The sequence below is a fragment of the Triticum aestivum genome, chromosome 4A (genome assembly GCF_018294505.1).
Source record: "Triticum aestivum cultivar Chinese Spring chromosome 4A, IWGSC CS RefSeq v2.1, whole genome shotgun sequence".
Taxonomy (NCBI): Eukaryota; Viridiplantae; Streptophyta; class Magnoliopsida; order Poales; family Poaceae; genus Triticum; species Triticum aestivum.
Window position 1 is genome coordinate 607,679,626 of NC_057803.1, and position 72,089 is coordinate 607,751,714.

Genomic DNA, 72,089 nt, shown 5'->3' on the forward strand with positions numbered 1-72,089 from the left:
TTGCTTAAAGTTCATAATATCGTTTCTAAGAGAGATGATCTTCACGGGAGGAAAATACTTAGAGATAAAAGCATCTTTGCACTTGTTCCAAGAACCAATACTATTTTTAGGCAAAGACAAAAACCAAGTTTTAGCACGATCTCTAAGCGAAAACGGAAATAGCTTTAATTTAACTATCATTATCCACATCTTTCTTCTTTTGCATATCACACAAATCAACAAAGTTGTTTAGATGGGTAGCGACATCTTCACTAGGAAGGCCAGAAAAAGGATCTTTCATGACAAGATTCAGCAAAGCAGTATTAATTTCACAAGATTCAGCATCGGTAAGAGGAGCAATCGGAGTGCTAATAAAATCATTATTGTTGGTATTGGAAAAATCATGCAATTTAGTATTATTTTGAGCCATCGTGACAAACAATCCAACACACAAGCAAGCAAGAGGCTAACAAAAAGGAGGCGAATGAAAAAGAGGCGAGCGGAAAAAGAGGGCGAATAAAACGGCAAGGGTGAAGTGGGGGAGAGGAAAACGAGAGGCAAATGGCAAATAATGTAATGCAACGGATAAGAGTTTGTGATGGGTACTTGGTATGTCTTGACTTGTGCTTAGATCTCCCCGGCAACGGTGCCAGAAATCCTTCTTGCTACCTCTTGAGCACTGCATTGGTTTTCCCTTGAAGAGGAAAGGGTGATGCAGCAAAGTAGTGCAAGTATTTCCCTCAGTTTTTGAGAACCAAGGTATCAATCCAGTAGGAGACTACACGCAAGTCCCTCGTACCTACACAAACAAATAAGAACCTCGCAACCAACGCGATAAAGGGGTTGTCAATCCCTTCACTGTCACTTACGAGTGTGAGATCTGATAGAGATAATAATAATAAGATAAATATTTTTGGTATTTTTATGATATAGATTGAAAGTAAAGATTGCAAAATAAAATAGATTGGAAACTTATATGATAAAAGATAGACCCGGGGGCCATAGGTTTCACTAGTGGCTTCTCTCAAGATAGCATAAGTATTACGGTGGGTGAACAAATTACTGTCAAGCAATTGATAGAAAAGTGCATAATTATGAGAATATCTAGGCATGATCATGTATATAGGCATCACGTCCGCAACAAGTAGACCAAAACGATTCTGCATCTACTACTATTACTCCACACATCGACCGCTATCCAGCATGCATCTAGAGTATTAAGTTCATAAGAACAGAGTAACGCATTAGGCAAGATGACATGATGTAGAGGGATAAACTCAAGCAATATGATATAAACCCCATCTTTTTATCCTCGATGGCAACAATACAATACGTGCCTTGCTGCCCCTGCTATCACTGGGAAAGGACACCACAAGATTGAACCCAAAGCTAAGCACTTCTCCCATTGCAAGAAATATCAATCTAGTAGGCCAAACCAAACTGATAATTCGAAGAGACTTGCAAAGATAACCAATCATACATAAAAGATTTCAGAGAAGAATCAAATATTGTTCATAAATAAACTTGATCATAAACCCACAATTCATCGGATCTCGACAAACACACCACAAAAAGAGTTACATCGAATAGATCTCCAAGAAGATCGAGGAGAACATTGTATTGAGATCCAAAGAGAGAGAAGAAGCCATCTAGCTAATAACTATGGACCCGAAGGTCTATGGTAAACTACTCACACATCATCGGAGAGGCTATGGTGTTGATGTAGAAGCCCTCCATGATCGATTCCCACTCCGGCAGAGCTCCAGAAAAGGCCCCAAGATGGGATCTCTTGGGTACATAAGGTTGCGGCGGTGGAAATAGAGTTTCGTGGTGCTCCTGGATGTTTTCGGGGTATATGGATATATAGGAGGAAGAAGTAGGTCGGTGGAGCTATGAGGGGCCCACAAGGGTGGGGGCACACCCTCCTGCCTTGTGGCCACCTTGTTTCTTTCTTGACGTCTACTCCAAGTCCCGTGGATCACATTTGTTCCAAAAATAACTCTCTCGAAGGTTTCATTCCGTTTGGATTTTGTTTGATATTCCTTTTCTGCGAAACACTGAAATAGGCAAAAAAACAACAATTTGCACTGGGCCTTGGGTTAGTAGGTTAGTCCCAAAAATAATATATAAGTGTATAAATAATCTCATTAACATCCAAAACAGATAATATAATAGCATGGAACAATCAAAAATTATAGATACGTTGGAGACGTATCAGCCTCCAAGCGCAGCGTTTTGTAGGACAGTAGCAATTTTCCATCAAGTGGATGACCTAAGGTTTATCAATCCATGAGAGGTGTAGGATGAAGATGTTCTCTCTCAAACGACCCTGCAACCAAATACAAGAAATCTCTTGTGTCCCCAACACACCCAATACAATGGAAAATTGTATAGGTGCACTAGTTTGGCGAAGAGATGGTGATAAAAGTGTAATATGGATGGTAGAAATATATTTTTATAGTCTGAATAAATAAAAACAGCAAGGTAGCAAATAGTAAACGGGCCCAAAAATGGTATTGCAATGCTTTAAAATGAGGCCTAGGGTCCGTACTTTCACTAGTGCAACCTCTCAACAGTGCTAATATAATTGGATCATATAACCACCACTCAAAGTGCGATGAAGAATCACTCCAAAGTTCCTATCTAGCGGAGAACATAAGAATAAATTGTTTGTATTGTACGAAACCACCTCAAAGCTATTCTTTCCGTTCGATCTATTCAAGAGTTCGTACTAAAATAACACAAAGCTATTCCTTCCGTTCGATCTATCCTAGAGTTCGTACTAAAGTAACACCAAAGCAAATTAATATTCATAATATTCAATCCAACACAAAGAACTTCAAAGAGTGCCCCAAGATTTCTACCGGAGAAACAAAGACAAGAACGTGCATCAACCCCTATGCATAGATCACCCCAATGTCACCTCGGGAATCCGTGAGTTGAGTGCCAAAACATATATCAAGTGAATCAATACGATACCCAATTGTCCCCACAAGTATTCAATTGCAAGACATATATCAAGTGTTCTCAAATCCATAAAAGTATTCAATCCGATAACAATGAAAACCCAAAGGGAAAAACTCAATTCATCACAACAAGATAGAGAGGGGAAAACACCATATGTTCTGACTATATTAACAAAGCCCGTGATACATCAAGATCGTGACATCTTAAGAACACGAGAGAGAGAGAGAGAGAGAGAGAGATTAAACACATAGCTACTGGTACAAACCCTCAGCCCCGGGGGTGGACTACTCCCTCCTCATTGTGGCGGTCACCAGGATGATGAAGATGGCCACCGGTGATGATTCCCCCCTCCGACAGGGTGCCGGAAAGGGTCTAGATTGGTTTTTGGTGGCTATAGAGCCTTGCGGCGGCGGAACTTCTGATCTAGGTTAACCCGGAGGGGTTTCGGAATATTTGGGAATTTATACTGCAAAGAAGGGGTACGGGAGGCCACCGAGGTGGGCACAACACACCTGGGCGCGCCAGGGGGCCCTGGCGCGCCCTGGTGGGTTCTGCCCCCCTCGGGGCACCCCCCAGGTGCTGTTCTGGCCCATCGGGAGTCCTATGGTCCATAAAAAATCCACAAAAGCTTTCGTGGTGTTTGGACTCCGTTTGATATTGATTTTTTTGCGATGTAAAAAACAAACAAAAAACAACAACTAGCACTGGGCACTGGGTCAATAGGTTAGTCCAAAAAAATGATATAAAGTTGCTATAAAATGATTGTAAAACATCCAAGAATGATAATATATTGGCATGAATACTTCATAAATTATAGATACATGGGAGACGTATCAGCATCCCCAATCTTAATTCCTACTCGTCCTCGAGTAGGTAAATGATAAACGAAATAATTTATGAAGTGTGAATTCTAGCAAAGTGCACAAGTTTGATCAATGATAATTTCAATCACTTTTCCTAGCATCATAACAATAATTCTTTCTTATAAAACTTTTCATGTTATAGTGGCAACCCATTCACATGTTAAGGTTCAAACAATGAATTATCTTGAAACCCAACAACCTATGTTCTCAGTCACCAAGCAATTGCAATTCAACTTATTAAACAGAGTTTAAGTAAGAGCTCCACATACTCAACCATCATATAGTCTTCTATGATTGCTAACACTCACCTTGTACACATGAGCAAAACATTTCAACCGGACACATAGAAAGATAGGGGCTTATAATTTCGCCTCCCAACGTATTCACCTCAAGGGTGATGTCAACAATAACAGCTCATGCTACCCATACCCAATTGGATATATGTGCCTAGATCTTTCCTCACCACATGATGCTTGCCAAAAGAGAAAAATAAAAAGGAATAGAGAGAAAAACTTTGACTCTTTGCATCAAAGTAAATACTGAAAAGTAATAGATATGCCCTTCGTAGAGGGAAGCAGAGGTTGCCATGCGCTTATTTGTTTGTATGCTCAACCCCTTAGTGTAAAAGAACGTCACATTATATTGCCCCTTATGATAGCAACCTTTATTATGCAGTATGTCAATTTTATTCTTTGCCATCACAAGTTCATACAACGCTCGATTTTCTCTTAGACTAAATGATCTCACACTTTTAGAAGCAATTTTTATTGCCTTATTGCACCCATTACAACTTACTTGAAGGATCTTGCTCAATCATTAGGTAGGTATGGTGGGCTCTTGACACTACTAGGGAAAACCTTATACACAGAATCTTAGCAGCAGCGCGGTCTAAAAACAGACGCTACTGCTAATTAGCAGCAACGAGCTTTAGAAAAGAGCACTGCTAATGACTGAGTAGCAGTAGCGCTCTAGGTGAAAAGAGCGCTACTACTATAATTGCCACGGTGTTGCCTCCAGGCTAGATATAGTAGTAGCGCCCTTCCCGTGGACGCGCTACTGCTAAAGAAGTTAGTAGCAGCGGTTTTGCTCAAAACTCGCTGCTGGTAAGTATGACCGCAACTAATTAAGTTTAGTCCCATATTGCTAAGCGAACAAGGTGTTTATCACCTTAAATATGTTGCTTCTCAACCTATCTCGAGCACTTGGTCTTCATTGAACTATATGTGTATGATTTGTGGTTGCAATATGAATCCTCGCATGTACCTATACAGGTACAGTGAGGATTCATGTTGACTATTTAGATTATACACAAAAAGATCAATGATGACCAATGTATATTTTTGATGTTTTTACTAAACAAAAGAAATAACTGCTTCCATTAGCAGTAGCGTTTTCTCCCAAAACATGTTGTAGATAAGTTAGCTATAGCGCGTTTTCTATACGTGCGCTACTGCTAGTTCGAGTTAACCACCCCCCGCATCAAAATTTCGCTAAGTCCTCCTTTCCCCCCATCGGCATGTTCCCCTACTCCCTGTCGCCGCCGCCCGAGCCCGAGCGCGCCTGCGCCCTCACCGCCGCCGCCGCCCGCCCTCAACCTCACCGCCGCCGCTCTCGACCACACTGTCGCCGCCCTCGACCTCACCGCCGCCGCCCTCGACCGAGCCTGCCGCCCAGGACCGCCGCCCTCCTGATCCCGAGCCCGCCCTCGCCGCCCCTCCGTCGCAAAGCACCTCCCCGCCACCGTCTCTCCCTCTGTAAGCCCCCCACCCCTCCCCAACCCCCTCTCTCTTTGCTTAGTTAGTAGATGATTTTAGTAGTAGTAGATGTTAATTTAGGGTTCATAGATAATGATTTTTAGAAGTAGTGGATATTAATTACTAGTAGTGATGGTAAACTAGTTGTATAATTAGCAGTAGTACATGTTAATTAGTAGTAGATGTAGTAGTTAGATGTTAATTAGTAGTAGTAGATGTGCTAGTTTCTTTCTATTTATAGTAAGTTTATATTTAGTAAGAACTAGTTGAATTAATAGAACTAGTTTAGTTTTAGTTGAACTAGTTAAGTTTTAGTTGAACTAGTATAGTAAGTAAATTAATAACTAGTTGAACTACTTCATTTTTAGAAAGAACTAGTTTTTTTTCTTTTTATACTAAGTTTATATTTAGTAAGAACTAGTTGAATTAATAGAACTAGTTGAACATGCCATATTAGGTGTTATTTTTTAGTTTAAGCAATTATTTCATGTTTTGGTTACACCCCCGAGTGGCCTATGTTTTGCCGGAGTGTTGATTAATTTCCGTTCCGGCAAATTTCAGCCGCTCGATATGTCCTTTTTTAGCAAAGGTCATGCCGGATTTTTCCGTGAATTCTGGCATGACTTGTGCTAGAATATGTGGGAAATATCGAGTGGCCTGGATTTTCTTTGAAAAATAATGATCTAATTTAGGTTTTTTAGTACATATATTTAATTGTACAAGTTTAATCTTTGAATTATGAACGTAGGAAATGTCGTACTCGGATGACGATAGTCTCCTGGGGGAGTGCAGCTGGTGCCACGACGATCGAGGTATGTGCGACACGTTCATTGAGCTGGACAAAGATCGGCGCTTCAGCATTAAGCTCGAGGAGACCTTCGATGTTGAAACGGTACGCAACAACGACAAGTGTTTTTTTCGTAATTAAGCATGACTTCAACTATTTCAACGTCTAATTTTCATATTTTACAATTCGACTAGCTTATCCCATGCCATGCAAGACGCTATGTCTTGGAGAGGATGGGTTTTGAAGACCATAAAAATTTTCAAACAAAGAAAATACACCTAAGGACCCATCATGATATTGATTTTGAAGTAAATCTGTATAATTCTCAGAGCGTAACCCATTTTGGTTGTCAAAATTGGGAAGCACTTTGCAAAATGTATGGTTTTTATGAGGGTATGATTGTCACCATGGATCTTGGTCATCCTGACATCGAGCAAGACAATATGGACATTTGGGTCCTTGTTGATATGCTTCCGATTCTACTGCAATGTGAGTTTCTCAAACATAGTTATTAACTAATTTATATTGTTTATTTCAAAATAGTTGACAGCTCATTTCCATTGACAGCTTATTTTGAATCTTCAAAGAATGTGCAGAAGATGGTAGACAAAACCCACTACACTGATGGCTCCGAATTAACTTATAAGGAGAAAAATCATCTGATTGCTTATTGTACTTTTTTTGAGAATTACAATACTTATTATCGTACTCCTCCAAATTATGGTGAATACGTGCCACTAATGCACGTGTTGAACCACAATAACTTCTATGGAGATACCCTGGTAAGATATTTTACTATTACGACATCCGTGCATCTTTTGCATACTTCTAAAACTAGTACATCATTGCTAACTACGAAGTTATTACTATGTTTTTCAACAGAAAATCCCGATGGATTGTGTGCCTCATCTGATGTATTACAATGGTCGCCTTGAAGTTCTGAACCTACAGCCAGGTCATCCTACGGATCTCACCTGTGCATATCGAATTTCTGAAACCGGTGAACACATGCTAATCAAAGAGTGGAAAAATGTTTGGACATTCGTAAGGAGGTTCTTGGAAGCAACATTAAGCGAAAGGCAAGAATTGGAGACAGGATAATCTGCATTCTCCATAATGGAGAGCGAGGGGCTATCTTGTTTTTTGCTATTTTACCTTAGAGAATATAGTAGGTCCTAAGAGAATGTAGTAGGTCCTATGAGGAACAATATGTTTATTATGTGATACAATGTGTTAGAGTTGAAGATGTCAGGAGTACTTGTGATTACGACTAGTGACCAATGATATGATGATGATGATGATAAGTTGTTAATGATATGATGATGATGATGATATTTATTATATCATTGGGTGAAAGAACCGCGGATTAGTTTCAAATGGATGTCCGTCCACTTGAAACTAGTCCACACGGTTCTTTCACCCCGTGATGTAATAACTCGTGATGATGTAAAAACAATTTATAAATTCCTGTTGTATGAAAATTTGTGTAAAGGTGTACGAATACAACATGAAATAAAAAAGAAATAAAATACGAAATAATAGTAGCAGCGCGGGCAGAGAGAAGCGCTACTACTAATTACCAGCAACGCTCCTCCTGGAACTTGCTGCTACTAAGTCGATTTAGCCGTAGCATGGGTGGAGGCACACTACTGCTATTCGTTAGCTATAGCGCCTTATCAGTAGCGCACCACCCCGCGCTACTGATAGGTCTAAAACTCGCGCTGCTGCTAGCCTTTTCCCTAGTAGTGTGAAAATTAGATTTGGGTTTAAGGGTTTTTGGATGCACAAGTAGCATCTCTACTTGGTGCAGAATTTTTGGCTAGCAAAGATGGGGGGCAAGCACCACATGTTGAAGTATCTATGACAATATAACTTCTATGTGACTATGAACAAACATAAATCATTACCTTGTCTTCCTTGTCCAACGTCAACAATTTTGGCACAATCACAAAAGATTTCCATGATAGTGTATTTGATCATGAGCATAATATTTCTTTCTCTCAAATTAATTTAAGTGAAGCAAGAGATAATTTCTTCAAAAATATTAAAGCACACCATGCTCAAAAAGATATAAGTGAAGCACTAGAGCAATTCCATAGAAAAGAGCTTCATTGACGGGTTGTCAATGCCGCTTACCTAGCCTCCGTGGTAACTATTTGAGGACTCTATTTTATTTAAAAAAAATCAGATCTAAGCATTTTATTAAAACAACAAGCAAAATGAAAATAAAATGGCATTCTAAGAATGGCACACATCATGTGAAGAAGCAAAAACTTAGGCTCAACCGATACTAACCGATAATTGTTGAAGAGGAAAGGTGGGATGCCTATCGGGGCATCCCCAAGCTTAGATGCTTGAGACTTCTTGAAATATTATCTTGGGGTGCCTTGGGCATCCCCAAGCTTGAGCTTTTATGTCTCCTTAATTCTTCTCATATCACGGTTTTCCTATATCTCAAAAGCTTCATTCACACAAAACTCAACAAGAACTCATGAGATAAGTTTGTATAAACCAATGCAAAAACCTTATCGTTCCCTACTGTAGAAAATCACTAAAATTATTATTCAACATTGCATACTAAATGCCTCTGCATATTTAATACGCCTATCCTCAAATAGAATCATTAAACAAGCAAACATACGCAAACATAACAACAATCTGCCAAACCAGTACAGTCTGTAAAGAATGCAAGAGTATCAATACTTCTTAAACTCCAAAAATTATGAAACTTTACCACACTGTAGAAAATTTGCCAGATATCATTTTGCAAAAAGTTTCAATATTTTATCACATTCTTACTTTTCTAGGGAATTTTTGCAACAGCAGTAAACTTTCTGTTTTCAAACAGCAACATGTATACTTGCAAAATAAGCATGGCACAGGCTATCATTGCCACTTTTATTGAAATAAAAGATTCAAAACATTATTCTAAATAAACATCAAGAAAATCATAACAAAATAAAATGACACTCCAAGCAAAACATATATCATGTGACGAATGAAAACATAGCTCCAAGTGAGGTTACCGATAATGTTGGAGACGAAAGAGGGGATGCCTTCCGGGGCATCCCCAAGCTTAGTTGCTTGGGTATTCCTTGAATATTTCCTTGGTGGTTCCTTGGGAATCCCCAAGATTAGGTTCTTGTCACTCCTTATTCCCCTCATATCGATATCTCACCCAAAACTTGAAAACTTCAATCACACAAAACTTAACGGAACTTTGTGAGATAGGTTAGTATGATAAAGAGCAAACCATTCCACTTTTGGTACTGTCAAAGACAAGATTCATAATTGTTCTCACAGAATGCCTACTCTATCATATCATTTCTACAATTTATATTTTGCAATATAAGCCATAGAAACTAGAAAACAAGAAAACTATGCATTGAAAACAGAATCTGTCAAAAACAGAACAGTCTGTAGTAATCTGTACATAAACCATACTTCTGCTACTCTAACAATGATGAACAATTAGGACAACCTGAGAAATTTGTCTATTAATCTTCTACAAAAAGAATCATCATTTTATCACACTCCTTTTAAAAATGAGAATTGTTTTCCTGAGCGCAAAAGTTTCTGTTTTTCGGCAAGATCAAAGCAACTATCACCCAACAAGATCCTAAAGGCTTTACTTGGCACTTTATTGAAACAAAAGCAATAAAACATGATTACTACAGTAGCATAATCGTGTGAACACATAAAAACAGTAGGTAAAAGTGTTGGGTTGTCTCCCAACAAGCGCTTTTCTTTTATGCCTTTTAAGCTAGGCATGATGATTTCAATGATGCTCGCATAAAAGATAAGAATTGAAACATGAAGAGAGCATCATGAAGCATATGACTAGCACATTTAGTTCTAACCCACTTCCTATGCACAGGGATTTTGTGAGCAAACAACTTATGGGAACAAGAATCAACTAGCATAGGAAGGCAGAACAAGTGCAACTTCAAAGCAATCAACACATAGAGAAGAAACTTGATATTACTGAGATATGTAAGAGCATAAGTTCCTTACTCATAATAATTTTCAGAAACATCATGAATGGATTCAACAATATAACTCTTTTCATGATGCACAAGCATAGAATATTTATCACACTTTATGGCATACATGTTATCATAATAATCATCATAGATAGGAACTTTATTGTCATAGTCAATTGAAACCTCTTCCAAAATAGTGGATGTATCACTAAATAAAGTCATGACCACTCCAAATCCACTTTCATCAATATTGTAATAAGATTTAACACCCTCCAAAATAGTGGGATCACTACTACCTAGAGTTGACACTCTTCGAAACCCACTTTTATCAATGTAATCATCATAAACTTATCTAAAGTAGAATGAATCAAAGGATCATATTCATTAAGCAAAGCATCCCTAAGCTTAGGGCAAGCATTATTTCCAGCAAATAAATCTTCAAACATATCATACTCATTAAACATAACATCCCCAAGCTTGTGGTTTTGCATATCATCACAATCATTCTTATCAATAGCATGAATGGCACCAATAGTATAGCAAACATTATTATGATATTCTTCCAAGCAAGTGCTAAAAAGATTTTCAAGATCATAAGGGATATCATTGCCTTCCCAATCATAATCATTACAACAAGTGGTAGGTATCACAAAATCATACTCAATATCATCATCCTCCATCAACATATTTGATTCACTTTCATGAGGCACAATGGTGATAGGAGCAACATTATTTGGGAGAGATAACTTTATTCTTTCTTATTTTCTTCTTCCTAACCACATCATGTGTGGGTTTAATTAATTCTTTCAAGCTTCTTGTTGAAGAGATTGATTGGATAGGAAGCTCCTCCTCATTACCTGATTCATCATAATAAACACTAGGAGGGTATTGGGAAATATTTTCCCTTTCATTAGTACTCTCTTCATATTCTATTTGTTTTCTTGTCTTTAGATAGTTGGCAATATAAGGATTCTCAATGCAATTTACCGCACAAAACATATAAATTTCCTCTAGATCAAAATCAAGATATTTCTCGGGATTTGGAAAACCCTTAGTTATATGTTTCATTTCTTCATACCCCAAAAGAAGACTAAGCTCTTTATGATTCTCAAGGGAAATCAAGTTATCACAATTTTGGACATGATTTGATCATGAAACAACTTGCATTGGAGATTCAAATGACCACGTTCATTGCAAAGTTCACAAGGATGGCGAAAAAATTACATCTTTCAGCACAATCATCTAGCCTCTCTTGCAACTTTTTCATTTCTAAATATTTATGCTTCTTACAAAATCTATCTTCCCTTTTTGGTGTGCAAATGCATTCCCAATTCACTCTGCAAAAATTGACATGCTTATACGAAACATTTTTGTCATGACTTGTGCAATCATCATTAGCATTTTGGATATTCAAAGAATTTATACTAACAACATTGCAATCATGCTCATCATTTAAATATTTTGTGCCAAACATTTTATTGACTTATTCTTCTAACAATTGAGCACAATTTTCCGAACCATCATTTTCAAGAAAGATATTATAAGATGATCAATAATATGATGCAACCTCAATTCCATTTTCTGTAGTTTTCTTTTATGAACCAAACTAGTGATAAAACAAGAAGCTAAAAAGATTTGATTACAAGATCTAAAGATATACCTTCAAGCACTCACCTCCCCGGCAACGACGCCAGAAAAGAGTTTGATGTCTACTACGCAACTTTATTCTTGTAGACACGTGTTGGACCTCCAAGCGCAGAGTTTTGTAGGACAGTAGCAATTTTCCCTCAAGTGGGTGACCTAAGGCTTAGCAATCCGTGAGAGGTGTAGGATGAAGATGGTCTATCTCAAACGACCCTGCAACCAAATACAAGAAATCTCTTGTGTCCCCAACACATCCAATACAATGGCAAATTGTATATGTGCACTAGTTCGGCAAAGAGATGGTGATAAAAGTGTAATATGGATGGTAGAAATATATTTTTATAATCCGAATAAATAAAAACAACAAGGTAGCACTACAAGAAACCTGTTAATCCATGACGGATTTTCGATGACAATGTGGAAAACTGTCATGGACGACCTGGTACAGCCCCGCAAGCCCGCTAAAAGCCCGTTGAAGCCCGCCTAACCGTTCCCATATAAAATGAGAACCCTAAATGCTCCTCCTCGGCCCCTCCTCCCTCCCTCTCAGCAGCCCCCTCCCTCATCTCCCACAGAACGCCGCCACCCACCACCTCTTCGCATCCCTCCTCCCATAGCTCGCCGCTGGCACTTGCCCTCCCTCTCCCTCACCTCGCAGCTCCGGCAACTACCAGATCCGCCGAATCCCCCACCCATCCATCCCTCTCGCAACAAAATCTCTCTCTCCCTGGTTCAACCACTCATGCCGAGACCAACGCCGGGCGATTTCGATGACGTCCGCCACCACGAGCTGTTCTCCGACCCCTTCGACCTCCAGTTCGGCTGGATCCGTCGCTCCCGGTCTCCGGCGCTCGCCCGCGACCCCTAGCCATGGCTAGGGTTTTGGCTGCGGCATCATATCCAACGCTGCGCATCTCCGGCGGCTCCTCTCCGTCCACACAGTGCCTCTTTGTCCACACCGACCCCTTGGAAATCACCTTGTGGGCTGCGCGGTGTTGTCGCTGTCCAACATCCAGCGGCGGGCGACCAACCCCTGGGTCGTCGTCGGAAATGCCTTCTTCTCTACCAAGGTTAGCCCCTCGTCTCACCCAGACCACACTAATCCATCGCTGATGCCCCCTGACCCACCTCTCTTGATTTGGTCTGATCCCCCTGTGCGTGCGTGCAGGAAGTGTTTGAGAGTCCCCCTGTTTGTGATCTGTTTATGAGTACTTGGCATTCAAGGAGCAGCCTGTCGATGAGCAGTAAGTGTCAGCATGAAATCATAGTAGTCGTAGGTAAATTGTTCATTCTACTTGTAGTGAATAACCTTATGAATTCATTCTCTCTGTCTTTACAAAAGTTCCAGCAGGAAATTTGTGCTTGAGCTTGATTGATCCACTACTTCACATTCTGTCTTTGGGTTCAGAGTGTGTTGCTGACTCGCCCGATTGATGGCCTTTTTTTAATGGCGGATGTATTTGAGGGAGGCAGTGAGTAATATACCAAGTTACAATCTTATTGATGAGTTTTTTCCCAATCTCTATATACCAAGTTACGATCTTATTGATCCGTTAATCCCCTTTGTTCCTATATAGATAGTACTTGATGATGCACGTGTATATCGACAGTCGCTTCACCTTTGTTCCTATATAGATTGATAACAAAGGTCCAAATTGTTAGTGTCGATTGCCTAGTGTGGCTACTGCTCTCTCTAACTATACGGGTGTGTTGAGTGTGCGTGTTGGCAAGGTGGTGCCAGTTGTTATCGGTGCGGCAGCCGGTGTGTTGTGTGTGTGCTTCCTCTCTGAATCTTTAACACTAAGATTTCTCTGAATTTCTTATGTGTCTTGTACACTGCAGGGTACCAAGTAGAGACAAAACGCTGCACTGTGGTATGTGGCCTTCTATCAAGATCTAATTCAGTTTAGATTTCCCCCCTAGGTCTTGGAGACATGATTTCTGCTACTGTATTAATATGTCAACATGTTCTATTTAGAGTTTTCTCTCTAGGCATTTATTTTTCTATCCTTGTTGCCTTCTGCAGCCCGGTGAATATCTACTCCAGAAATAAGTTTAATCCGAATCTAAGAAGAAAATTATATTGTTACATTGTGGCAGTCCTACAGTAAGAATACAGATGTTTAAACCTGTTTATTTGTGTACTGCACACATATATTAGTGAGTCAATTTAGAGTAGTAGTACTATCATTGGTCGTGCACCTACTAGTACTAGTAGCAAGGCCACGTGTTCGCTCACTCTATATCAACCTGGAGGCACAAACCGAGCTAGCACTTGCGAACACAATGACACAATGCATTTTTTCTTTAACTCCTTTGCTCCATCACTAGGTCGCCCTCCTCAATAGTGCTCCTGACAAGTGATCCTAAATACTCTTTCTTGATTTTATTCCTCTCTTTTTATTTTGATAACTTGACACTCTAATTTTCTGACTATGATCTCTTGTTTTCGGTATGCAGGTCTAGGTAGCTTCGTAACAGCCATGGCGCACAATAGAGCTTCAGAGGGCGATCGCGATGGCCGTTATTGAACTGAATCACGGTCAACCAAGGGTTACTTCTCTATTGAGCGATTCGGCATATTTGGATTCCACTACTATGATTTCTCTGTTATTTCCATTCGCTGGCTCAATAGCTACTGAACTGCACCTATTTAGTTGATCTAGTTCAGAGTTACGCATTTTTCACCGGGGTGTGATTCTCAACTAACTTATTTGGGCCCCATGGATCTTGGTGGTTAATTTTATATCCTTATGCACTCGAATCAAAGTAAACCTATACATCCTAACCACCATCTCAGTACCTCTTAACAGAACCATTTGCCTCTTATTTCTATAGATCTATTAGTCGCCATGGCTCTTAGTTATTTTGCATGCCATTTGGAGTTAACTTGGCATGTAAGTGTTGTTCACTATTGTAAATATTTAGTTCCATGTGTAAACTTGTTGAGATATTAACATTAGAAGCTTACACCAGCTAGGTCGACGAGCGGTGGCTCCGCGCCGTGGATATCGTATGTTGGTGATGCATTTTTTGTTGGATTTATATGGCCTCAAATGCTGCTGCTATAATACTTGAGTTCTGCAATGTATGTTCTATTATGTTGTCACTTATAGGTCAACTTGATTAGACTTCCATTTGACACATTTCTATTTGGATTAATTTGTAGCAACCTCAGGTTTATTGTTGTTTTATACTAGATACTTTGTTATTCTCATTTGTAAGCACAATAAGATTTAAGTATATTGGAAAGCATGTAATTTGTTTTTTAAGTTTCTTCTACTATCTATTCATTTCTACAAATGTCTAATGCTGTTGTGAATATGGTAGGTATGACTGGGTAGCATGCTACTTGCTGATGTCCATCACAATCCGCCATGACATATAGTTGCCATCAGGAGAGTCGATGACAAGAACACGAGTGGCAACCTTATAGTTTATATGTTTTGATGATTTAAATTGGATTGAATCAGTTCCTAATCCTTCCTCTGTGATATATTGTGTCAATATATGTTGTATATTATCATTTCATGGAGGATATGATAAATTGCTTCGGAAATATTGTACCTTGAAAATATTTGTGTAATGTATGGTGTTTTGGAAAGATTGTTTTGGTCCAAAATTCGCATTATAATTTACAGGACATGTTTGCTGAAAGTGTATTTGATGAAAATTGGTCTGAAAGAAATGGATGGTACCATATTTAAATTCATCCTAAATCCATGACGGTTCTTGTGACAAAAAATAGTGTCCACGTAGGTGGCCACGTCATTCTTTCCGATCAATCTACCCTAGAGTTCGTACTAAAATAACACGAACCTATCACTACAAGAAATCTGTTAATACGTGACGGTCCTTAGCTGTCACAGATCAAGCAAAATCTGTCATGCGTGCCCATCCATGACGGACTTCAAATCTATCATGTATATCGCGTCATAATTTGAGATCGTAGCTACCATGACGGTTCTTGGCCGTCATGGAACTGCCTCAGGCCCGCCCAAGCCCAAACTAGGCTGTGACAGAACATACCGTCATGGACCAATGCCACATGGAATGACGTGGCCACCTACGTGGACACTATTTTTTGTCACAAGAACCGTCATGGATTTAGGATGAATTTAAATATGGTACCATCCATTTCTTTCAGACCAATTTTCATCAAATACACTTTCAGCAAACATGTCCTGTAAATTATAATGCGAATTTTGGACCAAAACAATATTTCCAAAACACCATACATTACACAAATATTTTCAAAGTACAATATTTCCGAAGCAATTTATCATATCCTCCATGAAATGGTAATATACAACATATATTGACACTTATATAACAGAGGAAGGATTAGGAACTGATTCAATCCAATTTAAATCATCAAAACATATAAACTATAAGGTTGCCACTCGTGTTCTTGTCATCGACTCTCCTGATGGCAACTATATGTCATGGCGGATTGTGATGGACATCAGCAAGTAGCATGCTACCCAGTCATACCTACCATATTCACAACAGCATTAGACATTTGTAGAAATGAATAGATAGTAGAAGAAACTTAAAAAACAAATTACATGCTTTCCAATATACTTAAATCTTATTGTGCTTACAAATGAGAATAACAAAGTATCTAGTATAAAACAACAATAAACCTGAGGTTGCTACAAATTAATCCAAATAGAAATGTGTCAAATGGAAGTCTAATCAAGTTGACCTATAAGTGACAACATAATAGAACATACATTGCAGAACTCAAGTATTATAGCAGCAGCATTTGAGGCCATATAAATCCAACAAAAAATGCATCACCAACATACGATATCCACGGCGCGGAGCCACCGCTCGTCGACCTAGCTGGTGTAAGCTTCTAATGTTAATATCTCAACAAGTTTACACATGGAACTAAATATTTACAATAGTGAACAACACTTACATGCCAAGTTAACTCCAAATGGCATGCAAAATAACTAAGAGCCATGGCGACTAATAGATCTATAGAAATAAGAGGCAAATGGTTCTGTTAAGAGGTACTGAGATGGTGGTTAGGATGTATAGGTTTACTTTGATTCGAGTGCATAAGGATATAAAATTAACCACCAAGATCCATGGGGCCCAAATAAGTTAGTCGAGAATCACACCCCGGTGAAAAATGCGTAACTCTGAACTAGATCAACTAAATTGGTGCAGTTCAGTAGCTATTGAGCCAGCGAATGGAAATAACAGAGAAATCATAGTAGTGGAATCCAAATATGCTGAATCGCTCAGTAGAGAAGTAACCCTTGGTTGATCGCAATTCAGTTCAATAACGGCCATCGCGATCACCCTCTGAAGCTCTATTGTGCGCCATGGCTGTTACGAAGCTACCTAGACCTGCATACCGAAAACAAGAGATCATAGTCAGAAAATTAGAGTGTTAAGTTATCAAAATAAAAAGAGAGGAATAAAATCAAGAAAGAGTATTTAGGATCACTTGTCAGGAGCACTATTGAGGAGGGCGACCTAGTGATGGAGCAAAGGAGTTAAAGAAAAAATGCATTGTGTCACCGTGTTGGCAAGTGCTAGCTCGGTTTGTGCCTCCAGGTTGATATAGAGTGAGCGAACACGTGGCCTTGCTACTAGTACTAGTAGGTGCACGACCAATGGTAGTACTACTACTCTAAATTGACTCACTAATATATGTGTGCAGTACACAAATAAACAGGTTTAAACATCTGTATTCTTACTGTAGGACTGCCACAATGTAACAATATAATTTTCTTCTTAGATTCGGATTAAACTTATTTCTGGAGTAGATATTCACCGGGCTGCAGAAGGCAACAAGGATAGAAAAATAAATGCCTAGAGAGAAAATTCTAAATAGAACATGTTGACATATTAATACAGTAGCAGAAATCATGTCTCCAAGACCTAGGGGGGAAATCTAAACTGAATTAGATCTTGATAGAAGGCCACATACCACAGTGCAGCGTTTTGTCTCTACTTGGTACCCTGCAGTGTACAAGATACATAAGAAATTCAGAGAAATCTTAGTGTTAAAGATTCAGAGAGGAAGCACACACACACAACACACCGGCTGCCGCACCGATAACAGCTGGCACCACCTTGCCAGCATGCACACTCAACACACCCGTATAGTTAGAGAGAGCAGTAGCCACACTAGGCAATCGACACTAACAATTTGGACCTTTGTTATCAATCTATATAGGAACAAAGGTGAAGCGATTGTCGATATACACGTGCATCATCAAGTACTATCTATATAGGAACAAAGGGGATTAACGGATCAATAAGATTGTAACTTGGTATATAGCGATTGGGAAAAAACTCATCAATAAGATTGTAACTTGGTATATTACTCACTGCCTCCCTCAAATACATCCGCCATTAAAAAAAGGCCATCAATCGGGCGAGTCAGCAACACACTCTGAACCCAAAGACAGAATGCGAAGTAGTGGGTCAATCAAGCTCAAGCACAAATTTCCTGCTGGAACTTTTGTAAAGACAGAGAGAATGAATTCATAAGGTTATTCACTACAAGTAGAATGAACAATTCACCTACGGCTGCTATGATTTCATGCTGAAACTTACTGCTCATCGACAGGCTGCTCCTTGAATGCCAAGTACTCATAAACAGATCACAAACAGGGGGACTCTCAAACACTTCCTGCACGCACGCACAGGGGGATCAGACCAAATCAAGAGAGGTGGGTCGGGGGGCATCAGCGATGGGTTAGTGTGGTCTGGGTGAGACGAGGGGCTAACCTTGGTAGAGAAGAAGGCGTTTCCGACGGCGGCCCAGGGGTTGGTCGCCTGCCGCTGGATGTTGGACAGCGACAACACCGCGCAGCCCACAAGGTGATTTCCAAGGGGTCGGTGTGGACAGAGACGAGCTGCCGGAGAGGCGCTGTGTGGACGGAGAGGAGCCGCCGGAGATGCGCAGCGTTGGATATGATGCCGCAGCCAAAACCCTAGCCATGGCTAGGGGTCGCGGGCGAGCGCCGGAGACCGGGAGCGACGGATCCAGCCGGACTGGAGGACGAAGGGGTCGGAGAACAGCTCGTGGTGGCGGACGTCATCGAAATCGCCCGGCGTTGGTCTCGGCATGAGTGGTTGAACCAGGGAGAGAGAGATTTTGTTGCGAGAGGGATGGATGGGTGGGGGATTCGGCGGATCTGGTAGTTGCCGGAGCTGCGAGGTGAGGGGGAGGGAGGGCAAGTGCCAGCGGCGAGCTATGGGAGGAGGGACGCGAAGAGGTGGTGGGTGGCGGCGTTCTGTGGGAGATGAGGGAGGGGGATGCCGAGAGGGAGGGAGGAGGGGCCGAGTAGGAGCATTTAGGGTTCTCATTTTGTATGGGAACGGTTAGGCGGGCTTCAACGGGCTTTCAGCGGGCTTGCGGGGCTGTACCAGGTCGTCAATGACAGTTTTCCACATTGTCATCGAAAATCCGTCATGGATTAACAGGTTTCTTGTAGTGTATTCTTTCTGATCGATCTAACCAAGAGTTCGTACTAAAATAACACCAAAGCAAATTCAGATTCATAATACTCAATCCAACACAAAGAACTTCAAATAGTGCCCCAAGATTTCTACCGGAGAAACAAAGACAAGAACGTGCATCAACCCCTATGCATAGATCACCCCAATGTCACCTCGGGAATCCGCGAGTTGAGTGCCAAAACATATATCAAGTGAATCAATACGATACCCCATTGTCACCACGATTGCAAGACATATAGCAAGTGTTATCAAATCCATAAAAGTATTCAATCCGATAACAACGAAATCCCAAAGGGAAAAACTCAATTCATCACAACAAGATAGAGAGGGGAAAACACTATATGATCCGACTATATTAACAAAGCCCGCGATACATCAAGATCGTGACATCTCAAGAACACGAGAGTGAGATTAAACACATAGCTACTGCTACAAACCCTCAACCCCGAGGGTGGACTACTCCCTCCTCATCGTGGTGGCCGCCGGGATGATGAAGATGGTCACCGGTGATGATTCCCCCCTCCGGCAGGGTGCCGGAAAGGGTCTAGATTGGTTTTAGGTGACTACAGAGACTTGCGGCGGCGGAATTTCTGATCTAGGTTAACCCCGAGGGGTTTTGGAATATTTGGGAATTTATACTACAAAGAAGGGGTACGGGAGGCCACCGAGGTGGGCACAACCCACCTGGGCGCGCCCTGGTGGGTTGTGCCCCCCTTGGGGCACCCCCCAGGTGCTGCTCTGGCCCATCGGCAGTCTTCTGGTCCATAAAAAATCCACAAAAAGTTTCGCGGTGTTTGGACTCCGTTTGATATTGATTTTCTGCGATGTAAAAAACAAGCAAAAAACAGCAACTGCACTTGGCACTTGGCACTGGGTCAATAGGTTAGTCCCAAAAAATGATATGAAGTTGCTATAAAACGATTGTAAAACATCCAAGAATGATAATATATTGGCATGAATAATTCATAAATTATAGATACGTTGGAGATGTATCACATATCTCAAGAACACGAGAGAGAGAGAGAGAGATTAAAGACATAGCTACTGGTACAAACCCTCAGCCCCGAGGGTGGACTACTCCCTCCTCATCATGGTGGCCGCCGGGATGATGAAGATGGCCACCGGAGATGATTCCCCCCTCCGACAGGGTGCCGGAAAGGGTCTAGATTGGTTTTCGGTAGCTATAGAGCCTTGCGGCGGTGGAACTTCTGATCTAGGTTAACCCCGAGGGTTTTCAGAATATTTGGGAATTTATAGGGTAAGGAGGGGGCGCGGGAGGCCACCGAGGTGGGCACAACCCACCTGGGCGCGCTTGGGCTCCCAGGCGTGCCCTGGTGGGTTATGCCCCCTCGGGGCACCCCCAAGGTGCTTCTCTGGCCCATCCTGGGTGTTCTGGTCCATAAAAAATCTCCAAAAAGTTTCACGGTGTTTGGACTCCGTTTGATATTGATTTCCTACGATGTAAAAAACAAGCAAAAACAGCAACTGGCACTGGGCACTGGGTTAATAGGTTAGTCCCAAAAAATGATGTAAAGTTGCTATAAAATGTTTGTAAAACATCCAAGAATGATGATATAACGGCATGAATACTTCATAAATTATAGATACGTCGGAGATATATTATGGCATTTCCATAGCCATTCCGAGATATATTGCCATGCAACTTTCCGCCGTTCAGTTTATTATGACACACTCCATCATTGTCATATTGCTTAGCATGATCATGCAGTTGACATCATATTTGTGGCAAAGCCACCATTCATAATTCTTTCATACATGTCACTCTTGATTCATTGCACATTCCGGTACACCGCTGGAGGCATTCATATAGAGTCATATTTCGTTCTAAGTATCGAGTTGTAATTCTTGAGTTGTAAGTAAATAAAGTGTGACGATCTTCATTATTATAGCATTGTCCCATGTGAGGAAAAAAAGAGGAAAGGCCCAAAAAAAGAGAGAGAAAAGAGAGAAGGGACAATGTTACTATCCTTTTATCACACTTGTGCTTCAAAGTAGCACCATGATTTCATGATAGGGAGTCTCCTATGTTTTCACTTTCATATACTAGTGGGAATTTTTCATTATAGAACTTGGCTTCTATATTCCAATGATGGGCTTCCTCAAATTTCCCTAGGTCTTCATGAGCAAGCAAGTTGGATGCACACCCACTTAGTTTCTTTTTGAGCTTCCATAAACTTATAGCTCTAGTGCATCCATTGCATGGCAATCCTACTCACTCACATTGATATCTATTGATGGGCATCTCCGTAGCCCGTTGATACGCCTAGTTGATGTGAGACTATCTCCCTTTTTTGTCTTCTCCACAACCACCTTCTATTCCACCTATAGTGCTATGTCCATGGCTCACGCTCATGTATTGCGTGAAAGTTGAAAAAGTTTGAGAACATCAAAAGTATGAAACAATTGCTTGGCTTGTCATCGGGGTTGTGCATGATTTGAATATTTTGTGTGATGAAGATGGAGCATAGCCAGACTATATGATTTTGTAGGGATAAGCTTTCTTTGGCCATGTTATTTTGAGAAGACATAATTGCCTTGTTAGTATGCTTGAAGTATTATTGTTTTTATGTCAATATCAAACTTTTGTTTTGAATCTTATGGATCTGAATATTCTTGCCACAATAGAGAAGATTACATTGATAAATATGTTGGGTAGCATTCCACATCAAAAAATTTGTTTTTATCATTTACCTACTGGAGGACGAGCAGGAATTAAGCTTGGGGATATTTTGATTGTTCCATGCTATTATATTACCCATCTTGGATGTTTTATATGCATTTATATGCTATTTTATATGATTTTTAGGACTAACCTATTAACCTAGAGGGTGAGTTTCTGTCTTTTCCTTGTTTTTGAGTTCCGCAGAAAAGGAATATCAAACGGAGTCCAATTGAGCTGAAAATTTACGGTGATTTTTTATGGACCAGAAGAAGCCCCTGAAGCAAAAGAGTTGGGCCAGAAGAGCCACGAGACCTCCACAAGGGTGGAGGGCGCGCCCTCCGGTCTTGTGGGCTTCTCGTGGACCCTCCTGACTTGTTCTCGATACCAAAAATTCCTATAAATATAGGAACCCCCAAAAATAAACCTAGATTAGGAGTTCCGCCACTGCAAGCCTCTGTAGCCACAAAAACCAATCAGGAGCCCGTTCCGGCACCATGCTGGAGGGGGGAATCATCACCGGTGGCCATCTTCATCATGCCGGCGCTCTTCATGACGAAGAGGGAGTAGTTCACCCTCGGGGCTGAGGATATGTACCATTAGCTATGTATTTGATCTCTCTCTCTCTCATGTTCTTGATTTGGCACGATCTTGATGTACCGCGAGCTTTGCTATTATAGTTGGATCTTATGATGTTTCTCCCCCTCTACCTTCTTGTAATGGACTGAGTTTTCTCTTTGAAGTTATCTTATCGGATTGAGTCTTTAAGGATTTGAGAACACTTGATATATGTCTTGCATGTGCTTATATGTGGTGACAATGGAATATTCATGTGATCTACTTGATGTATGTTTTGGTGATCAACTTGCGAGTTCTGTGACCTTGTGAACTTATGCATAGGGGTTGGCACATGTTTTCGTCTTGACTCTCCGGTAGAAACTCGGGGACACTCTTTGAAGTTCTTTGTGTTGGTTTGAATAGATGAAGCTGAGATTATGTGATGCATATCGTATAATCAAACCCGCGGATACTTGCGGCGACATTGGAGTATCTAGGTGACATTAGGTTTTTGGTTGATGTGTGTCTTAAGGTGTTATTTTAGCACGAACTCTAGGGTTGTTTGTGACACTTATAGGAATAGCCCAATAGATCGATCAGTAAGAATAACTTTGAGGTGATTTCGTACCCTACAATAATCTCTTCGTTGAGGGATTTTTACATGATCTAATTATGTTATCATTGTTGAGAGAACTTGCACTAGTGAAAGTATGAACCCTAGGCCTTGTTTCCAAGCATTGCAACACCGTTTTTGCTTACTTTTACTATTAGTTACCTTGCTGTTTTTATATTTTTAGATTACAAAAACCTATATCTATCATCCATATTGCACTTGTATCACCATCTCTTCGCCAAACTAGTGCACCTATACAATTTACCATTGTATTGGGTGTGTTGGGGACACAAGAGACTCTTTGTTATTTGGTTGCAGGGTTGTTTGAGAGAGACCATCTTCATCCTACGCCTCCTATGGATTGATAAACCTTAGGTCATCCACTTGAGGGAAATTTGCTATTGTCCTACAAAACTTTGCACTTGGAGGCCCAACAACGTCTACCAGGATAAAGTTGCGTAGTAGACATCAGCCATCATCTCCACTTTTGCGCAACCCCTTCCAACCGCCGCTTGGTCGAATACCGACACCACCCAACTTCCTCCCCTGCCCGGGCTCATGCTAGTGCACACGCGCAAGCTGGCCTGCGTTGTCTGGCTACTGGCCGAATCCAGGGGCCAAATCACTTTTTCCTTTCTCTTGAGGGCTTGTTTGTAAATTTACAAGGTGGGTTGTGACAACCCGTTAATGGTTGGCAGCTCCGCGCTGTCATAATTCTTGCCATGTCAAAGCGCGGGTCAACAGCGATCAGTGCCTTTTATCACGGAACCGTCACCTTAGGTGAAATTTGCTAATAAAATGTAAAGTGGTGACTTTTTTTAATGGCACCATGAATGTGATGGTTATGTGCTTTTCACTAAAGGAAAATAGATAGAGCGTATGTTATGGGGCAGGTTTAGCGGAGTAATATCCATTTCGTGTGGTGAAGGAGCTAAATCCGGCAGATTTCGGGCGCGACTAGAGGAATATCCATTTCGTGTGGTAATAAGGACACGAGGTTTGCCCAGGTTCGAGCTCTCCGAAGAGATAACACCCTACGTCCTGCTTGTATTTATTGCTTTGGATTGGAGTACAAAGTGCAAATGATCTACCCTGAAACTGTTGTGTGTCCTCTATGAGCCCTACCCTCAGTTTATATAGATACGGAGGGGCCTAGGGTTACAACATCCTAGTCGGCTACATACAAGGAGATCAAGTCTTCGACAAATCTAGCATCTTGGAGTACATGACAAGTCGTTGGGAGCCTTCCGTTTATAAATAAAGGGCTGCCCAACATGGTCCGCTCTTGAACCGAAATGGGGTCCTTGGCCCGACCCACTAGGGCGGGAGATGACGTAGTGAGAAAACCCATAGTCGGGACACCATCATGTGGCGTGTTATAAAGAAGTGAGGAGACTGATTGTCATGCCGATGATCGTCACTGAGGATGCTGGGAAAAGATCAGGTGAGGAGACTGTGGATCCAAGGTGATGACGGTTTTTGGTTCTATGGGGCACTGAGAGCGCACACGGGGGTTTTATAGATGGCGCGACTAGAGGGCTTCTGGAAAAAAGGGGGTGCTTACGTTACCGGACGATGGGGTTTAATGCGGTAGTATCGGTTTCGGATATCACGTTACAAATAAGTGAGGCACGAATTAAGGGCGAATGGACAAAAACAACATCACGAAGAAAAATATTGGCGATGAAAGGTGGACGGTGAGAGGAAGGGGTGATGTGGGGGAAGATATGGTCGAAAAACGCCAATAGTGATGTTACTATGGAGCAGGCCGGATGCGAGGGAGGGTCCATGAAATAGGTGAGGATGTCGGAACGATACTTCGTGTCCCATAGATCACATATATGATTGTTCCATGTTAACTCGCAGGTTTTCATTGGTTATACCCATGTTAGCTCGCGGAGTTAACATGGAACAATTCATGTATAGTATGATTCATGGAACATCAAGTTTCATTTCGGACACCTCATCTATTTCCTGGACCCTTCGGCGCCGCTCTATAGTAACGTAACTATTGTGTCACCCAATCATATATTCCTCCACGTCACTCCTTCCCCCTTCCATCCACCTCCCATCGCCAATATTTTTCTCACGGATGCCGTTTTTGTCCGTTCGTGCTTAATCCACGCCTTCGTTCTTTATAACGCGATATCCAAAACCGATACTATCGCATTAAACCCCATTGCCCGGCAATGTAAGCGCCCCCTGTTTCCCCGAGGCTCTCTGGCCGCGTCGCCTATAAAAACCTCGCGCGCGCCCTCGACGCTCCGGAAAACTAAAAACCACCGTCGCCTCAGATCTAGAGTTTCCTCACCTAATCCTTCTCGGGCCTCCCGGTGACCACCATCGGCTCATCGACCGGGTGAGGAAAGCTCCGCGAAGGCAAGAAGAGTTCGGGGAGGGACCTGCGAGAAATCGGCATATTAGGCAGGCGGGGAAGAAAGGACGGGGAAGAAGGTTAGGGTGTGAGCTGGACCTTGCGTGGAGTGAGGGCAGGAGGCGCAGAAGATCCTCGTGCCCGCCCGCCCGCCCGCCCGCTAGGTCTCCTTTTCAACCTTTCCTCTCCTCCTCCGTCCCCATCTCCGCCTCCTCCCCCTCACCGCATCTCCGGATCCCCCGCCGCGCCGCCCCACCGTCGTCGCCGCCGACCCGAGATCCCCCCCGCCGCCCCCGATTCGTACGGACGGACGGACAGACCGAGGGAGATGCCGGTGGGAGCGGGCCTGCGCGGGTGATCTCTCTCCCTCCGTCGACAGCACGCGCGTGGGGAGGGGAGGGGAGCCGTCGCGTGGGCAAGCCCGCGTGGAGGGGTCCCGTCCGTCCCGCGCCCGCCCGGCCCGTCCTAGGGTAGAAGAAGCAGCGGCGGCGGCGGCAGCGGCAGCAGCTCCGCCGCTCTAGGGTTTGCTCGCTCGGCCGATCTCGTCGTCGCGTGGCGCGACGGCTAGCAGGAGACGGATGTTTTCGCACGGCGCGGATCCCGCCCACGACGCCTCCGCCGCCGGCGGCGGCGTCGGTGTCAGCGCCGGCGGCCCGCTCGTCCACACCCGCTTCGTCTGGCCCCATGGCGGCAAGAGGGTCTTCCTCAGCGGTTCCTTCACCAGGTCTGCGCTTTATCCCTATCTCTCCACTCCATCTCCATATCCATCTCAATCTCTATCTCTATATCTCCATCCTGTCATCATATCTCCAGTGATTACTGAGTACACCTTTTCTTATCTATGTATTTATTCTGCAATTACTTTGCTCGCTCACTGCCCACAGCCGTTTCAGCTGCATCATCAGTTACCGCAGGGAACCAGGGACGCTGCAGTTTGGTTTCCAAAGGGATTAGTATTATTTTAATGCTGCTCACTTGATCGATATCTCTAGGAGCGCGGCACCGCCCTATCTTATCTTGTGTTTTGATTGGATAATTAATGATGGATAGATTATCTCCCTGCTCTCTTGCAAGGGGGGCTGTAGATATGTACGTACTATGGTTTATATCTGGGTGCACTGCATGGATTCGACCGTTGGGCTTACTCTGGTGGTGCAGCTTCCTTACCCCGCACGCTGTCTTAGTTGTTAGTTCACACATGGGTGAATCTGAAGGTGCATCTTCCCGCCTTAGCGCTTGTCTGTGGCGGGGTAGCGCCACGACAACAGAAGTTCGCATACTGTCCAGTCTTGCTAGCACGCGGAAACAAATGGAATTTCCAAAGAGGAACAAAATTGCACATGTTCCCCGTTCAGGAAAACACACAAAGGGAATTTGTTTTCTGTCGATTACTGCTTTTTAAATCCCATGATGTTTTTTATGCACCGTAACTCCCAATTTTGTCGTAGGTGGTCAGAGCATTTGCCGATGTCTCCAGTCGAAGGTTGCCCCACTGTATTTCAAGCTATCTGCAGCTTACCTCCAGGGATTTATCAGGTTCCCTTCTTTATCCCGTGCTAACTAAAATTGTTGTGTGCTTACCTTGCCAATTAGTTGGTATATGCTGAGATTTATTTCCTGTGTTGAAATCTCCATTCTGCTTTATAAGGTTGCTGTTTGAGCGATTGTCCAGCACGATGTTTTTTTTTCTTGATTTGCACATGATATAATAATATAATATTGGCTGCATTTGTACATGTAACTAGCTTATTTTTTATCTCATGTGTAATGTCACTTTTTGACATCTATAATGAATCATGCACGGCATATATGCAATGGAATTTCTAATGTGAGAACCTTCTTGCTTGGTTATTTTTACACAGTACAAGTTCAATGTGGACGGGCAGTGGAGGCATGACGAGGGGCAACCTACTATAACGGGAGAGTATGGGGTGGTAAACACTTTGTACTTGACAAGGGAATTTGACCACATAAATACTGTACTGAGCCCCACTACACCTGGGAGCAGGATGGATGTGGACAATGATAGTTTTCAACGAATGGTAAGTATCACTTATCTCGCCTAGTTGTGCGTGAACAGCCACACTATGTAGTCTACCTGTTCTTTTTATAACCGTCCTCTAAGCTTAATTGAAATGTTATGGTGACATATTTGTAAGCATACCTAAATGTATTACCATTTCAGTATTACAGCCTCTTGGAAAATATTATCTGCACAGGAGACAAGTGTTACTTTATTTCCTTGGATAATTTATAGAAAGCAATACTTGCTCCAATATATCTTGTTATCTGCATTCTAAAGTTCATGTACCCATGGAATGGTGGTTATATGGTAGTTCTCTGCTTTGGGATTCTACTAATTTCTTTGTTGAAGGTAAATAGAATATTTAGTTATGGAGTAGGGATGAAATTTACGTAACAATGACCTTGTCGTTACCTTAGGGTTCGTTGTTGGATGGTGCCCTTCAGGAAGGTTCTCCAAGAATTTCAGAGGCTGCTATACAGATCTCTAGGTGTCGTGTTGCTGAGTATCTGAATGCGCATACAGGCCATGACCTACTACCAGATTCTGGAAAGGTATGGGCAACCCAGCTGCTTGAGCGCTATTAATGGAGAGGTTTATTTTATAACATTATTATACCTTTTCAATCCAGGTCATTGCTCTGGACATTAATTTACCTGTGAAGCAATCTTTCCATATTCTCCATGAACAGGTATGAAATCTTACCTTCTAGAGCTGTATTGTTTGGTCTGTGGGAGGCATGCTAAATTGCTCTTCACTTTGCTTTATATCTCCTACCTAAATTTACATGAATTAGATGCTGTACATAAGAAAAAGAAATTACTTCACTCGTAGTCTCCTTACTAGTAAACATTATGTTTTTTCACAATTATCTATCTTTGGACCCTTCCCCGGACCCTGTGCAAGTGGGAGCTACATGCACTGGGCTGCCCTTTTATCTATCTCTGCCTGCATCTCATGATCTAATACTCGTACCATATGATGCTTAACTGTTCATAATTGCATTGGGACATAGAATTGGGAGAATCGAGACAGTTACGTACATTTTAGTAAATGCTGGCACATGGATTTACTTCTAAGGAATTGAGTGGAAACTGAACATTGCTTGTTTATTTTTTAAAATTATACTACTATATTGTGCTAATACAAGTGTACAGCTCAATACTGTTCATAGCTGATTGTAAGCGTTGGCTGCCCTTTGTTAGTAAAATTTATCTTATTTCACTAGCAACCCCAGTTATTGCTTATTGCTGTGTGGATCATTCTAGTCTCTGGGGTTAGTTTCTTAGCTAATAGTTGTGTCCTGGTTCTGCATGGTTAGAAACATAAATTATTTATCTTTTCTATGATCCAGCATTTCTGGCCCCTTGATAATCCATTGTTGCTTGTATCATGTATTGAAGTTACTGGCATGTTGTGAGAACATACACTGAATAGTGCACTTTGCAGGGGATTCCTGTGGCTCCTCTGTGGGATTCATTCAGGGGTCAGTTTGTTGGCCTTCTGAGCCCACTGGATTTTATACTTATATTGAGAGAGGTAATCTGTTTCAGCATTTACTCTTTTTTCTTAGCTTTTGTTGTATTATTTGACCCGGTTGATAGTTGCTTTACTTGTGTGATGTGTCATTCATGTACTCTGTAGTAGAGGCAAAATGTCCTGGATGTGTACTTCACTAGTAGTACATTGTTGTGGGTGGTGCCATACTGTTTATTCGAACAATCTTCCACTATGACAGTTTAATAACTTTGCGAATCAAGGCACTTGCTTCGAACAGAATTCTTCAGGTGTTATTACCGTCTTTGCGGAGGTAGTTGTGAATGGTCAATTTTCATGTGCCTTTTTAGTTGCTAGTCCACTGATGCTGTTCCCTAGGCCTGCTGGCCAGGGAATCCGTGTTTGTGGGTGATAGTTTTGCACACTATGTTTTTATTGCAACACCCTGTGTGCCAATGAACATCCATTCCTCTTGTTTTATTTACTTGATAAATTATAGTTTCTTATCATGTATTTTTTTTCCAGAAATAACCTGTATTACGTATTTTGCAAAATTATTTTGTAACATCTTGTTTTTGTTGCAGCTGGAAACGCATGGCTCAAACCTGACAGAGGAACAGCTTGAAACACACACTATATCTGCGTGGAAAGAGGCTAAGCGGCAAACTTATGGAAGAAATGATGGACAACTTAGATCAAATCAGCATCTAGTGCATGTAAGTTGGTACCAACATCTGGCTGAGAATTGGATTGCAGTTTTCTGTGCAGTTTGGGTTCAGTCTTATTGGTACTGACGTTTCATCTCAGAGTTTGGTTTGACAGACTTATTGGAACTGGTTTGACCAATTATGCTTGGCTTCATGGAATTGATAACCTTTGCATGCCTATTGTATAAAAATGAAATCATACCTTTTGATTTAATTTCATTTGGCGAGTCGTAGTTGGAAGTAGTCACTGAGAAGCGAGAACCCCTTTTGCCACCCACCATTTAGCACACACATTTAAATTTTAACCTTCGTTTAAAACTGTCCTTGTGAGCTTTGTGACCCATTTGCTCGAGTAAGTGTTTTAAGGCAGATGCAAATCAGCTGCTTAGCATGAATTTATTTCAATCACTTAAAATTTGATTGTTAATATTTTTGCCGTCAGTTTGTCTTGTTCATCCCCAGGTCCCTCATATTTAGTTACATTATGATTTATGTGGCAATGCACTAACACCAGAGTTCCTGTTGTCTAGGCCACCCCTTATGAATCCTTGAGGGGTATTGCCATGAAAATACTCGAAACTGGCATTTCTACAGTCCCAATCATCTATTCATCGTCATCAGATGGATCGTTTCCGCAGCTGTTGCATCTTGCATCCCTTTCAGGAATTTTGAAATGTAAGTTGTTGGCATCTTTATGATGAGTGTGACTTTAATATGCTACAAGCAGCCTATTGTGAGATTGCTTAGCAGAATATCTTGTTTTCAGGTATCTGTAGATACTTCAAGAACTCCACTGGTAGTTTGCCGATTCTAAACCAACCAGTATGCTCAATTCCGCTGGGTACCTGGGTTCCAAAAATTGGTGAACCAAATGGTCATCCATTGGCTATGTTGCGGCCTAATACATCTCTTAGCTCTGCCCTTAACTTGTTGGTTCAAGGTATGTTCTCTGTTCTCTTTGCTGCAACCATACCCATACCTGGGAAATGCATTACAAAACAAAGGTGCTCTTGCTTGTATCTCCAAATTCTAAGGCAGCTCTTGTGTTACTGAGGTTTAACACTATTCAACTGATATTCCATATGACAGGAAATTACTGTCTATATAATTATGCATAACTGATCCCTTATATTCTGTACATGCAGCTGGAGTTAGTTCAATACCCATTGTGGATGATAACGACTCGCTGATCGACACATACTCCAGAAGGTGCCGACACATGCAGACATACAGCATTCTTTCGGTTGCATTGTTTGCTACTACCTCTGTAACTAAATATAAGACGTTTCTGTAGTTCAATATTTAGTTGCAGAGGTAGTATGTTGCAGTTTTGCTGGTGACTTATGTATTGTGTTTCCTCCATTATGCAGTGACATCACAGCTCTAGCAAAAGACAAGGTCTACACCCATATTCGCCTAGATGAGATGACCATTCATCAGGTATGCTATAGTAGATATTAATGCCTATCTCATTCTCAACCAAGTTTTAGACTGAAACTTATACTTGAGTTTATTTGTCCAACGACTTTAGCTTCTGCTATGTGAAACTTGTTTATATTAAGAGTTGATATTTTGGGAATGAACAAAAATGTAGGCATAGTGAAGTTCTTCCTTTTGGAATTACAGTTACCTTACTGTTTTCTCTATCTGAATTGAAATCTGGATTGATATCCAAACTACCAAACTGTGCATACCATATAAAATTTAAAAATACTACCTTGTGGATATGATAACTGATTCTGGAATTCATTAGTGAAGCAAGGCCTCATTAGTTTGTAGCCCCAGAGGCAGGCAGTGATAAGTGCCCCTTTGTTTGGAGCCACGTATAGATGCTCCTTTGTCCAAGTACATATTTTCCTTTTGTCGTTTCACTTGGTCAGTTGATGCCACATATCCTATCAGTGCTTGTGAAATTTAAAACTGCAGCTGATGCTGCAGCGAACAGTGAAAAAACATACGTGAAGGGGAGAGCTGGTTGTTCCATAGTGCTATATAATTTCAAACATCGTTTCTCATGAGTTATGCATCTGTAAATCTGTTACCCGTCCAGATTTCATGGCTGCAGTATGAACACTTTCTTGTGTGGTCAGGCCTTGCAACTTGGGCAAGACGCGAATTCACCTTTTGGACTTTTCAACGGTCAAAGATGCCAGATGTGTCTTCGGTCTGACCCTTTGCTGAAGGTTATGGAGAGATTGGCTAATCCTGGTAAGTATTTTTCTATTGGTGTACCTGCACGAGTATTAATAATTGTTTGCTCCGTCGATTCACCGGATTCTCGTGTGCCTGTCATTACCAGGGGTGCGTCGCGTGTTCATCGTGGAGGCTGGCAGCAAGCGAGTGGAAGGCGTAATATCGCTGAGCGACATATTCAAGTTGCTGCTGAGCTAGCGAGAGCCCTGTTTTCGTTGGTTCCCGGGCAAGCGGTGCCAGAAGAGCTAGCATGCAAGAAAGAGATTGTGGAGCCAACATGGAGTTCTCTCTCTGGCTTGCTCTTGGACAAGAGAGTAGCAAAACAGATTGTAAAGTTTTTTTCCTTTGGTTGTGCCAACCCAACCCAACCCAACCCAACCCTCACCGTCCGTCTGTCTGTCTGTCGTAACCGAAACTATCTGGTGACTTTTTTCTCTTTAAATTTTATTGGATTGATTCCGCTGCTTGGCGAGATTAGTCTCCAAGGAGCCAGAGAATGGTCGTCTGTCTGTCTGCGTTGGTCGGTGTCGTTGGTCCGTTCTGTGCCTAGTTTACTAGAGAGAGGGACCCGTTCCTTGTTTCGGCATGAAAGAGGAGAGGGGGAAGATGATTATGGTCCGGTTCAAGTGTGACCATGTGTTGTTTTTGCTCAACATTGGCAGCCATGCAACCATGGAAGAAGGAAGGATTTAGAGGAAAAATCAATCAATCGAGCATGAGTCAAGAGTCATGTGTGGCCCGGGTGGAGTCAGTGGGGTGTACAATTGCAAACCTCATTTTATGTTGAACTGCCATTCTGGACTCATTTTGCTTTCTCTCTCTGGCTGTAGAAACTTCACCCATTGTATATTCTCTCCTAGTGGCGCAGCTGCTATCCATCCATCCATCCTCTTGAGTTATCTGCCTTCCCTGGCTGGCCTGATGGAGAGCATACCAGCAGTCAGTTTGCTGAATAAGATGCTGTCTTCTCCATTGCGAAATCGTATCCATCCATCCATCCTCTTGAGTTATCTGCCTTCCCTGGCTGGCCCGACGGGAAGAAACTATACCAAAACTCAGTTTACCGAGTCTTTTTTTTTCCTTTTTCTGTTGTGAAAATCGACTGTCTGCTATTTGTTGGAGAGAGTTTATGGGCATTGGAAAATTTTCTGCCATAACAGTAAAACTGGTTATATTATTTTTGGCCTTCTTCCTTTTTACCCATATATTGAAACAAAGTGGTGGTAGGGGATCACACACGGGGAGTTCCTAGGTAGTTAACCTAGGTTCGGGTCCTCATCATAGAGGTAATACTCTACTCCTGCTTTGTATTTGATTGATGGAGGGAAACGTCTCGTATATGAAAATAATACTATGGGGACTAGGGTGATCCCCTTATGAAGGAAGGCGAGACCTAGGGTTACATGACCGGCGGCCTCCTGTTCGTCCGCCTGGCCGTCTTCTCTTCTTTCCCTTGTTCTCGCGGCCGCCTCCTTGTCCTCGGCTGCCGGTGTCCACCAATAGCTAACGGGGAACAACAATGTCATGTCGCCGGAGACGACCAGAAAACTGTGATCCCCGGCCGGACGGCTAGGTTTGACTAGGGTGGCGGCGACCAGGCACCAGGGAGCGAACTCCTTTTCTTTTTCTGAGGTTTCTTATATCAAATTATGGATGGTTGTCGCTTCATGTAGTGAAATGAGTCAATTTATATTACTCAATACATGTTCAAGTAATCACTGTGACTGCGTGAAAGAATAAATTTCAATTCAGTTACTGAGATGGATCTCCTTTAGCTCACCAAAGAGCTGACAAGTATGTTGGAGTTCCCGGTCAAGTCTGTTCTTCTCTGTAAACACAAGATGGGATTTTGAAAATGTATTGCCGGCGCGAAAGTATGACATCAAATACTTCACCGAAACATTCTTTTCTACTCTTTGAAAAAAAATTAGTCTCGCTCTGCAACACAACTGAGATGGACCATGTTGTTCTGCAACACAACTTCGAAGATCACAAATATATTCCCCGCGCACTTTTTGGAGGTTACTATATATGCTAGTTGGAGTATATAAAAAAATGAAAAACACAACAGCACCGAACTGGCTATTAGTTTTTTTTCTTGCGGGGTCGAACCGGCTATTAGTTAAGCGTTGAAGAAGCGAGTTGCTTATAAGAAAGAAAAGGCGATTATATTATAGATAAAATCCCCACTCACACAAGAGAAACCATCTCTTTATTTATTCTCCACAGGTAATAAATCACTGCTACAAATCCGTAGATAAACTAATTGAGACCGCCGAGCTTGTATTTTCAGGGTCTCCATGAATCTCTTCCCTTGGCTGAAATGTTATGTTCAGTCGAAAGAAAGACCGAAATCCTTGGCCTTGAATTTCCCATATCTTGCCGGTCGCTCGTCATCCAGCAAACCAGGCGCTGGCTCCAGCACCGTCTCTCCATCCACAGCATAAAACACGGCCAGTGAAAGCCTCTCTCTCTCGGCGTTCGTCACCACCCTGTGGACCGGGCTCCTGAAGATCCCGTTGCACATTATCTGCGTCGAATATATATTTGCATACGTGTCAACGAAGCATCAGCATTCAGGAAACACTAGGATATATGTTGTACACTCATGATTTGTTGTAGATTATTCAAGAGAGATAGAGAGAGAGAGCAAGTGCTTAATTAGCTTCATACCTCCATGCAGTCAGCCAAGTTGATCACCAACGAGTAAGGCTTGGCCGGAACATTGTACCATCTCCCATCTCTCTCAACTTGCAAGCCACCGACGTCGTGGTCGACAAAAAGGATGGTAAGGAGACCAGCATCAGAGTGAGGCCTCATGCCCAGTACTAGGTCAGGTCTCGGACACGGAGGGTAGTAGTTGAACCTAGCAAACCCGGGATCCTTGCTTGATATTTGGTTGAGGAAGTAATCCTCATCAAGGTCCAGGAGCTTGGCGATCGATCGAAAGACGAGGTCTCTTATTCTCTTGGTTCTTGATGCGTACTCAAGAAGCACATCCCTGCATGTAGAAAGACTCTAGAATGAATAGTTCAGTCAATCAAAGCTTTTGATTCCTTTATTCAGTTATAAATTGTGTCTGAGTATCCTTTTCTTGTAGTGCATTTCTGAATTTTTCACCGTGTTTTCCTTCATTGGCAACTAAGCTAATACAGTAGTAGTATTAGAAATGTGAAACATCACTTGAATGGCGATTATAACCTGAAAGATTTCGGGTGAGCGGGCCACTTGGTGAAATTCCTCTCATCTTCTGGCTCCACCCTCAGATGCAGCCGGTCGTTCCAGCTGAGGCCCTCGGCCTGGTTTACCACCTCGTCATTTCCATAGCCTTCCACCTCAGAGTGCTTGCCGCCGCCGTCTATCAAGTTGCTGCATTTCTGCTTCTCTTCGGACGGTTGCCGGAAGAATTCCCTCGACGCGCTCATCATGGCATCCATGAGAGACTCCTCGATTCCATGGTTGGTCACCTGGATATCAAAGTGTTGAACAATTTCAGCAACAGCTCAATAACTTTAGAAATTACTACTACTAATCTGGTTGCTTCTTCATCGCCATGGTGACGACATCCAGCTGGGCGGAGGCGGCCCACTGCGGGGGGTAGGGTTCGGATCTGGTCTCGCCGGAAGTGGAGGTGACGAGGGCATCTGGGAGATCAAGGCGGCGGCGGCTGCGCGCCTAGCCGGCAGCGTCTGCGTGGTGTTAAAATAATTTAATCGAGATTCACCATGAAGAGGCCCCAGGTCTGTAGAGCCGCCCGGAGCTTGTCGGCCTCGTCGGCGGCGGCGGCCGTAGTCAGCCGGCTAAGATCGATGAGAGGGATGGGCTCCGGCATCTCATCAGCGGCCAGCAGGCCTTGATCTTGCTCGTGCGCCACCACGTACTGTCGCGGCAGCTCCTCCACGGCCGCCGCCAGCTCCTGCACCGTCGTCCGCACCATCGACGGTGGTGGAGGGAGCTCTGTTTCTTGCGTAGTACACCGAAGACGCTCTGTTTGACAGTTGGAAAGAGCAGAGGAAGAAGCAAGCTACGAGTCAACAGTCAACGGTCAAGAGGAGGAAGCTGCCTTCATATCGACCACTTTTTTCTTTATATTTTGGTGGAAGAAGCGGGCTATCCTTTTTCATATATATATTTTTAAAAAAATCTGTTCTCCAAGCTAATGGTTTTCACTTTCTTCTTGAGCAGGCCGATGATGTATCGCTGCAAGCCGCTCCAATATCGGAGCCAGACTTACATTATTGATTGCAAATGAAAAGTCATTAAGGCAACGGTTCTGTCAGGTTATCATTTCAGAGTAGAAGTTGTCGCTATCGAAAGAGCCGCAAATCCAAAAGTCCGCCCTCCATAAAATCTCACGGACCTCACGCCGGCACCGAAGGACGCGCCGATGTGACGGAGATGAGGCCGGATGATCCAAGTACGAAAGTTAGCCGTCATCGCAGTCGCGTCGATGAGCCCTTCAAACCCTAGCCTCATTATTCACGGCGGACAATAAGAATCTACGCCTGCGAACCACCGATGCCACAAAAAACACCATCGAGATGAGAAGGCTCGAGGAAAAATTATTTGTTGGGTAGATACCACCGTCAATAGAAGGGCAAAAGCAAATGAGCATATAATGCCTACCTAACTCCATCCAAAAAATGCGGGACTACATCTCCATAGGTCGATAGGAGCCTTCCCACACCAGTAGGGTTGTCGGAAGAGGAGGGGTCGAAGATGGTCTGCATTTGAGAGTAGTCCTGGATGGGAGTATTGAGAAACTCATCATTCTTGGGGTAATCATAAGAACAAAACACATCGTTGTTAGTTGTGATTTGCATGTTAGAGAAGCTAAACAAGTCTAACAAATGATATGCTTGCTAACCGTGGTATGGCCATGATAGTGTTCTCACTTCAAGAGGATCATCAAGGTGTCCTGATCCCTTTGTGCATCTCTAAGGTCTACGAGGCTGAACACTTGGATCCATCTGGCTTTCCACTTCTTAAGGTGGATGTAGACATGAGTTGAGGTCACCTCATGGCCACAAAACTCAAAGACCTACTTGGCAACAACGTTGACCGTTGAGGCGCACCTCCTTGAAGCCCTTGTCAGTCCTCGGCCCACTGGATATGATCTCACACATCTTCTTAAGCACGAAAGTGGACATGTAAGGCCGCCATTTCATTGTGTTCCCCTTCCTAGACATCTTTGTCTTTCCAGCCATCATGGCTGCCTTATGTGCAAGAACAATAGCAACATTAAGCATCGCCACCACAAAAGATGGCTGCCTAAATGCCCCCCTCGAACTCATCTGAATCAGGAGGCATCTGCTCGGACATTAGATAGGAATCCTTAACATAGGATGTCATGACTGGTTCTCGCACTAAGACAATGGTTTGACTAAAGTCTTCGGTGCTCATGTCCAACAATCGTTAGCATCAGAACTAGTTCAACACACTACACATGCACAGGAACAAATACAAATAATACTACACATGGAGCCCAACCAATGAAGTTAAACACGCCACACATGGACCGAGCTTGAAGCTCAAAGCAAACCATGAAGTTCAACACACTACCACATCTACCTATCCACCATACTCGTATACTACTGTAGAATGACACAAGCTCTGATCATCATCGAAAACCGACATGAAATACAACATGAACATCATCAATGCTGACAAGCAAAACTAGCATGCTACCGAAACATCACCACGGACCACTACCATTCGATCTACCACATGCTCACTTATCTACTCCTGTCGCATGCTTACAGGTCTAAACTCGAACAAATAGAGGAAGTGATTCAACTTACAACCATCGGAGCAGCGTGGAGACGTGAAACATGCCGGAGAAAAGGAGGAAGAAGAACCATGCATCACTATTGCTTATTTGCTCGTCGGTAAAGAATTTGCGGGTCTGGTTTCGGCGGTGAGCTGAAGGGGGGCTAAACAAGGCGGCCGATTCAGCGGGAGATGACCTAATTCCTCCCGCCGCTGTTATGGGAACACGCGCGAGTTGGAGCCATCTCTCCGCTCGCATGAGTTTGGCACCGCGTTCTCCTCCTCTGCACGCACGACGTGAGTCTGGCTAAGAGAAAACAAGTGATTCAGACGTTTGTAGCGGGTTTGGTTAAGTCTAATGTAGCGTACCAATCGCGCAATTAGAAGCGATTTTCGTGAACCTTGTTGAAGTTGGCCTTATGTGAACGAAACTGCTCTGCGGACGACGAATGCATGCACGACAGCGGCACGATGGGCCATACAGCCGTTGATATGTGCTCGATGATATGCACGAACGAATAGATATGTGATGTTGTGCATGAATGGTCCGATGGCATCGTGTGCATAGCAGCGCTGTTATGTGAACAAGCTTGGCGAGTAAAGGTTGCCGCAAGCACTTTGACAAAAAATTACCATAATTGAGTCTTCCATCCCACAGAACTACCACTTTTTAAAAAGTGGCTGATAACTACCAAAAAATTGGAAGCGCGTGACTAAAAACTACCAAGTTGACGAATTGACCGTTTTAGAGCGTTTAAACCCGTTTCTGACAGCAGTGGCCCACATGCCAGGTGGACCCAGCGGTAACGGCTAACGGCGCTCCCTCACAGCCGTTAGACCCGGCCGTCGCGGTCGCACCTGGTCGGACCAGGACTAAGCTGGCCGACCGGGCCGCTCGTCCCCACGCTCCCTCACTCTCCCTCACTCTCCCCCGAGTTCTTCTCCTAACCCTAGCCGACGGCGTTCATGGCGGCAGTGGATGCAAACTCCGGCGCCGAATCGCTTGGAGGCATCCCCCCCAACGTGGTGGGAGGCGATGTTGCCGGCTTCTCGGAGGTTGATAACTGGCTAGGCAGCACAAGCTTCGTGGTTCCACAGCCTTCCCAACCGCAATCTCAGCCGTCCTAGATGTCGGTGAGGCCGCCTCCGGTTGTAGTACCGTCGACGAGAAGAAGCGTAGGTCGAGGCCGGCGCAAGGTTCCTCGTCCTGCTAGCGGAGCAAGGTATGGCATCTGATTTCTCATAATGTTTATGTAATTTTAGGATAATTTTAGAAGCATGATATATAGGCTAGTTGCACACTTAGATTCAGATTACAACCCTGTTTGTGCATAAATTGAAATCTGTTAGCAACCTTAACATTGCGTTGTGTTTTCAGTGAATCTAAGCTGTCAGAGAACTGAAAAACAGTTAACTGTGAGAAATCTTATTATTGTCCAGGCCGTTTAATTATAACTATCTTAATCTATGTTGCAGTATTGATGACCCAAAGTGGGAAATTTGGTTTCATTTTCTAGCCAGAGAATCTATGGTTAGAAGAATTTACCAGTCAGACATATCATATATTAATCTGGTTTCTCTTATTACGTCTGAGGGCTGTGGAGCTGATGATTATATGTACTATGTTGTTGATGAGGAGAAAGGAATAGAAGGTCTAGAGCATGTTGGTTGTGAAGATTATGTGCAGCAGATGTTGATCCAATTAGATAAGGAAAAGACTGTGAACATACGAGTTGTCAGAGCAGATGAGCCTTCTAATGCAGATGAAAATAGAGATAGTTATTTTGCTGAACATTGTATTAACACACAACAAAGTTGCACGAAGCTGGTGGATGCAACCAAAGACAGAAAGGATGAGCTTAAGAAGAACAATCTTTAGAGAGAAGCTGACCTTAACCATTTTGAGGGTGACACTGATGTGTTTGAATTTCTTTTTGATGAAGATGGCAACAATGTGGAATTACATATAGGCTCCTCCTCTGAAGAAGAAGCTGCAAAACAAAATAGATCAATGGTCCAGAAGCTGAAGGCAGTGAGAAATCCTGGTCCAACAAGTAGATCACACCATGAGGTTGAGAAGAAGGAAAAACTAGACTGGTTTCCTGAAGCAGATGAATTTTGTTTTCCTGGTGATCCTGGAATTAGTGATGAAGAAGATGAGATTGAAGGAGCTTTCAAACTACCAAGTGGTAGGAAGAGAAGGTTTAAGAAGATGAAGGAAAGGGTATGGTTCAATGAAAAGCTTCCAGATCCACAAGAACAGTTTTGTAAGGGATTGTGCTTCACCAATGTTTATGTGTTCAGAGATGCACTTAGGGATTTTCACATCAGGACTTTGAGGAATTTCCAGTATCACAGAAATGCCCCTGATAGGATTATTGTTTGGTGCTCAGAGAGAGCACATGGATGTGATTTTTATATCTGTGCCTCTAAGATAGCTCATGAGCAAACTTTCTGCATCAAGAAGTGTGATATGCTGCACACTTGTGGAGCATGTGCAGAGAACACAAAGGTTACTACAAAGTGGTTGTCCAAATCAGTACAACCAGCATTGAGAGATGACATTAGAGCTCCTGTGGATGCATTAATAAAAAAGACTAAGACTAAGTTTTCAGTTGATGTTTCAAGAAGTGTGGCATATAGGGCAAGGAGGAAGGCTGTTGATGTGGTGCAAGGTGACCACAAGCAACAATACTTGAGACTGAGGGATTATCTTCAAGCTGTTCTTGACACAAACCCTGGGAGCAGATGTATTGTAACAACATTTGTTGACCCAGAAAATCCTGCACCCACTCCTAGATTCAAGTACATGTTCTATTGTCTGGCAGCATCAAAGGAAGGGTTTCTGAATGGTTGCAGACCATTTATAGGTAATTGTTGTTGAATTTACTGTTCTGAATTTTGGGTCATATTTGGCCTGTAGCTAATGTTTTACTGCATCCAGGGCTTGATGGGTGTTTCATCAAGTTAACCACTGGACAACAAATTCTTGCTGCCACAGGAAGGGATTGCAACAACAACATCTACCCCATAGCTTTTGGTGTGGTTGACAAGGAAGATGGAGAAAGTTGGACTTGGTTTTTAACTCAGCTGAGATGCTGCATTGGTAGTGGTAACAAATTTGGAACATACACAATAATATCTGACAGGCAAAAGGTTAGCAAGTAAATCATTGATGCTATAGTATTAGTACTTCATGGAATTATTTCAGTGTGTTCATGTGTGACCCTGTTTTCTGAATGTATAGGGGTTACTTAAGGCAATAAATGAGGTGTTCCCTGATTCACCTCAAAGATTCTGTCTTAGGCACATATATGCAAACTTTCAAGCAGCTGGGTATAGAAGCAAAGAACTAAAGCAGTGTGTTGACCAGGCTAGCTACTCTTACACTAGGCATGGGCATGAATTAGGGATGACAGCTCTGAAAGCACAGTCTGAGGATGCTTGGAAATGGCTTAAAAATATAGAGGTCTCTGCTTGGGCTAGGTATGCTATGGATCATACTTGCAAAACAGATCTAGTTATGAACAACCTTAGTGAAGTCTTCAACAAGATGATACTTGATGTTAGAGCCAAACCAATAAGGACAATGTTTGAAGGGATTAGAACCAAGCAGATGATAAAGAGGCAGCAGACTAGGGAGAAGTTGCAGACATGTAGGTGGACAATCACACCAAATTACTCAGAGATTTTAGAAGAGAACAAAAAGTATGCCAAGCATTGCCAGGCTGACAGAGCTGGTGAGACAATTTGGCAAGTAACAAGCAAAGAAAACCAATATTGTGTGGACATGGAAACATGTACATGTGACTGCAAGAGATGGGACATGACATGTTGTCCTTGCAGTCATGCCATATCTGCATTGACAAAGCAAAAGCTCCATCCTGAAGACTATGTTAATGAATTCTTCAAGAAGCCACTGTACCTGGAGGCATACAAAGCAATAATTTTCCCTGTTCCTGGTCCAGATTGCTGGCCTGATACAAACACTCCAGATATCCAGCCTCCTGTGTTCAAAGAAAAGGCAGAAAAAGCAGACAGCAAGGAGGAAGGGTGAGTTTGAGGTTCCAGCTCCTAGAGACACTAGTAGGATGGGTACTATCACCTGTGGAAATTGTGGTTTGGAGGGACATAGGTATACAAATTGCAACAAGACTCCAAGGCCTAGGCTTCAGATGAGGAAGACAGGACATCAGGTAATTTTTCTGAACCTCTTATAAATATTTCAGTTCCTCTAGACATACTTTTGAAGGAAATATGCCCTAGAGGCAATAATAAAGTTATTATTTATTTTCTTATTTCATGATAAATGTTTATTATTCATGCTAGAATTGTATTAACCGGAAACATAATACATGTGTGAATACATAGACAAACAGAGTGTCACTACTATGCCTCTACTTGACTAGCTCGTTAATCGAAGATGGTTATGTTTCCTAACATAAACAAAAGAGTTGTTATTTGATTAACGGGATCACATCATTAGGAGAATGATGTGATTGACATGACCCATTCCATTAGCTTAGCACCCGATCGTTTAGTATGTTGCTATTGCTTTCTTCATGACTTATACATGTTCCTATGACTATGAGATTATGCAACTCCCGTTTGCTGGAGGAACACTTTCTGTGCTACCAAACGTCACAACGTAAATGGGTGATTATAAAGGTGCTCTACAGGTGTCTCCAAAGGTACATGTTGGGTTGGCGTATTTCGAGATTAGGATTTGTCACTCCGATTGTCGGAGAGGTATCTCTAGGCCCTCTCGGTAATGCACATCACATAAGCCTTGCAAGCATTGCAACTAATGAGTTAGTTGCGAGATGATGTATTACGGAACGAGTAAAGAGACTTGCCGGTAACGAGATTGAACTAGGTATTGAGATACCGACGATCGAATCTCGGGCAAGTAACATACCGATGACAAAGGGAACAACGTATGTTGTTATGCGGTCTGACCGATAAAGATCTTCGTAGAATATGTAGGAGCCAATATGAGCATCCAGGTTCCGCTATTGGTTATTGACCGGAGACATGTCTCGGTCATGTCTACATTGTTCTCGAACCCGTAGGGTCCGCACGCTTAAGGTTTTGATGATAGTTATATTATGAGTTTATGAGTTTTGATGTACCGAAGTTAGTTCGGAGTCCCGGATGTGATCACGAACATGACGAGGAGTCTCGAAATGGTCGAGACATAAAGATTGATATATTGGACGGCTATATTCGGACACCGGAAGTGTTCCGGGTGATTTCGGAGAAAACCGGAGAGCCGGAGGGTTACCGGAACCCCCCGGGAGAAGTAATGGGCCATATGGGCTTTAGTGGAGAGAGAGAGGGGCAGCCAAAGGTGGGCCGTGCGCCTCCTCCCCCCTGGTCCGAATTGGACTAGGAGAGGGGGGGGGGGCGCCCCCCTTTCCCTCTCTCTCCCCACTTCCTTCCCCCTCCTAGTAGGAGTCCTACTCCTACTAGGAGGAGGACTCCTCCTTGGCGCGCCTATAGGGCCGGCCGGCCTCCTCCCCTTGCTCCTTTATATACGGGGGCAGGGAGCACCCCTAGACACAAGTTGATCCACATGATCATATTCTTAGCCGTGTGCGGTGCCCCCTTCCACCATAGTCCTCGATAATATTGTAGCGGTGCTTAGGCGAAGCCCTGCGACGGTAGTACATCAAGATCGTCACCACGCCGTCGTGCTGACGGAACTCTTCCCCGACACTTTGCTGGATCAGAGTTCGGGGATCGTCATCGAGCTGAACGTGTGCTAGAACTCGGAGGTGCCGTAGTTTCGGTGCTTGATTGGTCGGGCCGTGGAGACGTACGACTACATCAACCAAGTTAATGCTTCCGTTGTCGATCTACAAGGGTACGTAGATCACACTCTCCCCCTCTCGTTGCTATGCATCACCATGATCTTGCGTGTGAGTAGGAATTTTTTTGAAATTACTACGAAACCCAACAGTGGCATCTGAGCCTAGGTTTTATGTGTTGATGTTATTTGCACGAGTAGAACACAAGTGAGTTGTGGGCATATAAGTCATACTGCTTACCAACATGTCATACTTTGGTTCGGCGGTATTGTTGGACGAAGCGGCCCGGACCGACATTACGCGTATGCTTACGCGAGACCGGTTCTCCTGACGTGCTTTGCACAAAGGTGGCTAGCGGGTGACAGTTTCTCCAACTTTAGTTGAACCGAGTGTGGCTACGCCCGGTCCTTGCGAAGGTTAAAACAACACCAACTTGACAAACTATCGTTGTGGTTTTGATGCGTAGGTAAGACTGGTTCTTGCTTAAGCCCGTAGCAGCCACGTAAAACTTGCAACAACAAAGTAGAGGACGTCTAACTTGTTTTTGCAGGGCATGTTGTGATGTGATATGGTCAAGACATGATGCTAAATTTTATTGTATGAGATGATCATGTTTTGTAACCAAGTTATCGGCAACTGGCAGGAGCCATATGGTTGTCGCTTTATTGTATGCAATGCAATCGCGCTGTAATGCTTTACTTTATCACTAAGCGGTAGCGATAGTCGTGGAAGCATAAGATTGGCGAGACGACAACGATGCTACGATGGAGATCAAGGTGTCGCGCCGGTGACGATGGTGATCACGACGGTGCTTCGAAGATGGAGATCACAAGCACAAGATGATGATGGCCATATCATATCACTTATATTGATTGCATGTGATGTTTATCTTTTATGCATCTTATCTTGCTTTGATTGACGGTAGCATTATAAGTTGATCTCTCACTAATTATCAAGAAGTGTTCTCCCTGAGTATGCACCATTGTGAAAGTTCTTCGTGCTGAGACACCACGTGATGATCAGGTGTGATAGGCTCTACGTTCAAATACAACGGGTGCAAAACAGTTGCACACGCGGAATACTCAGGTTATACTTGACGAGCCAAGCATATACAGATATGGCCTCGGAACACGGAGACCGAAAGGTCAAGCATGAATCATATAGTAGATATGATCAACATAGCGATGTTCACCAATGAAACTACTCCATCTCACGTGATGATCGGACATGGTTTAGTTGATTTGGATCACGTAATCACTTAGAGGATTAGAGGGATGTCTATCTAAGTGGGACTTCTTAAGTAATATGATAAATTGAACTTAAATTTATCATGAACTTAGTCCTCGTAGTATTTTGCAAATTATGTTGTAGATCAATAGCTCGCGTTGTTGCTTCCCTGTGTTTATTTTGATATGTTCCTAGAGAAAATTGTGTTGAAAGATGTTAGTAGCAATGATGCGGATTGGATCCATGATCTGAGGTTTATCCTCATTGCTGCACAGAAGAATTATGTCCTTGATGCACCGCTAGGTGACAGACCTATTGCAGGAGCAGATACAAACGTTATGAACGTTTGGCTAGCTCAATATGATGACTACTTGATAGTTTAAGTGCACCATGCTTAACCGCTTAGAATCGGGACTTCAAAGACGTTTTGAACGTCATGGACCATATGAGATGTTCCAGGAGTTGAAGTTAATATTTCAAGCAAATACCCGAGTTGAGAGATATGAAGTCTCCAACAAGTTCTATAGCTAAAAGATGGAGGAGAATCGCTCAACTAGTGAGCATGTGCTCAAATTGTCTGAGTACTTCAATCGCTTGAATCAAGTGGGAGTTAATCTTCCAGATAAGATAGTGATTGACAGAATTCTCTAGTCACCATCACCAAGTTAGTAGAACTTCGTGATGAACTATGATATGCAAGGGATAACGGAAACGATTCCCAAGCTCTTCATAATGCGGAAATTGACGAAGGTAGAAATCAAGAAAAACATCAAGTGTTGATGGTAGACAAGACCACTAGTTTCAAGAAAAGGGCAGAGGGAAGAAGGGGAACTTCAAGAAGAACAGCAAGCAAGTTGCTGCTCAAGTGAAGAAGCCCAAGTCTGGTCCTAAGCCTGAGACTAAGTGTTTCTACTGCAAAGGGACTGGTCACTGGAAGCGGAACTACCCCAAGTGATTGGCAGATAAGAAGGATGGCAAAGTGAACATAAGTATATTTGATATACATGTTATTGATGTGTACTTTACTAGTGTTTATAGCAACCCCTCAGTATTTGATACTAGTTCAGTTGCTAAGATTAGTAACTCAAAACGGGAGTTGCAGAATAAACAGAGACTAGTTAAGGGTGAAGTGACGATGTGTGTTGGAAGTGGTTCCAAGATTGATATGATCATCATCGCACACTCCCTATAATTTCGGGATTAGTGTTGAACCTAAATAAGTGTTATTTGGTGTTTGCGTTGAGCATGAATATGATTTGATCATGTTTATTTTAATACAGTTATTCATTTAAGTAAGAGAATAAATTATTGTTCTGTTTACAGGAATAAAACCTTATATGGTTACACACCCAATGAAAATAGTTCATTGGATCTCGATCATAGTGATACACATAATCATAATATTGAAACCAAAAGATGCAAAATTAATAATGATAGTGCAACTTATTTGTGGCACTGCCATTTAGGTCATATTGGTGTAAAGCGCATGAAGAAACTCCATGCTGATGGGATTTTGGAATCACTTGATTATGAATCAGTTGATGCTTGCAAAACATGCCTCATGGGCAAGATGACTAAGACTCCGTTCTTCAGAACAATGGAGCGAGCAACTGACTTATTGGAAATAATACATACTGATGTATGTGATCCAATGAGTGTTGAGGCTCGCGGCGGGTATCGTTATTTTTTGACCTTCACAGATGATTTGAGCAGATATGGGTATATCTACTTGATGAAACACAAGTCTGAAACATTTGAAAAGTTCAAAGAATTTCAGAGTGAAGTGGAGAATCATCGTAACAAAAATAAAAAGTTTCTACGATATGATCGCAGAAGTAAAATATTTGAGTTACGAGTTTGGCCTTTAGTTAAAAACAATGTGAAATAGTTTCACTACTCACGCCACCTGGAACACCACAGCATAATGGTGTGTCCGAACATCATAACCGTACTTTATTAGATATGGTGCGAACTATGATGTCTCTTACCAATCTACCACTATTGTTTTGGGATTATGCATTAGAGACAGCTGCATTCACGTTAAATAGGGCACCATCTAAATCCGTTGAGACGACACCGTATGAACTATGGTTTGACAAGAAACCTAAGCTGTCGTTTCTTAAAGTTTGAGGTTGCAATGCTTATGTGGAAAAGTTTCAACCTGATAAGCTCAAACCCAAATCGGAGAAGTGCGTCTTCATAGGATACCCAAAAGAAAAATGTTGGGTACACCTTCTATCACAGATCGAAGGCAAGATGTTCGTTGCTGAGAATGGAACCTTTCTAGAGAAGGAGTTTCTCTCGAAAGAAGTGAGTGGGAGGAAAGTAGAACTTGATAAGGTAATTGTACCTTCTCCCTTATTGGAAAGTACTTCATCACAGAAATCTGTTCCTGTGACTACTACACCAATTAGTGAGGAAGCTAATGATAATGATCATATAACTTCAGATCAAGTTACTACCGAATCTCGTAGGTTAACCAGAGTGAGATCCGCACCAGAGTGGTACGGTAATCCTGTTCTAGAAGTCATGTTACTAGACCATGACGAACTTGCGAACTATGAGGAAGCGATGATGAGCCCAGATTCCGCGAAATGGTTTGAGGCCATGAAATCTGAGATATGATCCATGTATGAGAACAAAGTATGGACTTTGATGGATTTGCCCGATGATCAGCAAGCCATAGAAAAAATGGATCTTCAAGAGGAAGACGGACGCTGATAGTAGTGTTACTATCTACAAAGCTAGACTTATCGAAAAATGTTTTTGACAAAGTTCAAGGTGTTGACTATGATGAAATTTTTCTCACTCGTAGCGATGCTTAAGTCTGTCCAAATCATGTTAGCAATTGCCGCAATTTTATGAAATCTGGCAAATGGATAAACAAAACTACATTCCTTAATGAATTTAAAGAAGAGTTGTATATGATACAACCAGAAGGTTTTGTCAATCCTAAAGGTGCTAACAAAATATGCAAGCTCCAGCGATCCATCTATGGACTGGTGCAAGCATCTCGGAGTTGGAATATACGCTTTGATAAGTTGATCAAAGCATATAGTTTTATACAGACTTGCGGTGAAGCCTGTAATTACAAGAAAGTGAGTGGGAGCACTACAACATTTCTGATAAGTATATGTGTATGACATATTGTTGATCGGAAATAATGTAGAATTATTCTACAAAGCATAAAGGAGTGTTTGAAAGGATTTTTTTCCAAAGAAAACCTCGGTGAAGCTGCTTACATATTGAGCATCAAGATCTATAGAGATAGATCAAGACGCTTGATAAGTTTTTTCAATGAGTACATACCTTGACAAGATTTTGAAGTAGTTCAAAATGGAACAGTCAAAGAAAGAATTCTTGCCTGTGTTACAAGGTGTGAAGTTGAGTAAGACTCAAAGCCTGACCACGGCAGAAAATAGAATGAGAATGAAAGTCATTCCCTATGCCTTGGCCATAGGTTCTATAAAGTATGCCATGCTGTGTACCAGACCTATTGTATACCCTACACTAATTTTGGCAAGGGAGTACAATAGTGATCTAGGAGTAGATCACTGGACAGCGGTCAAAATTATCCTTAGTGGAATAAGGATATGTTTCTCGATTATGGAGGTGACAAAAGGTTCGTCGTAAAAGGGTTACGTCGATACAAGTTTTGGCGCTGATCCGGATGACTCTTAGTCTTCATCTGGATACATAATGAAAGTGGGAGCAATTAGCTAAAGTAGCTCCGTGCAGAGTATTGTAGACATAGAAAATTGCAAAATACTTACGGATCTGAATATGGCAGACCCGTTGACTAAACTTCTCTCACAGGCAAAACATGATCACACCTTAGTACTCTTTGGGTGTTAATCACATAGCAATGTGAACTAGATTACTGACTCTAGTAAACCCTTTGGGTGCTAGTCACATATCGATGTGAACTATGGGTGTTAACCACATAAAGATGTGAACTATTGATGTTAGATCACATGGCGATGTGAACTAGATTATTGACTCTAGTGCAAGTGGGAGACTGAAGGAAATATGCCCTAGAGGTAATAATAAAGTTATTATTTATTTCCTTATTTCATGATAAATGTTTATTATTTATGCTAGAATTGTATTAACCGGAAACATAATACATGTGTGAATACATAGACAAACAGAGTGTCACTAGTATGCCTCTACTTGACTAGCTCGTTAATCGAAGATGGTTATGTTGGGGAACGTAGCAGAAAATAAAATTTTTCCTACGGTTTCACCAAGATCCATCCAGGAGTTCATCTAGCAACGAGTGATTAGATGCATCTACGTACCTTGTAGATCGCGAGCGGAAGCGTTCAAAGAACGGGGATGAGGAAGTCGTACTCGACGTGATTCGAATCACCGAAGATCCTAGCACCGAACGGACGGCACCTCCGCGTTCAACACACGTACGGTTGGCGTAACGTCTCCTTCTTCTTGATCCAGCAAGAGGGAAGGAGAGGTTGAGGAAGATGGCTCCGGCAACAGCACGATGGTGTGGTGGTGATGGAGCTGCAGTACTCCGTCAGGGCTTCGCCAAGCGCTATGGAGGAAGAGGAGGTGTTGGAGAGGAAGAAGGAGGCAACCAAAGGCGTGGGAGAAAAGCCCTCCTTCCCCCACTATATATAGGAGGGCCAAGGGGGGGGGGGGGGGGGGCGCCGGACCTAGGAGATCCAATCTCCTAGGGTGGGGCGGCGGCCAAGGGAGGTTTCCCTCCCCCCAAGGCACCTAGGAGGTGCCTTCCCCTCCTAGGACTCTTCCCCCTTGAAACCCTAGGCGCATGGGCCTCTTGGGGCTGGTGCCCTTGGCCCATGTAGGCCAAGGCGCACCCCCTACAGCCCATGTGCCCCCCCGGGATGGGTGGCCCCACCCGGTGGACCCTCGGGACCCTTCCGGTGGTCCCGGTACAATACCGATGACCCCGAAACTTGTCCCGATGGCAGAAACAGGACTTCCCATATATAAATCTTTACCTCCGGACCATTCTGGAACTCCTCGTGACGTCCGGGATCTCATCCGGGACTCCGAACAACATTCGGGCTACTGCATATACATATCCCTACAACCCTAGCGTCACCGAACCTTAAGTGTGTAGACCCTACGGGTTCGGGAGACATGCAGACATGACCGAGAGGACTCTCCGGTCAATAACCAACAACGGGATCTGGATACCCATGTTGGCTCCCACATGCTCCACGATGATCTCATCGGATGAACCACGATGTCGAGGATTCAAGCAACCCCGTATGCAATTCCCTTTGTCAATCGATATGTTACTTGCCCGAGATTCGATCGTCGGTATCCCAATACCTCGTTCAATCTCATTACCGGCAAGTCACTTTACTCGTACCATAATGCATGATCCCATGACCAGACACTTGGTCACTTTGAGCTCATTATGATGATGCATTACCGAGTGGGCCCAGTGATACCTCTCCGTCATACGGAGTGACAAATCCCAGTCTTGATCCGTGTCAACCCAACAGACACTTTCGGAGATACCCGTAGTCTACCTTTATAGTCACCCAGTTACGTTGTGACGTTTGGTACACCCAAAGCACTCCTACGGTATCCGGGAGTTACACGATCTCATGGTCTAAGGAAAGGATACTTGACATTGGAAAAACTCTAGCAAACGAACTACACGATCTTATGCTATGTTTAGGATTGGGTCTTGTCCATCACATCATTCTCCTAATGATGTGATATCGTTATCAATGACATCCAATGTCCATAGTCAGGAAACCATGACTATCTATTGATCAACGAGCTAGTCAACTAGAGGCTTACTAGGGACATGTTGGTGTCTATTATTCACACATGTATTACGATTTCCGGATAATACAATTATAGCATGAATAAAGACAATTATCATGAACAAGGAAATATAATAATAATGCTTTTATTATTGCCTCTAGGGCATATTTCCAACAGTCTCCCACTTGCACTAGAGTCAATAATGTAGTTACATTGTGATGAATCGAACACCCATGGAATTCTGGTGTTGATCATGTTTTGCCCTAGGGAGAGGTTTAGTCAACGGATCTGCTACATTCAGGTCCATATGTACTTTACAAATCTCTATGTCTCCACCTTGAACATTTTCACGGATGGAGTTGAAGCGACGCTTGATGTGCCTTGTCTTCTTGTGAAACCTGGGCTCCTTGGCAAGTGCAATAGCTCCAGTGTTGTCACAAAAGAGTTTGATTGGCCCCGACGCATTGGGCATGACTCCTAGGTCGGTGATGAACTCCTTCACCCATATTGCTTCATGTGCTGCCTCCCAGGCTGCCATGTACTCCGCTTCACATGTAGATCCTGCCACGACGCTCTGCTTACAACTGCACCAGCTTACTGCCCCACCATTCAAAATATACACGTATCCGGTCTGTGACTTAGAGTCATCCAGATCTGTGTCGAAGCTAGCGTCAACGTAACCCTTTACGACGAGCTCTTCGTCACCTCCATAAACGAGAAACATTTCCTTAGTCCTTTTCAGGTACTTCAGGATATTCTTGACCGCTGTCCAGTGTTCCTTGCCGGGATTACTTTGGTACCTTCCTACCAAACTTACGGCAAGGTTTACATCAGGTCTGGTACACAGCATGGCATACATAATAGAACCTATGGCTGAGGCATAGGGGATGACACTCATCTCTTCTATATCTTCTGCCGTGGTCGGACACTGAGCTGAGCTCAATTTCATACCTTGTAACACAGGCAAGAACCCCTTCTTAGATTGATCCATATTGAACTTCTTCAATATCTTATCAAGGTATGTGCTTTGTGAAAGACCTATGAGGCGTCTTGATCTATCTCTATAGATCTTGATGCCTAATATATAAGCAGCTTCACCAAGGTCCTTCATTGAAAAACTCTTATTCAAGTAGGCCTTGATGCTGTCCAAGAGTTCTATATCATTTCCCATCAAAAGTATGTCATCTGCATATAGTATGAGAAATGCTACAGAGCTCCCACTCATTTTCTTGTAAACACAGGCTTCTCCATAAGTCTGCGTAAACCCAAACGCTTTGATCATCTCATCAAAGCGAATGTTCCAACTCCGAGATGCTTGCACCAGCCCATAAATCGAGCGTTGGAGCTTGCACACCTTGTCAGCATTCTTATGATCGACAAAACCTTCCGGCTGTATCATATACAATTCTTCCTTAAGGAAACCATTAAGGAATGCCGTTTTGACGTCCATCTGCCATATTTCATAATCATAAAATGCGGCAATAGCTAACATGATTCGGACGGACTTCAGCTTCGCTACCGGTGAGAAAGTCTCATCGTAGTCAACCCCTTGAACTTGTCGATAACCCTTAGCGACAAGCCTAGCTTTATAGATGGTCACATTACCACCCGCGTCTGTCTTCTTCTTAAAGATCCATTTATTTTCTATGGCTCGCCGTTCAACGGGAAAGTCAGTCAAAGTCCATACTTCGTTTTCATACATGGATCCTATCTCGGATTTCATGGCTTCTAGCCATTTGTCGGAGTCCGGGCCCGCCATTGCTTCTTCATAGTTCGAAGGTTCACCGTTGTCTAACAACATGATTTCCAAGACAGGGTTGCCGTACCACTCTGGTGCGGAACGTGTCCTTGTGGACCTTCGAATTTCAGTAGGTGCTTGATCAGAAGTATCTTGATCATCATCAATGACTTCCTCTCTAGTTGGTGCAGGCACCTCAGGAACATTTTCTTGAGTTGCGCCATTTTCCGGTTCAAGAGGTAATACTTCATCAAGTTCTACTTTCCTCCCACTTACTTCTTTCGAGAGAAACTCTTTCTCTAGAAAGAATCCATTCTTGGCAACAAAGATCTTGCCTTCGGATCTGAGGTAGAAGGTATACCCAACAGTTTCTTTAGGGTATCCTATGAAGACGCATTTTTCCGACTTGGGTTCGAGCTTTTCAGGTTGAAGTTTCTTGACATAAGCATCGCATCCCCAAACTTTCAGAAACGACAGCTTAGGTTTCTTCCCAAACCATAATTCAAACGGTGCCGTCTCAACGGATTTCGACGGAGCCCTATTTAAAGTGAATGCGGCAGTCTCTAAAGCATAGCCCCAAAAAGATAGCGGTAAATCGGTAAGAGACATCATAGATCGTACCATATCTAATAGAGTGCGATTATGACGTTCGGACACACCATTACGCTGAGGTGTTCCAGGCGGCGTGAGTTGTGAAACTATTCCACATTTTCTTAAGTGTGTGCCAAATTCGTGACTCAAGTATTCTCCTCCACGATCTGATCGTAGAAACTTGATTTTCCTATCACGTTGATTCTCAACCTCACTCTAAAATTCCTTGAACCTTTCAAAGGTTTCAGACTTGTGTTTCATTAAGTAGACATACCCATATCTACTCAAATCATCAGTGAGGGTGAGAACATAACGATAGCCACCACGAGTCTCAACACTCATTGGACCGCACACATCAGTATGTATGATTTCCAATATGTTGGTTGCTTGCTCCATTGTTCCTGAGAACGGAGTCTTGGTCATCTTACCCATGAGGCATGGCTCGCACGTGTCAAATGATTCGTAATCAAGAGACTCTAAAAGTCCATCTGCATGGAGCTTCTTCATGCGTTTGACACCTATGTGACCAAGGCGGCAGTGCCACAAGTATGTGGGACTATCATTATCAACCTTACATCTTTTGGTACTCACACTATGAATATGTGTAGCATTACGCTCGAGATTCATTAAGAATAAACCATTCACCATAGGAGCATGACCATAAAACATATCTCTCATATAAATAGAACAACCATTATTCTCGGATTTAAATGAGTAGCCATCTCGAATTAAACGAGATCCCGATACAATGTTCATGCTCAAAGCTGGCACTAAATAACAATTATTAAGGTTTAAAACTAATCCCGAAGGTAAATATAGAGGTAGCGTGCCGACGGCGATCACATTGACCTTGGAGCCATTCCCGACGCGCATCGTCACCTCGTCCTTTGCCAGTCTCCGCTTATTCCGCAGCCCCTGCTTTGAGTTGCAAATGTGAGCAACTGCACCGGTATCAAATACCCAGGAGCTACTATGGGTACTAGTAAGGTACACATCAATTACATGTATATCATATATACCTTTTGTTTTGCCGGCCTTCTTGTCCGCTAAGTATTTGGGGCAGTTCCGCTTCCAGTGACCACTTCCCTTGCAATAAAAGCACTCAGTCTCGGGCTTGGGTCCATTCTTTGGCTTCTTCCCAGCAGCTTGCTTGCCGGGCGCAGCAACTCCCTTGCTGTCCTTCTTGAAGTTCTTTTTACCCTTGCCCTTTTTGAACTTAGTGGTTTTATTGACCATCAACACTTGATGTTCCTTCTTGACTTCTACCTCTGCTGATTTCAGCATTGCAAATACCTCAGGAATGGTCTTTTCCATCCCCTGCATATTGAAGTTCATCACAAAGCTCTTGTAGCTTGGTGGAAGCGACTGGAGGATTCTGTCAATGACCGCATCATTCGGGAGATTAACTCCCAGCTGAGTCAAGCGGTTATGTAACCCAGACATAGTGAGTATGTGCTCACTGACAGAACTATTTTCCTCCATCTTACAGCTAAAGAATTTGTCAGAGACTTCATACCTCTCGACCCGGGCATGAGCTTGGAAAACCATTTTCAGCTCTTCGAACATCTCATATGCTCCATGTCTCTCAAAATGCTTTTGGAGCCCCGGCTCTAGGCTGTAAAGCATGCCGCACTGAACGAGGGAGTAGTCATCAGCACGTGTCTGCCAAGCGTTCATAACGTCTTGGTTCTGTGGGACGGGTGGATCACCTAGCGGTGCTTGTAGGACATAATCTTTCTTGGCAGCTATGAGGATGATCCTCAAGTTTCGGACCCAGTCCATATAGTTGCTGCCATCGTCTTTCAGCTTGGTTTTCTCTAGGAACGCGTTGAAGTTGAGGACTATGTTGGCCATTTGATCTACAAGACATATTGTAAAGATTTTAGACTAAGTTCAAGATAATTAAGTTCATCTAATCAAAATTATTCAATGAACTCCCACTTAGATAGACATCCCTCTTTTAGTCATCTAAGTATAACATGATCCGAGTCAACTAGGCCGTGTCCGATCATCACGTGAGACGGACTAGTCAACGTCGGTGAACATCTTCATGTTGATCGTATCTTCTATACGACTCATGCTCGACCTTTCGGTCTTCTGTGTTCTGAGGCCATGTCTATACACATGCTAGGCTCGTCAAGTCAACCTAAGTGTTTGCATGTGTAAATCTGTCTTACACCCGTTGTATGTGAACGTTTAGAATCAAACACCCGATCATCACGTGGTGCATTGAAACAACGAACTGTGGCAACGGTGCACAGTTAGGGGGAACACTTTCTTGAAATTATTATGAGGGATCATCTTATTTACTACCGTTGTTCTAAGTAAACAAGATAAAAACATGATAAACATCACATGCAATCAAATAATAATAGTGACATGATATGGCCAATATCACATAGCTCCTTTGATCTCCATCTTGGGGCTCCATGATCATCTTGTCACCGGCATGACACCATGATCTCCATCATTGTGTCTCCATGAAGTTGCTCGCCAACTATTACTTCTACTACTATGGCTAACGCGTTTAGCAATAAAGTAAAGTAATTTACATGGCGTTTCTCAATGACACGCAGGTCATACAAAAAAATAAAGACAACTCCTATGGCTCCTGCCGGTTGTCATACTCATCGACATGCAAGTCATGAATCCTATTACAATAGCATGAACATCTCAGACATCACATATAGATCATTCATCATTCATCACAACTTTGGCCATATCATATCACAAAGCACTTGCTGCAAAAACAAGTTAGACGTCCTCTAATTGTTGTTGCAAGTTTTACGTGGCTGAAGTAGGGTTCTAGCAAGAACGTTTTCTTACCTACGTGAAAGCCACAACGTGATTTGTCAACTTCTATTTACCCTTCATAAGGACCCTTTTCATCGAATCCGCTCCAACTAAAGTAGGAGAGACAGACAACCGCCAGCCACCTTATGCAACTAGTGCATGTTAGTCGGTGGAACCGGTCTCACGTAAGCATACGTGTAAGGTTGGTCTGGGCCGCTTCATCCCACAATACCGTTGAAGCAAGATAAGACTAGTAGCGGCAAGAAAGTTGACAACATCTACGCCCACAACAAATTGTGTTCTACTCGCGCAAGAAGAACTACACATAGACCTAGCTCTGATACCACTGTTGGGGAACGTAGCAGAAAATAAAATTTTTCCTACGATTTCACCAAGATCCATCTAGGAGTTCATCTAGCAACGAGTGATTAGATGCATCTACGTACCTTGTAGATCGCGAGCGGAAGCGTTCAAAGAACGGGGATGAGGAAGTCGTACTCGACGTGATTCGAATCACCGAAGATCCTAGCACCGAATGGACGACACCTCCGCGTTCAACACACGTACAGTTGGCGTAACGTCTCCTTCTTCTTGATCCAGCAAGAGGGAAGGAGAGGTTGAGGAAGATGGCTCCGGCAACAGCACGACGGTGTGGTGGTGATGGATGTGCAGTACTCCGCCAGGGCTTCGCCAAGCGCTATGGAGGAAGAGGAGGTGTTGGAGAGGGAGAAGGAGGCAACCAAAGGCGTGGGAGAAAAGCCCTCCTTCCCCCACTATATATAGGAGGGCCAAGGGGGGGGGCGCCGACCCTAGGAGATCCAATCTCCTAGGGTGGGGCGGCGGCCAAGGGAGGTTTCCCTCCCCCCCAAGGCACCTAGGAGGTGCCTTCCCCTCCTAGGACTCTTCCCCCTTGAAACCCTAGGCGCATGGGCCTCTTGGGGCTGGTGCCCTTGGCCCATGTAGGCCAAGGCGCACCCCTACAGCCCATGTGCCCCCCCGGGATGGGTGGCCCCACCCGGTGGACCCCCGGGACCCTTCCGGTGGTCCCGGTACAATACCGATGACCCCGAAACTTGTCCCAATGGCCGAAACAGGACTTCCCATATATAAATCTTTACCTCCGGACCATTCCGGAACTCCTCGTGACATCCAGGATCTCATCTGGGACTCCGAACAACATTCGGGCTACTGCATATACATATCCCTACAACCCTAGCGTCACCGAACCTTAAGTGTGTAGACCCTATGGGTTCGGGAGACATGCAGACATGACCGAGACGACTCTCCGGTCAATAACCAACAGCGGGATCTGGATACCCATGTTGGCTCCCACATGCTCCATGATGATCTCATCGGATGAACCACGATGTCGAGGATTCAAGCAACCCCGTATGCAATTCCCTTTGTCAATCGATATGTTACTTGCCCGAGATGCGATCGTCGGTATCCCAATACCTCGTTCAATCTCGTTACCGGCAAGTCACTTTACTCGTACCGTAATGCATGATCCCGTGACCAGACACTTGGTCACTTTGAGCTCATTATGATGATGCATTACCGAGTGGGCCCAGTGATACCTCTCCGTCATACGGAGTGACAAATCCCAGTCTTGATCCGTGTCAACCCAACAGACACTTTCGGAGATACCCGTAGTCTACCTTTATAGTCACCCAGTTATGTTGTGATGTTTGGTACACCCAAAGCACTCCTACGGTATCCGAGAGTTACACGATCTCATGGTCTAAGGAAAGGATACTTGACATTGGAAAAACTCTAGCAAACGAACTACACGATCTTATGCTATGTTTAGGATTGGGTCTTGTCCATCACATCATTCTCCTAATGATGTGATCTCGTTATCAATGACATCCAATGTCCATAGTCAGGAAACCATGACTATCTGTTGATCAACGAGCTAGTCAACTAGAGGCTTACTAGGGACATGTTGGTGTCTATTATTCACACATGTATTACGATTTCCGGATAATACAATTATAGCATGAATAAAGACAATTATCATGAACAAGGAAATATAATAATAAGGCTTTTATTATTGCCTCTAGGGCATATTTCCAACAGGTTATGTTTCCTAACCATAAACAAAAGAGTTGTTATTTGATTAACGGGATCACATCATTAGGAGAATGATGTGATTGACATGACCCATTCCATTAGCTTAGCACCCGATCATTTAGTATGTTGCTATTGCTTTCTTCATGACTTATACATGTTCCTATGACTATGAGATTATGCAACTCCCGTTTGCCGGAGGAACACTTTGTGTGCTACCAAACGTCACAACATAAATGGGTGATTATAAAGGTGCTCTACAGGTGTCTCCAAAGGTACATGTTGGGTTGGCGTATTTCGAGATTAGGATTTGTCAATCCGATTGTCGGAGAGGTATCTCTGGTCCCTCTCGGTAATGCACATCACATAAGCCTTGCAAGCATTGCAACTAATGAGTTAGTTGCGAGATGATGTATTACGGAACGAGTAAAGAGACTTGCCGGTAACGAGATTGAACTAGGTATTGAGATACCGATGGTCGAATCTCGGGCAAGTAACATACCGATGACAAAGGGAGAACGTATGTTGTTAGCGGTCTGACCGATAAAGATCTTCGTAGAATATGTAGGAGCCAATATGAGCATCCAGGTTTCGCTATTGGTTATTGACCGGAGACATGTCTCGGTCATGTCTACATTGTTCTCGAACCCGTAGGGTCCGCACGCTTAAGGTTTCGATGACAGTTATATTATGAGTTTATGAGTTTTGATGTACCGAAGTTAGTTCGGAGTCCCGGATGTGATCACAGACATGACGAGGAGTCTCGAAATGGTCGAGACATAAAGATTGATATATTGGACGGCTATATTCGGACACCGGAAGTGTTCCGGGTGATTTCGGAGAAAACCGGAGAGCCGGAGGGTTACCGGACCCCCCCCCCCCGGGAGAAGTAATGGGCCATATGGGCTTTAGTGGAGAGAGAGAGGGGCAGCCAAAGGTGGGCCGCGCGCCTCCTCCCCCTGGTCCGAATTGGACTAGTAGAGGGGGGGGGGGGGGCGGCGCCCCCTTTCCCTCTCCCTCCCCACTTCCTTCCCCCTCCTAGTAGGAGTAGGAGTCCTACTCCTACTAGGAGGAGGACTCCTCCTTGGCGCGCCTATAGGGCCGGCCGGCCTCCTCCCCTTGCTCCTTTATATACGGGGGCAGGGAGCACCCCTAGACACAAGTTGATCCACGTGATCATATTCTTAGCCGTGTGCGGTGCCCCCTTCCACCATAGTCCTCGATAATATTGTAGTGGTGCTTAGGCGAAGCCCTGCGACGGTAGTACATCAAGATCGTCACCACGCTGTCGTGCTGACGGAACTCTTCCCCAACACTTTGCTGGATCAGAGTTCGGGGATCGTCATCGAGCTGAACGTGTGCTAGAACTCGGAGGTGCCGTAGTTTCGGTGCTTGATTGGTCGGGCCGTGGAGACGTACGACTACATCAACCAAGTTAACGCTTCCGTTGTCGATCTACAAGGGTACATAGATCACACTCTCCCCCTCTCGTTGCTATGCATCACCATGATCTTGCGTGTGCGTAGGAATTTTTTTGAAATTACTACGAAACCCAACAACTTTTTCATCCAAAAATAATTTTTAAAAGAAATGTTATGTGTTACAAGAAGGAAAACATGGCAGTTTATGAAGACATAGCTGGTTCATCTAGAACAGTTCCTATTGCAGTTGCAAGAACCACAGCAGTACCTGCTGCAACTCCATCTGCATCTGGCCCAGGCCCTTCTGCATCTGCACCAGGCCCTGCACCAAGAGCTAAAAGAGGTAGGCCTACAGGTAGAGGGAGGACTCATGGATTCATTACTCCAAGAGCTGCAAGCACTTCAGATAATCAAGCTGGGACCAAGAGGAAGAGAATGACAATCTCCAAATTAAAAGGTTATTTCTATTGCAGTGGTAACTACTGAAGTGACAGGTAAGCTGAGATGAAACCTGTTCTGTGGTCAAGTTGTCTGAACCTATTCTATGGTCTGAAACCTGTTTGGTACTTTCTTTATTTGTTTGAACCTATTATGTGGTCTGAACCCTATTTGGCACTTTCTGAATTTGTCTGAACCTGTTCTGTGCTCTGAAACATGTTTGGCTATTTCTGAATTTGTTTGAACCTGTTTTGTGCTCTGAAACATGTTTGGCTATTTCTGAATTTGTCTGAACCTGTTATGTGCTCTGAAACATGTTTGGCTATTTCTGAATTTGTCTGAACCTGTTCTGTGCTCTGAAACATGTTCGGCTATTTCTGAATTTGTCTGAGCCTGTGAAAATGGGCCTTTGATTGGGCTTTATTATTGGATCAAACTCCCGAAGCTTTCTGTGTTGTCTATAAGAAGGCGAACCCTCTCCCCCTACCCAAAACCTAGCCGCCAGCACCACTACAACCCAGCCGCCAGCCAAAGAGATGGATCCCAGCCATGGAGAGGTTGTTGATGACCAGGAGGAGTTGGGTAGGGCAGCAAGAAGGGTTGCAAGAGAAGAAAGGAGGGCCCATCGACATGAGCGACGGCGACGGCTGGCTGCTAGAATCATGGCAGAACGCAACTCCAACGACGTGAGGCAGTTCAACGAGGTGTTCCCAGCTAGAACCAACATCACTGATGAGCTGATCATTTGGTGGGCTAGAGAGAGGGCAAACTTCCATCGATATCAAGTCACCAGGGCGAGGTGGAGTAGAATTCTTGATTCGGCGTGGTGAATCTATTCTCACTAATGCTTGCTATGGATTTCTCTCTTGAATAAATGTCAGCTTGTATGAATTCTTATCAATTTCTCTGAATGTATGCGAAGTTAACTGAATTTTCTTAATTTGTGCTCTGTAATTGTTTGTGCGTGTATGATCTACCTGTTTTAAGTTTAGCAACTTAGATCAATTGTATGTGATGATGCGAAGTACTATGTTTTAAGTTAGCATGGTTGATCTATGTGAATGAAACCTGCTCTGAACTACCTCTGAATCTGAATTATTGTGCACTGCCTCTAAATCTGCACAAGTTTCTGTCAACTTTAAACAGCACAAGTTTCACCACGCAATAACTACAACACAACTACCACCAAGTCTCACTGAATTCAACTTCTTTACTGCATCACTCCACCTCTCTTTACTACATCTCCTCTTTCTTCAACTACTTAACATCAGCCTCACTGGATCTCCACAACTTCACCTCACTCGCCACTTCTCTCACAACCACATCCTCTCTTCACCCATGGCTGGTTCCTCCTCCACACCAGACCCATGGCTCAACCCATTCCCCACTGGCAAGGGCTGGGTTGCCATGCTATTTGGTTCGGCGCGCGGTGACCAAGATCTATTCCTGGACTACATGAAGATAGCTACGAGATACAACAGCGCGGATGGACTAGTAGATGCTGCTGACCTAGTCCAAAAGAAGGCGACGCCTCAAGAGAAGAAGTGCATGCAGCAGAGCTATGGAACTAAAGGTAAGGGTATCCTTCCCATCGACACTCTACTATGGGCAATGAGAGAGGCAGAGTCCTCCGATGATGGCCACCGCTATGGGAAGCCCACCGCTATGTTGCTCCGACACAAGCTGCAACTAATGTAGCAGTGCAGGAAGAGGACGGCGACGACTTGCAGATAGTTGCGCCACCTACAGAGCAGGCTCGCTGTCATCCCCCTCCCAGCATCGTCATCGACGAAGACGATGAAGAGGAGGAAGTGCAGAAGCAGACATATCCAAGGCAGATCAAGCAAATCATGCGTCGCTCTGCGCGCTTAGCAAATCCTAAAGATGTGCAGTAGATCCAATGTTATTCAAGTTGGCTAAGTGAACCTATCTCTGAAACCTGCTCTGAAATTAGTGTTAGCTAATTCAGTTTCGTCAGTGTTCACAAGTTCAGTATCGTCAGTTATGTTTATCTGAAACTTGATTTGCATGTATGTGCTATCTATGTTAGAGAGACTATGTGTTATCTATGTTACAGAGAATATGTGCTATCTCTGGTGTATCCAAGATCAGATAATTCTATGTGCTATCTATGTGCTATATATAGGTCAGTACTGGATGCAACAGATTATGAAAACAAATATAGAAATTTAACATCATCATGGACTATAGTTCATAAGCTAACTTACTATCCATACTTGGCATTACAACTTGGAGTTCATAGACAGTTAATATCTTAAAGCATTACAGATCACATGCAGTGCCATGGGCACCAAAAAACAAATCCCCAAAATGATCTGAAACCAGGACAGTTCATAGGCAGTTCATATATAGTATTATAGCTAGCTAAGATGCATATTTGCATCAGATAACATAGCAAGGCCAGTTATATATATAGGCCTCATATATACTTACCATCCAGAGCTGCCACTTCACTCCTCCATCACAACTTCCTTGATCTTGTCCAGCTTTTCCTTGCACCCATGACCAACCTTCAGGAGCTCAGCAATGACATTCTCCAGCTTCTTCTTCTCTTCTCTAAGGTGGTCTCTGTCCACCTCTATCTCCTTCATGGCCTTCCTAGTGTTTTGGATTATATCATCTTGACTCTGAAGGATGCACCTTTGTTCTTTTTTGAGCTTAAGCTTCTCCATTTGAAGCTCAATCTTTGCCTGCTCCTCAAGTTGCTTCTTCTTCTCCTTCAGTTCATTGATTGCCTGGCTTGTGCAATCCATGTCATGAGATTTGATTCCATCCTGATAATCAAACAACTTGGACACATCATCCACCAGCTGGCTATACTGATTGGCCAGAGAATCAAGCTCCTTATGCAATTTTGCAACCTCTGTCCCATGAGCCTCATTATCCTGGGCTCTACCAAGGTTCTGCTCATGATACATATCCTAGAGCTTGGTTAAGCACCTTTGCAGAATTACAGGCCAGGGGGCATCTACCCACTCCTGAACACCACAGTTCACACCATCCTGAAAATCAAATTATATTTGTAGTGAACACCACAGATAACAAGCAAATTCAAAATAACAAATCATAAACACATGTGCTATACATAGGTACACTAGCTAGCTCTATACTCAAAATACAACACATCAATATGTTTCCAGTGCTCCCTGCTACAAGTACAATATTCAGATATACATAAGTTTTCACACTTAAGGAAAATTCAGAAAAACAACAACTAAACGCTACTCTGTTTCCACTACATAGCAGAAAAACAAGCTAATCAAATCCACACCAAGTTGGTCCATTACCTCAGTAGCACATCCGATGAATCTCCTGCCAGTGTCAGTGCCTTCAAATGCCACAAACTTGCATGCCCTCTGCCTGTGCAGGATGCACCTTCTGTCAGATTCAGTCACAAGCCCACAGAAGCTTGGGTCTATCACAGTGTCAGGAGTTTGCTGCAGCAGCAAAAACATATATATATCAACTACAGCTCACATATATGAACTTAAATGGAAGAAATCTCGATTATCTTCAAACCCTAACCCTAACCCTAGAACACAAGAAGGAGAGGAGAGGATACAGTTAGCTGACTTACGAAATACTCCATCTGCATGCTGCTGAACTCGCTCATGAACTCGTCATCGTCGTCCGAGGTCTCGTTACTATTGGGCCAGGACAGCATGGTCGGTCGTGGCGTCGCCGGAGAGCGAGAAGAAGCAGAGCAGAGCAAAGTGGGGAGTGAGCTCGGGGGAGAGTGAGGGAGCAGGTGGGGACGAGCCCGGTCGGCCAGCTTATACCTGGTCCGATGCGGCCCGGTCCGACCAGGTGCGACCGCGACGGCCGGGTCTAACGGCTACGAGGGAGCGCCGTTAGCCGTTACCGCTGGCGTCCACCTGACATGTGAGCCACTGCTGTCAGAAACGGGTTTAAACGCTCCAAAACGGTCAATTCGTCAACTTGGTAGTTTTTAGTCACGCGCTTCCAATTTTTTGGTAGTTATCGGCCACTTTTTAAAAAGTGGTAGTTCTGTGGGACGGAAGCCTCAATTCTGGTAGTTTTTTGTCAAACACTCGTTTTCTTTGGATAGACGAGACTAGACGTACGATGGTATCAGTTGGATTGGATTTGGATTTGGATTTGGATGCAGCGGCTGGTTGCTGTCAGAAAGAAACGTTGGAACATGGCAGGCAGGCAGGCAGGTGCAGACCCCGGGCCGACGCGGCGGTGTGTGCGGCCTACTGTCCCCACGGCCGACGCCGACGCCGACGCCGACGCCGTGGTTTGGCATTTCCCGGCGGTGAAAGAAAGGAAAATCAATCTCGAGTGGATAGGATAGGACCAATCCACATCACTGCTCCTCCCCTCCCCTCCCTGCATACATTGCTCTTCTCTTCTCTACAAACAAGATTCAGAGAATCCAATCCAGTCCAATCCATCTTCTCTTTGCCACTCTTCTCCGCTGGAGCTGCTGCTGCCAAAGTTTGTGTCTTTCTCTCTGTCCGTCCAGTAGATGAGCATGGCGGCGACGGCGGCCACGGCCACGGCGTGGCCCTCCACCTCCTCCTCTGTCCTCGCCCCCCGCACCCGCCACCACGTCACTCCCAGCCCCCGCGCCCTCCGCTCCGGCTTCCTCGGCCGCGCCCTCACCCTGGCCGCCGCCACCGACCGCCCCTCCTCCGTCTCCATCTCCGTGCGCGCGGCCTGGGACGGGCCGCTCTCCTCGGCGCGCCTCATCATGCAGGGCCGCAACGTCAAGGTAACATCTTTCTTCCCCCCAGTCCCGCAATCCGCGCAAATAACGCGCCATGGATTCCCCACCTGAATCCCGCTTCTTGGGCTCGCTCGCAGCTGACGGAGAAGCTCAAGGAGCACATCGAGGACAAGGTGGGGCGCGCGGTGCACAACCACGCGCACCTGGTGCGGGAGGTGGACGTGCGCCTCTCCGCCCGCGGCGGCGACCTCAGCAAGGGCCCCAAGCTCTCCCGCTGCGAGGTCACGCTCTTCACCAGGCGCCACGGCGTCGTGCGCGCCGAGGAGGAGGAGGAGTCATCCTACGCCTCCATCGACGCCGCCGCCGCCGTCGTCAAGCGCAAGCTGCGCAAGATCAAGGAGAAGGAGACGGACGTGCGCCACCTCAAGGGCACCAAGGAGTGGCAGTCCTCCGGGCTGTCCGATGTCGAAGATGAATCGGAGGCAGAGGAGGAGGAGGAGGACGACGAGCTGGTCGAGGTCATCGGCGCCGAGGACGAGGAGAGCGTGCTCACCAAGGTGACCACCGACAGACCAATCCATCTATTTTGCTTGCGTTCAGGAAAATGCCACTTGTTTACAACTGTTTTGACTGATAATTTTGCACCTTTTATTCATTCACCATCTGATCTAGTAGTTCAGGAATTTACAATTAGTCTTTATGAAGAAGAGAATTCATATACTATGCTGCTGTGTCAGGATTCAAGATTGATTGATCAATTGGTGCCAGGCTCTGATGTGTGAGCCCATCAACTATGTTGTTGGTTTGCAGGTTGTGCGCACCAAGGTGTTCGAGATGGCGCCGCTGACGGTGGACGAGGCGCTGGAGCAGCTCGAGAACGTCGACCATGACTTCTACGCCTTCAGGAACGAGCAGACAGGCACGTCCTTGCTGCACCATTGCGCTTGCCCTTGCATTTGCTCCATGGAAACTGTTGTTTTGCACAACTCAACTTAACTTATCTGAACTAAAGTTAACTGAACTTACCCTGAACTAGTCTAAAGAGAAGCTAACTGACCTGAACTGTGGGACGAAATGCAGGGGAGGTGAACATCCTGTACAAGAGGAATGAGGGAGGGTTTGGGCTCATCATCCCCAAGCAGGACGGCCACGTCGACAAGGCCACCGTCAATGCCAAGGAGAAGGAGCACCCCGTCGCCGGCTGACCATGGCACCAAGTCACTCACTAGCTGTAGCTGCATTAGTCGGTCTGTTTTTTCCCTGATGATGGTGGTGGGTGTGGTGTTTCATCAGATCAGACCAGACAGTCCCTCCCTTCTCCCTTGTGCAAATTAACAGACGCTTTCTGAGCTGTGTTAACTCATGATGATCCCACACACACACACCAGTTGGTAAGTTTTTTCAGAAGTGATTAAGTAATCAGTAATCGCCTAAAAATCGAAAACCTGCCCTTGTGAAGCTCTGATCTGCATAAGAAAGAAGCTGCTACTCTAGTGCTAGTAAAACATGTTTGAGCTGAGAATCTGTTTATTAAACTTCACTGAAAGAAAGACCAGACTCTGAACAACACATGTATCCCAATATTACACACACACACGCACACACTGCATACTGCTGCAACCCGTTAGCCTGCCTACTCAGAATCTGGAAGCAGAGCTGCATCTGCTTGAAGGTGCCATGCTTGGTTGATCCCGTGGACGGCCATGGAGTCGGCGAGATGGAACCACAGGCCTCTGCTCTCGACCTGCGCAAGCCAGCACCAGCCACCAGCAAGAATTAGCCATGACATCATGCATATAGTAGATGTGTGCACAATAGTAGTATGAACCATGATTGGGGTTTTCTGAAATACACTAGTGTACAAAGCAAGGCAGGAGGAGAAGCGTGCATACCTTCCTTGATGGATTGGACGGCGATGTGGCCGATGTCGGGGAAAGTTGCGGCGTGTTCATGCCTCACTCTTCCTGCAGGTACAAAGTACAAACCCAGAAAATGAAGGAAACTAGTAGTTGGGGCGCGCCGCTTCCAAGGTCTTTCTTTTTACTAAGTAAGTAATGTGCTTTAAGTGACATTTTCAACAGATCAAAGCAGCAGAAATGCAAATTTATCTAGAAGAGAATCACATTATAGACATTAACGGGTGCATATGCAAAAGGCAAGTAGTATTACGATATAATCATGTCAAAACAATATCGGTTCCAACTGAAGCAAGCTAACACAGAAAATTATGAACTCGATGGCTAACCATCAAGCAGCGGTAGGCACCCACGCTTCTAGTAAGGAAAAACAATGAAGCAACACGTATGCAGCAGCTACTCCCTCCGTTCTAAAATAGATGACTCAACATTGTACTAACTTTATTATAAAGCTAGTACAATCTATTTTGAAACGGAGGGAGTACCAACTAACAACCCATCGCGGCCCCGTCTTGAATCTGAACACCGGCATGGCTGGCAGCGCCGCCTTGTCGAGCCCCCCTCAGTTGGTCCTCGTCATCTCGGCCACAGAGTCAGATCCATCCTGCATGGCACCCAGGCACACCGCTGTAAACGTCGCCACGAGCTCTAGCGTCCCGCCGGAGTTATAGCAGGCGCACCCTCCATCCTTTGATGTCGCTACTGCCGACAACCTAACATGTTTATTGAAGAGGTTTGTGAAGGGTTATGCACACCAAGCACATGACACATCCATTTTTAACAAATAAACAATCACCACTTGCAAAGTTCAGTAAACAATGAACACTGGCATCAGCTTTTTAATTAAGTAGGAGCAAACAAAGTTCAGTAAACAAGGTATTAAGCACTGATCACAATAAACAATGAGTACCATGCACTAATGACAACACAAAGCTAAACAAAGACCAAGCACTTAACACAGCTAAGCAACATGCTAAACAAAGCATTAAGCACGGACCAGATTAAACAATGAGCAGGCAAGAGCCAATGAGCAGCTTCACGAAATCTTAAGAAAATTATTTCATGATTAATTCTAATTCATTGCACGAAGAAACATCTGTATAAACAAAGTGGAAAGCAACGACAAATTATGAGCTGAATATGTGGGCAGGCACCATGATACTTATTTTGAAAGCAACGACAATAAGATTCTAAATAATGTGCACCCACACAAACAACACACTACTCTTTTCTGAAAAGAAACCACTACTCACTGTTGCAAAATGACTACCACAAAATTGACAACCAAACCTTGCAGTGCCAGAGTAGAGACAATTAAGGCAATGCTGGAAGGGAAAATTTATTGATCATTGGTAACACGGTTGGTCAAAAGACTGCAATTTAGAGCAGTAGCAAAGCTTAGCTGTAGCCCAAAACGGCAGATCGATACTGATAGGGCTGGCCGACATGCAGCAACAGTACCATCAGGCACTCATCTCCCGAGTCGTAACAGCTTTAGAATTGTGGTGTCCGCTGTGATAATAAACACAACAAAATACTCATGAGTTTTAGTTTCTCAGATTCTGGAAAGCGGGCACAAACTTGCAAGATATCTCGAGAAGAGTCGCTCCCATCATTTTTGCTGCATCATTACCTTTGCTAGAATCACCATCAACAGATAGGCAGACCTGAAAGGTTTTATGATTGTCAAGATTATCACCCAACAAGTAGATTGCTGTAAATGGAAGAACATCAGGTGGGAACATGAAGACATAGATCTATAATGTCGCCTGTTCATATTTCTTGATAACAATAGTATTATGCTATTTAATTAAACAAAGAGGAAAAGAAATATGCTCTAGATAGTATAAAGCTAGCAGCAAGGTATGCCCTGCTGGATCTAAGCAATCACACTGGATCGATGGACTAATGATGCATTTATGATCTCAACCTGACTAACAAATAATCAGACATTATAATGTACAATGCAAAGATGCCATACATTTTTGTGGAAGTATTAGCATACAAAAGCTAGAGTAAAAGACACACACGCTGCATTGAAGAAACTATATTCTGGAAATGCGTACGCATCATTGTTCATATCATTAAATCAAGTCCAAATGATAAGCCGGACTCACACTGTAAAGTGTTTGCTTACCATGACCAGACCCCCGACCACTTCTTTGATGTTCTGAATTTCTAAACCAACATTTTCACCCACTGCTCTCCTCATGACCAAGCAAAAGAGTTCAGGACATGCTAGTATAATTGACACTTATTGTCACGAAGTGAAAAATCAAATACATGGTGTAGCTGGAAAATGACCCCTAAATTTAGTATTGGATCATTCAGTACCGGTGTGAAAATGAAAGCATTGGATACTAAATGAATCCTAAATTTAGTATCTGCAACCTGCAACATCTACAACTATTAATAGTTATCTAATATATCTTGGAACTCATTGAATATGAAGCAATAAAAAAGGATAAAACAAAACCGGACCTTCATTGAATTGTTAGGAATTATGGTGCAGACCCAAACTGAAATTTTCTAACTGAAGTAACAAATGGGAAGCTGCGCTCAACCAATCAAACAAGTGTTTTCCTTAACTTTCAATGCCCAAGAAACAATACATGTATATGACACTCGCACGAAAGCAAAACTTTCCATCTTGAATCAGGATCAATCCTTGTTGGCCATGAGGATATCACTCAACTTTGAACTATGTCTGACCCTCCTTGAGTGACATTCCATAGAAATTCCCATGAACCTTTGGCCATTTAAACAAGACAAATAGTAACACAAACCTGCAAAAGAACCAGTGAACCTCCCTTGAGAATAGAGAAACAGGAAGCATGAGAGGCAAAACGAGAGGGAGAGGGCTCAAAGAGAGGATCTTCTCATTGTCGCATTGACAACATACGCTCGAGCCATGTCTCACTGGGATCGGCCAAACCGTACACCGATAACAGGATAAACGATAACAATGCCCTGATATTTTCAATTCTACGCAGAGCAGAACTTTGTAAATACTTCTTCATACATACAATTTGCAGGATAATACTCATTTACTGAAAAGTAAAAAGGAAATTCAACAAATATTCAAGCGAAAACAGTTGTGGAACCTAAAGTTAATTCACTGAAAAAGTGTGATGTGATGTTGTACACTAACTGATTTCTCTGTTCATCTCCTTGCTTGTACATAGTATATATTCATAAATTAGATGAAGGAAAAGAAAACGTATACATAATATTGGAAGCAGACAACAAAATCTACATAATCTCCCATTTATGTACTCTCTTCGCCTTCATCCATGCCACAACGCTACTGTAAGTTAATTATGATTTAGCTAGCACTGAGTCTTGTATGAGAATGATAATTAAATTATTTAGCTCATTCTTATGCAGTGCAATCTGCCATAACCAACAACATCAAAATGGAGGATATAACCTTTTAGTACCAGGAGAACCTCCTGTAGTGCGCCTTTTTCTTCGATATATATATATATATATATATATATATATATATATATATATATATATATATATATATATATATATATATATATATATATATATATATAGTACAGAAAATTATAGGAATGTCTGAATGTCCATTGCCTGCACCAGCAAGTATTGAATATTTGAATCAAAATTAAGAAATTAAACTCATGGGAAAAATGTAGATCAAGTAGAGAGACTGAAGCGGGGATCATAAGGCGACGAACTGAAAAGAACAACAAGGTGCCGTGATGCAGTTTCTGAGAAGAACACAAATGACCAAATTTCGACAATACATAAGTACCTGAAGTCAAAAGGATATAATTTGTATGAAGCTAAGTCTAAGATGCAGCTAAATTTGGTACATGCTTATAACTATGATGATACACAGAATCTCTGATTTATAAGGATGTTAGCTAATAATAAGAATAAGAGAAACATTATAAACTGAGTACACTGAAAAATCTGTAACGTGAAGTGCCGGTCATCGATTTGCACCTCTGATCACCGCCGTGTACTTATTGCTTAACTTGTTGCTGACGTACCTGCACACGAACCACCCAATCTATAAACTTCAAGACTGAGATAGCTAATCTGAAATTTATACAAATGGTACCTATGAGCTTGCATTGATACGATTGTGAAAATTATATTGCAAGGCACCAAAATGTTGTTGAATCAACCAAGTAATGACAACCTGAGTAAAAAATGTGTGGTTTCGTGATATCTAGAAATATCCTCTTATCCAGATGTGACACAGTTGGCAGGATTGTAAGAATCATCACATAATCATGTAAGGTGCTTCAGCCAGATCCAGTTATGCAGAGGAACATGGAGGAGCACTAAGAAATAAGTATGGTCATTACAAAACTAAGCACAAGAAAATCCAGTGTGAAATTAAGCAGCCAAAGTTTGAAAGGCTAGCAAACTTCTTTGCCTAGAATCATCTAAAACAAGCCCAACCAAATAGAATCTCACACAATTAGGCTACAGTCCAAGAGAAAGAGATAACCTCTCCTTCTTCCTTGCGAAGTTTTCAGATCCTCCATGTCGAGTTCTTCAGCTGCGTGTTCCTCTCCTGCGGAATCCGCAGTACAGGGGGAACCAAGGAGTTAAAATTCTGAAGATTAAATGCCAAACCATCATCCAACACCTACAGGGGAGGGGAAGGGGGAGTGGATGCGCACCTTGAAGATAAGAAGCTCCTCCTAGGGCAGCTCCATCGTGAATCCATGGAGAAAAATGGATCATTGACGAGCTCCTCTCCCAGAGAAACGATGAGGATCTGCAACGGCGCCCCCTCCAATCGCTGCTAGCCCGCAACATGTGCCTCATCAGAGGTGCTGCTTGCGCAGGTCCCGCCTGGCCATGTCGCGCACCATCCCACATTCTGAGCACATGCTCACTAGCTGAGCTATTCTCCTCCATCTTGTTTGATATGACCATGTCCATAACTCACACTATTAATCCAGTAGTCGTTCAAGTGGTCAATGATGTTTCCATTGTAGAAGTTACATGCATGCATACTATGCCATTGATAAGGATGCACTCACGTAAAGATGGAAAGAGGGTGTTGAACATGCATGCATTACCCAAGGAGATGTGTATGTGCGTGCATGCATGGATGTATTCCTACACTAGCACGTTTGGTCAATTCTCATTTGGGCCAGAGATTAGGAGGAGCATGTGTATCCACGAGGGAGGAGTCCTGTTCGCTGCTAACAGCCAGGAAGGAGTCCTGGTCGAGTATTACTTCGGTTGGGTACGGCCACCAGAATCAGATCGTTCGAAGAAAATACTAGGAGATTGTATTTCCTATTTCTGTTACACGAGACCACCAAAATTACAGGTGTATGTCTACAGGTTTTTATGGTGGAGATTATTATCCTTGAAGACGCTTGGTTGGGGTCCACCTACAGATTTTACGAGAAGGCATATCAGCAACGAAAAAGAGAATCCTAGTGTTGTTTAGACAGGTCCAGATTGTTTTCCTTTTGAATTAAGAGATGAGATAAGTAGGGGTGCGGCCAGCTTGTTGGTCACGCCAAATATAGTACTTTATATATAAAGCCATGAGGCGTCATGTAAGAGGGTAGATTATGTTACGATGAATTAGACACGTGTGTGTTTTTCGGCCGCCGGCCATTATCGAGTTTAGAGAAACCTTGTCAAAAATCTCTGTTGGCGTGTGAGTTCCTGCGACACGACGCGTAGGAGATTACAAGCTGAGCCTATACGGTTCG

The 72,089-nt window shown here is 43.5% G+C and overlaps 3 protein-coding genes across 5 annotated transcripts; 2 read left to right on the forward strand and 1 right to left on the reverse strand.

The window, feature by feature from the left end:
• The first annotated feature begins 25,860 nt into the window (after positions 1 to 25,860).
• On the forward strand, positions 25,861 to 32,622 carry LOC123087494 (sucrose nonfermenting 4-like protein). 2 transcript variants are annotated; one of them, XM_044509512.1, is made up of 14 exons: positions 25,861 to 26,417; positions 27,142 to 27,229; positions 27,556 to 27,735; positions 28,136 to 28,270; positions 28,348 to 28,407; positions 29,166 to 29,255; positions 29,798 to 29,929; positions 30,451 to 30,595; positions 30,687 to 30,860; positions 31,066 to 31,129; positions 31,291 to 31,360; positions 32,011 to 32,128; positions 32,220 to 32,309; positions 32,343 to 32,622. In XM_044509512.1, coding segments are annotated over exons 1-14 (1,494 nt in total). In that variant the 5' UTR covers positions 25,861 to 26,271; the 3' UTR covers positions 32,345 to 32,622. The 2 variants fall into 2 exon arrangements, with proteins under 2 accessions (XP_044365447.1, XP_044365446.1); XM_044509511.1 differs by having other exon boundaries at positions 32,220 to 32,622.
• A 1,633-nt stretch (positions 32,623 to 34,255) lies between these two features.
• Positions 34,256 to 36,162, reverse strand: LOC123087495 (protein SRG1). The gene is made up of 4 exons (XM_044509513.1): positions 35,838 to 36,162; positions 35,315 to 35,580; positions 34,787 to 35,114; positions 34,256 to 34,643 (listed from the first exon to the last, which is right to left on the reverse strand). The coding sequence occupies exons 1-4, from the start codon at positions 36,048 to 36,050 to the stop codon at positions 34,446 to 34,448; spliced, it is 1,005 nt and encodes a 334-aa protein (XP_044365448.1). The 5' UTR covers positions 36,051 to 36,162; the 3' UTR covers positions 34,256 to 34,445.
• A 27,880-nt stretch (positions 36,163 to 64,042) lies between these two features.
• LOC123087496 (ribosome-binding factor PSRP1, chloroplastic) lies at positions 64,043 to 65,813 on the forward strand. Of its 2 annotated transcripts, none has more exons than XM_044509514.1 (4): positions 64,043 to 64,495; positions 64,588 to 65,007; positions 65,219 to 65,369; positions 65,531 to 65,813. In XM_044509514.1, exons 1-4 carry the CDS (start codon positions 64,250 to 64,252, stop codon positions 65,653 to 65,655), a joined length of 942 nt encoding a protein of 313 aa, XP_044365449.1. In that variant the 5' UTR covers positions 64,043 to 64,249; the 3' UTR covers positions 65,656 to 65,813. The 2 variants fall into 2 exon arrangements, with proteins under 2 accessions (XP_044365449.1, XP_044365450.1); XM_044509515.1 differs by having other exon boundaries at positions 64,055 to 64,495; positions 65,261 to 65,369.
• The last annotated feature ends 6,276 nt before the right edge of the window (positions 65,814 to 72,089 follow it).

What these genes read in the sequence shown, in the direction of transcription:
- LOC123087494 (XM_044509511.1), top strand. Translation starts at nt 26,272, where the DNA reads ATGTTTTCGCACGGCGCGGATCCCGCCCACGACGCCTCCGCCGCCGGC. An exon ending in TCCATATTCTCCATGAACAG is followed by an intron (nt 28,408 to 29,165) that starts GTATGAAATCTT and finishes TGCACTTTGCAG; the next exon opens with GGGATTCCTGTGGCTCCTCT. An exon ending in GGAGAGATTGGCTAATCCTG is followed by an intron (nt 32,129 to 32,219) that starts GTAAGTATTTTT and finishes TGTCATTACCAG; the next exon opens with GGGTGCGTCGCGTGTTCATC.
- LOC123087495 (XM_044509513.1), bottom strand. Translation starts at nt 36,050, where the DNA reads ATGGTGCGGACGACGGTGCAGGAGCTGGCGGCGGCCGTGGAGGAGCTG. An exon ending in GCTCACCCGAAATCTTTCAG is followed by an intron (nt 35,115 to 35,314) that starts GTTATAATCGCC and finishes TTCTACATGCAG; the next exon opens with GGATGTGCTTCTTGAGTACG. An exon ending in ACTTGGCTGACTGCATGGAG is followed by an intron (nt 34,644 to 34,786) that starts GTATGAAGCTAA and finishes TATTCGACGCAG; the next exon opens with ATAATGTGCAACGGGATCTT.
- LOC123087496 (XM_044509514.1), top strand. Translation starts at nt 64,250, where the DNA reads ATGAGCATGGCGGCGACGGCGGCCACGGCCACGGCGTGGCCCTCCACC. An exon ending in TGCAGGGCCGCAACGTCAAG is followed by an intron (nt 64,496 to 64,587) that starts GTAACATCTTTC and finishes GCTCGCTCGCAG; the next exon opens with CTGACGGAGAAGCTCAAGGA. An exon ending in AGGAGAGCGTGCTCACCAAG is followed by an intron (nt 65,008 to 65,218) that starts GTGACCACCGAC and finishes AATTGGTGCCAG; the next exon opens with GCTCTGATGTGTGAGCCCAT.